Raw genomic sequence first — 72,089 nt, forward strand, 5'->3', positions numbered from 1 at the left:
TCAAAGCGATAAGCATGTTTATATCTAAAATTGACATATATGTAATATGTCACACTAAGCATTAAGCCATGCTGATAGTCAAAGAATATACAGCGCTGATATTGACCTTCTTGTCAAGTAAGACTGGACAGTGCTCCAAGTTTCGTCCACCACTTCTGACGTCGATATGTATTTTTGAAGGTCGAGCAAATATCGAGCGTTTCTAGTCCAGTGTTCACGTAGAACTCAAAACCCGCGCCGACTTCGAAGTATTCAAAGTTCGCAACGTCGCCATGGGATGGCGCTGCAGCCCCTCTGGCTGCGGAAACTGGCTAGAAAACACCTTCTGCGACGCCGACTAATGCTGGCGGACTGCATATTTTGAGAGGCTATGGATAGGACGCAAAGTAATGGAGGCCCTACTGGATTGCATAGTTGTAGGACGCGACGCCCTGACTTAACGTGGAGCAACCGAATATTGCCGGTGATGTCCCACTTCGCCAATTTCGGCGCCACGCAGGGGGGGGGGGGGGGGGGGTTTGGCAAGTGTACCCTTGGGGCTCATGTTAACCCCCCCCCCCCCCTCCCCCCGTGCGAACCGCTTTGCGGTGAGAGTTTGTGGATGGCTCATAAGAACATATCAACCCACCTCTGCCCACCCGTACACGCGACTCGTGGCGCCCCACCCGCGCCCCTAGTACATCCTAGCCCCGCTCTCCTCCACTGATCCTCGGTTGCTAGGTGATAGTCACGCCGTCACTCTCTGTACCCAGCCAATCCTGTGTGCCCGCCGTTGCAACGCGTTCTGTCGCCTAGTCCCTCGAAATAATCGGCCGGGGTGCAGGTCCGCGCTTTGGACGCCCTCAGAAGCTCCTGCCGAAGGTTTTAGAGCCCTATGGACACACACGGGCTGCAGTTTTCTTCTTCAACCTACCACGCCGTTCTTTACGCGCAGTTACCACGTCACCGGGCCGTAAGAGCACGGCGTCGTCGCCCGTGCATGAACAACATGCAACCCCAAGATTGGTGGACATCGGCGCGTCCCTACAACTTGCGCCATCTATCGGCTACCAAAAGCGGGGGCCACCGTAACTCAATGGGCGAAAGCCGTTTATATTCACTTACTCAAAAACTCGGCCAATAATCGCTTTGCACTCATTAAGGTTGTGTTAGGTGCGGTGTCCGAACTTTTTGAGAAAAATTTAGAAATCGTAAGATCACGTTATACACAGCCAAATCACGATCAAAAATATTTACATTGCGTCTATGGCAAGACCCGAAGAAAAAGACCGAGTTTTAATGAAAGATCGTTGTTCTACAGAAAACATCCTCCCATACTGGATTGCACTCATCAGTAACAGGTTGCCAAGGGACTCAGCTATCTTTTAGTAACTTTAATTTTTAGTTTAATTAACTTTAAAGTAGACCGCCATTGCTCCGAATATTTAAAGGGAATGCTGCGCAACCTGTTTACGGCTTGCAAATAGCATATTGAAGATTGTGGTGCGCCGAATTAACACATGAGAAAAAAACTTCTTAACCATCACTTTTACATAAACAAAGCCTATAATACCACAGTCACAGTACTCAAGGTTTGAGCCCGGGTTTAGAAATAATAGTTATTTTATCTGGATCTTAGTTCCATTAAAATGTACCACCGTCTTACACGTGGCTGCTGCGTGGAAAGTGGCAAAACACGCAGATACCGCACGAGGTTTGAACCCCTCGTGGGGTTCAAACCTCGGTAAGACAGCTAAAAAGGCGAGATATGGATCTGAAATCCCAGTTTTTCGATGAACGCGCATTCCTATGCCCAAAGGCTAGAACTCCTAGCTGTGTCAAACCTTGAATATACCGTAGGCTATATATTTTCCGGTTTTAACCGAAAAACACCGATTCGCATTCGCCGGTGTCGAAAGTATGAAATCGGTTAAAGCCCAAAAACACCGGTTTTTACATATTTTCGAGGAAACGCTGGTTTCTTTTTTTTTCTTTTTTTTTTTCACTGATGAATCCTGTAGTTTTAATCGATAAACATCCGCCGGCGCGGAAATAAAAAAATCGTTCAAAACAAAAATACCCCGGTTTCCATATAATTTTTCTCTAGCAATGTTTTTGTCGTTTTTTTTTTTTTTTTCACTTAAAAAGTCCAACACGAACTTTCGTCAAACACATTATCTTGCCCGGAATCATGCATTTTGCCTGTCTTTCTTTTGTGACCTACGTGTTCTTGGACTCTTGGAGAACAGTAGCTTTCTTCTACTGTTTCCTAAGGCTAGCGACCCGCTTGGGTCATCGACCTTGAAGATTACTATTAGTGGACCGAGAGGCCAGCTACAGCCGGTGCTCTTGTTCTCTTGAGATGACAACCTCCTCAATGCCCTTGTCCTATACAAGTCAGAACGGGAGAATTATGTGAAAGAGATTCTGTAAAAGATGTAAATAAAATTTGAACTGTTCTTCGTCTTCAGTGGTTGTTTACGTTCGCAATTTTTCCTCCCGATAATCACCGTTTTAGCACCTGCACGAGAGAATTCAGCGAAAACCACTGGTATTCTAGAAATAAATAAACACTGATAAACATCCGCCGATTTTCGTCATAAATAAACCCCAGAAAGTATACACCCTAGATATACGATAGTTCCATGTTGCACAAGAGTGTCACGACGAGTGCAAACGCAATTTCTGTGTAAATAAATTAGAGTAGGGTCATAAAAAAAAAGTTCCAACAGCCAAGAAACCCGGGAATTATATCGGAAAGACAACTTCTTCGACATACGCGGAATCGTCCTGCCCAAAGGCTAGAACCCCGAGCCGAGTCAAACCTTGGTTTTAGGATAGTTTCATGTGTGTAAAATAGCGTCCCGCCGAGTGCAAACGTGATTTCGGCAGAAATAAATTAGAATCTGGTCATTTAAGAAAGGTTACTCTGCCAAGAAAAGGCGCGAATTATATCAGAAAGACCACTTTTTCGACATACGCGCAATCGTCCTGCCCAAAGACTAGAACCCCGAGCCGAGTCAAACCTTGGTTTTAGGATAGTTTCATGTGTGTAAAATGGCGTCCCGCCGAGTGCAAACGTGATTTCGGCATAAATAAATTAGAATCTGGTCATTTAAGAAAGGTTACTCTGCCAAGAAAAGGCGCGAATTATATCAGAAAGACCACTTTTTCGACATACGCGCAATCGTCCTGCCCAAAGACTAGAACCCCGAGCCGAGTCAAACCTTGGTTTTAGGATAGTTTCATGTGTGTGAAATGGCGTCCCGCCGAGTGCAAACGTGATTTCGGCATAAATAAATAAGAATCTGGTCATTTAAGAAAGGTTACCCTGCCAAGAAAAAGCGCGAATTATATCAGAAAGACCACTTTTTTTACATACGCGCAATCGTCCTGCCCAAAGACTAGAACCCCGAGCCGAGTCAAACCTTGGTTTTAGGATAGTTTCATGTGTGTAAAATGGCGTTTCGACTGTGGGTGAAAACACACTGTAGTGGAAACCGCGACTAAAATATTATGTAGTGTTTGGCAGTAGCGTAGCCAGGCATTGTTTCTTGGGGGGGGGGGGGGGGGGGGGGGTGTAGTCAAACGGAAGGAAAGGGGCTCAGAAATCTCTTCTCCAGGTACGTCACTGGGATGTGGTGACTGTTGACCAACGTGAAAACAAACATAAACTGTATCTCCAGAGACGCCGTAATCGCAGTCAGTTGTGCACTCTGCTGCAATTACAACAGCCTTCAATTTTACGTTACAAAACAGCGCCTACATAGTTCCAATAAGAAAGAGGAAAGGGGAAAGGGCATGGAACCGCGGAAGATCTCACACTTTGTGCCTTTCCTCTATGCCGGAGAGCTCTCACTTTAGGAGCAAAGAAAATTATTATCCCGTTTTAGTAATATTTCTTACCTATTTAATATTTTAGGTTCAATACACATTGACGAGACACACATCTTTAGCAAGCAGGAAGAGCCTTCATTACAAAAATTATAAATAAAAACACAAGCGAAAGAACGTGTGCGTTTTATTGCTTCAGAGCCTTTTCCTCTCGAAGAGGGTAAAATGGATGTAGCAATGTGCTCAAGCAGACGACCAGCATAACGATACGCCACTGTTGTAACGGGCCACCGAGTTGACCACGGCACCCGAAAGGGAGAGCGGAGCAGCTGGGGAGCGCCCCGCCGTTTCCACTCTCCGCCACTTACTCTGCTCATCGCGCCATCTAGGGGCACCCCGGAGAACTAAATCAAATGTCCGAGAATCCTGGCCTTGTATGCACGAGAACGAAACGGCTCAGGCTTTTTACGCGCATGGCGCACATGTCCTTCATGCACACACTAAGTGACCTGGTTTGCTTGCACCAGGGAGAGAAGGTGTTTTGGGAATGATCACCCAGCAGCAAAGTGCTCATAATATTAACGTAAACGTCCCGCAAAGGATATATTATACGACCAAGTCATTTTACAGTATATATAAAGAACGTGTTTGGGCTCTCCATGGACATAAAAAAATATTAATGTAACCCAACTAGATCGCCAGTAATTAATTGTCAAAATTTGTCAACAATTGACCGAGGGGGCGTCTTTGACATTTTTTACTGAAAAAAAGAAAACGCTTAAAATTATTTTATGGTATTAGAGCCGTTTAAAGTTGTTCACAGAGCGCTTGAAAAAAGTTAGTATCATGTGGACTGAAAATCTACGGCGGGAGATTGAGCGAGACATCCGACCCTCGACGGATGGGAAAACCACTGCTTTCCGCCGCGACCTTGTTTAAAATTCGTAAGTCGAGTACAAAAATCAGACGAACTTCTGATTTGTGGCTATTGCGTTTTTAGAAACGACGCCATAACATATATTTTTTCAGCGAACTTAAAAATTTGATCCTTTTCGCCTGCACGATTTGAGTTGAAATCACCCACATACATTTGATAAATGCACTTCGATGACAGTGTGTTCACAAAATTTCCATTTTTGTTTTTAAAATATGCACAATTCGTGCACTTTTACTGCATCGATGAATGTCGCGGTAATCTACTGACGCCATCAAGGCACCAATAAGTATGACCTATGTGTTGTAAATGCGAAAATTAAGATAGGACACTTGGTATGCCGCGCAGAAGCCTGCAAAATTGAAATAAAATACTGAATTGCGAAGCAAACGGGTTTTTATGAATATCAAAACACCGACTGAATACCATAACATTCTAGCATAAAAACACAAATTTATTTGAAAAGAACTCAACTCGGCCAACCATGAAACGACTAAATCCAAAATACTTGAATAGACAAATATTTGAGTGCTGAGCTGAAGGCTACACACTGAAATACATGACACCTTTAGGGGTGTAAATCAGTTTCTCCCGGGGCTGACACGCCAAGGGTGTTTCAACAACACCCGTTAGAATGCTGAGGGACACCCTAAAAATAAGATGGTGTTGATGTTAGCAGCACCCTAGGCATAGAGCAACTCATGTTTAAAAACTGGAGCGCACCTAGCTGACGCCGCCGGCACCGCGCATGCGTGATGGAGTGTGGGCAAGAAGCTCGCCGTCGCCCGTAAACTAACCGTTGAAATGCGATGTTGTTGGCGTCGGTGTGAGTCCCCGTGCTCTTTTTTCGCGTTGGAATTGTTGATTCTACGTCTTCCTGGCAATGTCTGACTGTTGAGCGACCTCAGCGAAATTAGCGATGCTCGTTACACTGCAGAAGTTCACAAGCATATTGTGACATGTGGCGAATCATTCCGCGTGTACGCCACAGAATGGACGCTAAAGCCTGATTCGCACAATGAGACTCCACTCGTAATTTTCAGTCGCGACGTCACTCGGGATGCAAAAGCGTGAACCGTGGCTGGGATGGTCGACGTTAGTACTGAAATTCGCAGGCAGAATCGGACCAAGTGAATCAGGCAGAACAAGTCGGTGATGGCCGCTGTTAGCAATGATCAACACCTCATTGTGTCTACTGTTTACACCGAGCCTGCTTAACCCAACCAACCTTCAAACTTAAAAGTCTTTTTCGGCCTGCACTTACTTCTTATCGCAATTAACGTGCCAACGTTTGGTCTACGGGCCGGTGTCGTCTGAAAGAGTGGACAACAAGCAGACACGTTTGAAAGAGCAGACGGCAGTTCAAGCGATCAGGCGGCCGTTTGAACTTGAAGACGCACAGAACGTAGTCCGCAGGTGGTCCGTACAACTTGACGGTTTTCCCCTGTTCATGCTGGAACAAAACAAATAAATCTGACGACGGCAAGTATCCGTGAATTCAACCCAAAGTGCTTCCCGCCCAAGCAATCGTGGTCCGACGGCGTCTGTTTTTCCCTCTTCACGGCACATATCCAGGTTCTCGGACAAACCGGGCACATGAAAACTGACCTTCAAACCTTTCTCAAGTCTTCTGGTATGGACTCAGTCAGGGAGTTTTGACCAAAAGCAGGTTTTTGTCTGGTTTCTTTCAAGAGAACGCAGGAATGCACGTATCGCATGGGGACTTCCGCCCACAGTCCCAGAGCGGAAGTGCACTCTACGCGCCACCACCGCGCCGTAACGTAAGAGAGTTGAGTTCTTGTATGTTTATACGAGCTTCAAGGTTATGAGCAACAAACAGCACACGCAGTTCTCTCCATCACAGAAGGGCACATTCAGACTAAATGGACCACGGAAGAGACAGGTATTACCTCTCTGGTGGCTGTTCCACACCGTTTTCCACTCGAGGATTCAAAGATATTCATCTGCAGGAAAACCCCTCCGCAATTATGAAAGTTATACGTACCGTAAGAAACCTGGGGGGCACCCACCTCAGTTTCACAGAAAACTGGGTTGTTCTAGACATGGACGATTGTCCGGTCAAATCGGGCCGCCTATGTTATAAGTTGCAAAATTTCCAAGATCGGAAAAGGGTATAGTGAGCGCTTGAACGAAGGGTGCAGTTTTACGGTATATTAAGGTACGGCCCATTCTATATCAGACGTCCCAGAGGTAGCCCTCGAAAATTTCCGGTTATTAAAAGAAAATTCATGGCTTTTAGCATCTAGGTCCTCAACCTTTTTCTGAACTATTTTCGCCAGAATCCTTTTCGCTGGATTAGCTGGGATTGTTAGCTGAGAGCAAACCCAGCAATTCGGAATTACAAACAGTGCGAAAAAACAAGATCCCCCTTTTTTCGCGCTGCTTTTAATTCCGAAGTGTGTACAAACTCGCCTAAGCCTAAACTTCAGAATCCCACCCAATCCACCGTTGTGCACGCATCACATCACGCGCTCCCCGCGGGTCGCTGCGCCTTTTTCGAAGTTCACGGTACACTAACATGATATTGGACTGACTGCAGCGCCGCGTAGCGTCCGCTGCGGTATATCGTAAGGTGGAACGGTTTTCAAAGGAAAGAACCAACTTTCAGAGAGGGCAGAGAAACGTGTGGTATTGTTCCGAATGATCTTACCACTCACTATTGCGGTCGGGAATCTGCCCAAGAAAGAAGTCTGTTTTTCATTAGAGTACGGTGCAATAACAACAAATTAAGCAAGCCATTCGGCACAGGCCGTTCGTGGGGATGCTGATCAGTGTAAGTAGGACATCCTTAGTATTTATTTTTTCAAAACTTGGATTATAGTTGTCTCGTGTTTACTCGTCCTAATGTTTCACCGGTTCTGTTCAGTTGCAACGATGACAGCCTTTCCGCTGAGTGGAAATTAGTTGCTAAATCCCAAGGGAAGAGTGCTTGCAACAATGCAGAGAAACAGTGAAGCGTTTGGTAGCAAGGGCCATTCTTTGGAGACCCTCTCAATATCAAATTATGACGTACTATCAGCAGTTCACTTGGGTTGAAAATATAACATTGGAGGTCTCAGAATTCTTTGGTTTCCAAAATGTGTGGGTTCCCTTATGGAGGTCACTTTACTACTGATACTCGCCGCCCGATGGGTATGCGCTCCGCCCGCCACCCAGGGAGTGACATAGCACAACGAGGAGACAGCGAATGGGTTTACTGTACCTCTCAGTTCCCCGTCGTCGAGAGCCGGCAGTCCAGGCATGCCGACCCTTGTCGCCCACCGATCAGAGCTCACAGTCGGAGTCCATGTCCTTGCTCTAAGCTGGTTCGTCCGACGCGGACGGACTGCCCCATTCCGCTTAGAGGTCACAGCGGGCTTAGAACTGCCCGCCGGAACCGTTCGCCAAGCCGAACAACTGTCAGCCACCCTGAGCACTTGGAAAAACGAATGGGCCCGTCTTCCCTCCTGGTGGGTTTCCTGGGTTACGCCGTCTATGGCCGTGTTTACAAGAAGCTATTCTGAGCAGAACAACGTGTTAAAACAACACAACGAACAAGTACTCTGCCAAAGACTGTGGCAGTGGCCATATAGCCTCCACCGCCAAATTGCTTGCCGACGGGTTCGTGTACCATGCGGCTAACTCCCCGAGTCCGCATTCTCGTGTTCGCTCCCGGGTCGCCAGGAACAGGGGTGTTGCGTATGTATAAAGCAATGTAACAAGTTCCCATTCTCACCACCAGGGTGCGCTGGTTTTTGCCCTGTAAAATGTGTCTTTGCCATATTAAATTTGTTCTTTGTGGGCTGTTCCTCTGAGTGGGCGCTTCTGTTCTTTGGCGCTTCGGCGAGACACAACAATGGCGACAAGGCTCGGATAGAAGATCGAACGAACCGAGTAACAACGTGGCCAACTGCACAACGCCGAAGTTCACAGATTTCAAGCCGGAGGAGTACGACGCCGACGAGTATCTCGAACGCTTCGAGATTTTCCTTCGAGTGAACGCTGTCAAGACGGAAGACAAGGCCGTGGCGCTGCGGAACTACATCGGGAATGCGTCATACCAGGTTCTGAAAACCTTGCTCGTCCCAGACTCGCCGGTGTCGAAATCGTACGACGTACTTTCCGAGGTGCTGAAACGCCACTACGCGCCCAAGCGCTTAGTGATTGCAGAGCGCGCGAAGTTCCATTGGACAAATCAGGAGGTCGGCGAGAGCCTAGCAGACTTCTCCTTGGCTATCAGGAAGCTCGCACAGACATGCGCGTTCAAGGACTACCTCGACCAGGCTATTTGGGACCGGCTCGTGGTGTGGTGTCGCAACCCTGAGGTACAGCGGACACTCATCCAGCTCGACGATGATTACTTCGACGAAGTTCTGAAGGTGGGCCTGGCCGAAGAACCGTCTCTGCGCAAAACGGACGAGATACGACAGCCCGGCGTTCCGGACTCAATGGACGTGCACTGCGTTCAAGGTGATGGTGAAGGACACTCCCGGTGTCCATCTTCCGCCACTGCATCGCCACAGGTCCGGTATCAGCCTACGGTAGGCCCTTGTTTCAGATGCGCTAGTACCGTGCATGCTTCGGAGAAGTGTCTGTTTTTGAAAGCAAAGTGTTTCAAATGCGGGAAGCAGGGGCACACTAAGGCGGTGTGTAGGGCCAAGACTAAGCCTACTTCGAACACCAAGCGCGGACCTTGGAGCGTAACCTGTATGCGAAAGAATGAAGCGTCTGCGGCATTCTAGAAGGTATCGGAAATCGAAGGAAAACCGGTGACGATGGAAATCAACACTGGTTCAGCAGTTACGAGTGACATGCGTCTCCGAACGTACACAGGTATCTAGTGCCAATCAAGGGTGTAGCGAGCGCTAATGTAAAAAACAGGGAGCTACCAAGCGGAAAGTTACCTTTGATTGTGCTAAAATCCGCGAATGCCCAGCTGCCAGCTCTTCTAGGCAAAGACTGGATCGAGCAGTTAGAAATTCACTGGTCGGGCGTGTGTCGTATCGAAAACGAGACGATGACAAACTCACTAAAATGGTGGTTCCCTAGCGTCTTTGAAGGTCCAGTGGGGCCGATAAAGGGTTTTCAGGCAAGGATTGTACTGAAAGAAAACTCTTAATCTGTGTTTTGTAAACACAGAGTGGTGCCATACGCATTCAGAGAGCAAGTAGAGAGTGAGCTTGAAAAAATGGTGGCACAGTGCATTCTGAGGCCTGTAAAAAGTAGTGTATGGGCAACACTCCTTGTTGTGGTTCCCAAGCCAGGGGGTAAAGTTCGCATTTGTGGTGACTACAGTGTGTCCGTGAATGAGTAGTGATTCACAGGCGACGGTGGATCACTACCCATTACCGAGGGTAGATGAGGTGTTCAACAACTTTCGGGGGTGTGGCATCTTTGCTATTTTGGACCAAAAGACTGCATACTTGCAGTTAGCTCTTGACGAAGCGTCGCGGAATCTGCTCACAGTGACCACTCACCTAGAATTGTTTGAGTTTTTACGCATGTCTTACGGAGTTTCGAGCGCACCAGAATTTTCCCGAGTGTAATAGATAAGATTTTGTTGGGCCTAACCAAGTTAGCGTGCTATCTTGATGATGTGCTGGTGGGTGGCGTAGACCAAAATGACTGCAACCAGAGTGTCTTGGAAGTGTTGAAACGTTTTCAGGAACATGGACTTTGTGTGAATCAGGACAAGTGTCAATTTTTTGTACGGGAAGTGCGTTACTTTGGATACTTGTTGAGTGACCAGGGATTGAAGCCATGCCCTGAGAAAGTAGAGGCTATGAAAAAGGCACCCGCACCGAGTAACGTGACGAAGGTTAAGGCATTTTTGGGGCTGCTAGCTTTTTATGCTCGTTTCCCCCCAGATTTAGCTGCCACAATGGGACCTTTGTATGACCTCTTCAAGAAAGACAAGAAGTGGCATTGGTCGGAAGAATGCCAACTGGCTGTAGACAGGAGCAAGGATCAACTGTGTAGTGCTGGGGTGATTGCCCTCTACGACCCTAGTATACCACTTCGAGTGACGGCCGACGCATCCAGCTACGGCCTCGGAGCAGTCTTAACACAAGACATGGGAAACGGGGACTACAGACCAGTGGAGTTTGTGTCTAGGACCCTTACTCTGGCTGAAAAAAACTACGCATAAGTGAAAGAGAGGCCTTGCCACTCATATTTGCGGTCAAGAAATTCCACCGTTATCTCTTTGGGCGTTCGTTCACCCTGGTAACTGACCACTAGCCGCTAGCGTCGATCCTGGGACCTAAGTATTCTACAACAGCCATAGCTGCTGCGAGGATCCAGAGGTGGCGCTTGTTACTTGCAGAGTACAACATCAAGATCCTGTAATGCAAGGGCGGGGAGCTCGGGGATGCTGATGCCCTATCGAGACTTCCTGTGAAGACAACTGTGGGAGGGGAAAGTATGTTGAAATATTTTTCACCCACAGAGCAACCGCTTCCTTCAAGTTCCGATATGGGGAAAGAGACCCTCAGCGACCCCTTGCTGCAACGTGTCCTTGAACACACCAAGAGAGGTTGGCCAACAACCGTGCAAGATCCAGGGTTGCAACCCTTCTGGCAAAAGAGGCAGACGCTGTCAACGGACCAACATTGCCTACTGTGGGGGATTAGAGCCCTGATTCCACAGGCACTGCAGGCTGCGGTCCTCAAGAGCCTGCATGAAGAACATCCAGGAATGGTGCGTATGAAACAACTTGCGAGAGGGCATGTGGGGTGGCCCGGAATCGACGCCATGATAGAGAACAAGGTGCAGTCATGCGAGGTCTGCCAAGCGGTCCAAAACGACGTTCTTCCAGTACCATTCCAGCCATGGAAGATGACCTCGCGGGTATTCGAACGTATTCATTTGGACTTTGCAACCAAGTCGGAAACCAACCTGTTTGTTTTGGTTGACAGTTTCTCTAAATGGATTGAGGTCCTGCCCATGTCTTCCAAAACCGCAGCCCAGACAGTCGAGAAACTTATGGCTGTCTTCGCACAGTTTGGACTAACCGAAGAAGTGGTGACTGCTGGAGGCCCCCAGTTTCGAAGTGAGGAGTTCAAGAACTCCTTGAAGGATCAAGGAGTTGTGCACACCATGACGCCACCCTACCACCCGGCTTCGAATGGCGCCACGGAGTAGGCTGTGCAAACAGTCAAGCGAGCGCTGATCAAGCAAGTACTTGAAGACGACGTCCGAGGGAAGAGACGGAATATCCAGGAGAAGTTGTCGTGTTTCCTATTTGCCTACCGGACGACACCCCACACAAGTACTGGAGAGCTGTTCCTGGGACGGCATCCGCGGACCCGACTGTCTCAGCTCAAGCCAGGTGCAACGTCCCTTCAACGACGAGAGCAGAAAAACAAGAAAAAGGAGCTGGCTGACAAGCGCAGAGGTCCAACGAAACTCTTTCAAGTGGGCGAGAGAGTTTGGGTCAGAAATATGAGGGGGGAGAAAGTAAACTGGACTAAAGGAGTTTTAAAGGAAGTAATCAGTCCGGTTACATACTTGGTGCGGGTGGCTAACCAGATTCGTTATGTGCATTCTGATCACTTGTGCTTTCGAAGTGAGGGCTCGTCCCGATCAGCCTCTTCGGAGAGTGAATCGAGTGACAGCGAGAGTGTTGATGAACCGGGCGAATGTGAGGTGCCTATGCCACTGAATGCTGATAGTGGCGTAGCTGCTCACGAAGTTCGACGGTCGAGTAGACTGGTTTACTAGTGTCCCTTTATGTAAGTGTGGAAGAGTGTTGTGTATGTATAAAGCAATGTAACAGGTTCCCATTCTCATCACCAGGGTGCGCCGGTCTTTGCCCTGTAAAATGTGTCTTCGCCATATTAAATTTGTTCTTTGTGTGCTGTTCCTCTGAGAGGGAGCTTCTGTTCTTTGGCTCTTCGGCGCGACACAACAAGGGGATTTCTTGTGTCTTACCGCAACCTCATGTTACACGTCTTCCCCATCGGGACGACGGTAGTATACTTTCAAGTCAGCGATGTGAACCGGGCAAGCATCCTCGTTTGTATCTCGCCGAGTAAGCCTAGAAGTAAGACACGACGCTCGCATCTTTATACCTCGGGTGCCCTTGTCACCTTAGAGCAAGCGACGGGGCAAAACCACTAGCTGCGTTGCTCAACGCGTGAGTTTCCTTCAGAACACGTAACGATGGTGTAAACCTAGTCCATATTTTGCGCGAGCGAAGGGATCCAGATCCTGTGGCGAGATGGCCATATACCCTACCCGCGTTCCGCAACGACTACGTATACCACGTGCTACTCGATGTAAGCGTCAGCATCCCGTTCCGTCCACGTGCATACGAGCTCCAGGGACTGATCGGTCCTCGGAGGGACCGGCAGCTCAGCGAGCAAGCCCACTTTAACTGTTCACGCCTCAAAGCAAGCTGCAAAGCAACAAGCCACCTAAATGTCTACGGCCCCATTCCCGGCCCCGGCACACCTCCCATGTGAGCTGAAATTTCTTGTAGAGCGCAGCTCTCATGGTACGTTTACACCTGAGAAGAAATACGCTGCCGCGGGAGCGGATCCGCTCTCGGCGGCGGCGGCGACAAGCGGGTTGCGTTTACATCTATTTCCTATTCTCGTAACATCCCGTCAAATGTGACGAGAAGACGCGGGAGTTCCCACCTCGACAGGCTCGACTGTCTCTATCGGACGTTGCTGCTCCCGGAAGAACGCCTGCTCATGACGTAGGCAGCGTCGCGCAGAGCAAGAATGTCACTTCCGGTCAGCGAAACGCCTCGTTCGGCGGCAGAAATTGGTCCCGGACCTATACAGCTCGCCGCCGCGTTTTTCGCCCAGCGTTTCGCCCCAGCGGCAAAAGTTGGGCGGATTCGCTGGCGGATCCGCAAGTGTAAACGTACCATTAGGCGGCCGTTTCCGGCTTGAGCGGCGTCGGCGTAACCAAGGTCACCCCAAGGTCAAGTGACCCCACAAGGTCGCCCCAAGGTCACGTGACCCCCCCAGGTCATGTGACTTCCCGTCATGTGACCCCCCAAGGGAACGTGACCCTTCCCAAGGTCACCCCAAGGTCACATGACCTTGGGGTGACCTTGGGAGGGGTCACGTGCCCTCGGGGGCCCCGTGACCCCCCAGGGTCACGGGGCCCCCGAGGTCACGTGAACCCTCCCTAGGTCACCTCAAGGTCACGTGACCCCCCAAGGTGACCTCCACGTGACCCCCAAGGTCACCCCAAGGTCACGTGACACTCGAGGTCACGTGGCCCCCTACCCGAGGTCAGGTGACCCCTCCCCCCCCGGTCACGTGACACTCCCCCGTGGTCACGCGACGCCCCCCCCCCCCGAGGTCAGGTGACCCCTGGAGCATATTAAAGAATGAGGGGAGGAGGAGGAGGAGGAGGGGTCTACCCTCCTTTCAGTAACCCTTCCCTCCTCCTCCTCAAGATTGCGCTCCAATTCGGCGTTACAGGGAGTTGTAAAAGGCTTTCACTTTTTTCATGTGTGCTGCAGGAGTTTCCCCCTTTCGATTAATATTTTTTATTTAACAGTACCGTTCCAATAACTGAATCTTACGTGGTACACAAAGCTGGTATAATTTTGTTCCAGGACCGAAATAGTTTATGCAAAATTCTCATTTTCAGAACACCGGTGTTTCTAACCTTTACACATTTATAAAGGAGTACCTTGCCCTTCTCTTATAGACGTCTGTACAATATTTTATTTCTCAAATCGGGGGCCTGCTCGCTTGTTATTCTGAATATATTGAAGATTAAGATTAAGCCCGTTCTGAGGTGAATTGTTTTCATTGAAACTATCAAGCCTCTGCGGCAGGGCCCATTTCACGTCCGTTTGGAAAGAATATTATGTTCGCCGCTGCAGAAGATCATCGACCCTTGCCCCACAGATTGCAAGCCAGCGACTTCCAAATTTAGTTCGCAGCTACGAATCTGTTTTCTACTGTAAGCTTGTTTCTTCCAGGCAATATATAGAGACAACTATAAGACAACTTGACTTATATTGACTGTACTAGAATAGCCCACGTGCATACAACCTACCAACGAGCCACGCAATTATGAAAGCTCCTGTCTTGAGAGAGTGCCATTAACGACAAGAGTTAGAGTTGCACAACCCGACACGTACCCAATCCAGAAGCCGTCGCCAGTTGCTCTTCAGACACAGCAGCGTTGTTGATACCAAGAATCGAAAACACGCAGGACTTCCGTGGGACGAAGTGCCACAACCTGTTCATAATCGGAGGAACTTTCGTTATAAGCTTAGAGCTTAAACTCGTAAAATCGGAGACGGTGCACAGCGTCCATCGGTATCGGAGCTTGACTTCTGGCCTGTAATACCTGCACAATGTGATGCCACAAGCACAGAGCGTAAACTTGTTTTTTTTTTTTCGGTCGTGATATATAAATCCTATTTCTAACGTCTGCTGAAAAAAAGAAAAAAAAAAAGCTTTTTAACGATGTTTTTAGTGTTGTGGGAACTCAAGAAGTTAACAGCTGCATGATCGTGATTTCAAATGTGGTTTGATATCTTGCGCTGTGACGCTACATTCTAGCCACCTAAAAGCAATACGTCATTCTTCATTTAAAACGATAATGTAAATACTTTTATTGTAACATTTCACCCTCGAGTACACACTCCGTTTCAGCGTATGATGAACCGTATATGACGCTTCAAGCCATCCAAGTCAATCAAGTACCGTTCGAGTGTCGCGTGACCTTCGGGGGTGGCACTTCGACGCGCGAAGCACGTATCGATGTCGTCACATGATAACATCACAGCACTGAGTTGGATGGGATGCCATAGAGTAATATAGTAAACGTAAAGAAAGGACACAGAAACGGATTCGCGGCCCAGATAGTGCGTTTAATGCCCTCCGCTACGTGGCGCTTTTCTGTAATTTGGTTAAAATTAGTTACAGCTCTATCTGTAAGAAGTATTTATTTTTTAAATTGTTATGCTTTAGAATTATGTAAAATACTTAAAACGACTAAATGGTTTGAATCTAATACGTCACAAAAACCTCGTGATGAATGGCGCCTGCCATGGCCTGCCGTGGGCCTTCCCGCCTGCTTGCCTGCACGCCGTCACCTCAGCATCATTCTGCATGGCCTCTGCTCGTCCGTGCGTCGTTCGTCCGTGCCGTGCGTGCCGTCCGTTTGTGCTTTCTGCTGCAGCGTGTTCGGTCGGCTTTGTATCAAACAAGGTGACGCATGACCGCCCGCGTTCTCGCATGCTCGGTGTGAGTTTGTGGAGCCGAGCGGCTTAAGCTTATCGCTCTGTTGTTACCGTCGGGCTCTCGGGCTGCAATCGTGTGTGCACCTCGATTTTCCACGAGATCGTTTTGTAAAAGAACTTGACTTATGACCCTGCGCACGACATTGTCTATGGATTTACAGATAACGGTGTTGAACGGTGTTGAAGATAGAGCCTTGGTTGTTGTCCTCTTTGGAATTTCCGGGAGGTGGGTTCAGTTTCATGCATACACTGTTGTGCACACTTCAACGCCGTCTTCTGTTATCCGCAGTCTCCTCATTCCTCTCATTGCGGGAGCTTACGACTGTTGGCTTCAGAGTAAAGGCTGTGCTCTGTGATCAGGGGGCTTCAAACTTGGCCAACCAACTTCGCATGGTCATACCAACCCGGGGGGGGGGGGGGGGGGGAAGGGGGGGGCAAGGGAGGCACGTGCCCCCGAGTTCTCAGAGTGAGGTGGGGGGGGGGGGGGGCAAGGCATGTGTTTTCCTCCCCTGAAACAGCCGCCGCTAGGCAGGACAAACACTGGCCGGCGGCGCCCAAGTGATACGAAGGGCACCGGCCCCCGGCCCAGGGGGGGGGGGGGGGGGGGGGTGAATTGCCCCACACTCAATAACAAGTTGGTACGCCAGTGAAACTTCATGTGTCTGTTGATACTCCATTTTCGAAGTTGACACCGAACATGTTTACTTTAAGTGTGATTTTCCGCATCTCATCAAAACAACCAGGAACAATTTCCAAGCGCGCAAATTTTGCATTGAAAATGAGGTCGTTGAGCAGTTCCATATTGTTGAAATTCGTCGTTCTACCCTTGAGATGAGGTTGCAATTGGCTTCGCAACTTACTGAGAGACACATTTTTCAAAACCCTTTAAGTAACAGGAAAGTAAAGCGTGCCGCACAGGCACTGAGTGCCTCAGTCTGTCTCGCAGTCCTACCCTTTGTTCATGCCAAGGAGCTTCCTGAGGCAGCCATGGCTACAGCTCATTTCTGCGATGGGATGGACAGACTTTTTGATTGTCTAAATAGCTCATAATTGAAGAAGACAGGGCAGAGTTTCGTTATGCCATTCTGAAATGAGAATCTGAGGTGCTCGATTTCCTTCACGAGCAGCTCGGAGGCATTTCAGCATGGAAGTTCCAAAGCAGGAGGTAGCCACAAACCCTCATAGGGTGGTATGTTACTATAAAGAGTGTCCTCATGCTCTGGAAGGAGATTTCAAGCAGCAATGACTTTAAGTTCTCACTTACACGATGCCTGCAGCAAGACCCACTTAAGAACGTCTTTGAAGCCATATGACAAATGCTGGGCTGCAATACAAACCTAAATGTGTATCAGTTCACTTCAGGACTAAAACACTCACGGTTAAAGAAACTGTTCAAATTGTCCAACAATGGAAACGTAGAGTATGACAAGGCTGACCTCCTCAAGGAGTTGCCAATATTCTTGTGCCATGAAAGTTCAATTGCAGACAATATGGATTGTCTTCCAATTGATGACGTCCCGCCACTAGAGGATATTTCAGAGCTGACATCAGACATCAGGTCTAACATAATTGATGACGTTGAGGTCTATTTGATCAAGCATTTCACTGAACAGAGAGCTCACAGTTGTGGCTGTTCTCAGCTGCTGAGGGATGAGTCTGACAAATTGACCAGGCCGCACCAGTACTTTCTTGTGTTGAAAGTGGGAAAACTCTCCGGAAACCTAGTACTACTATCACATGTTGCCTTTAATTTCATTCAGCAACTAGAAAATCTCTTTACTGCCGTAATAGAGAGTGTGGCGCATGTTCGAGTAGTGTGTTGTCTGCCTTGTATCACACAATTTCAGGAATGGGTAGTTTAACTTTGTTTAGAGTGCCACAAATGGTTTTAAAAATGTTTTGCAGAATACGCTTGTGTTGGCATGTTCGATTTCTTAACCGGAACTAGGACAAAATGTGGTTGCACTTTCCAGTGGCTGGTAAGCAACTAGAAAAGTTTAAGTGCTAATAGTGTATCAACGGAGGCTGTTGTTAAATCAAAAACAGAAAGTGCTTAGAAACTGAGCGTTGCCCCTCGCACTCCAATTATTTATTTCCCTTATTTCCAATAAATGTGTATCACGGACCCCTTGCAAAAGTATTTATCCAGTTTCTGCAGAATTTCTACAACAAATAATGTATAGAGGCAATAGATTCGAAAAAAAAAATGCATCCACTTTTGTATCTACTGTCTATAGTTTTTAGCAGCTTTTTTTAGGCCATACTTCCTTTCTGATCAAATGTATTTCGTGGAATGTTTAGGGACGTTGAATCTTGTCAGATTTTGAATAGAGTTCTCATTGTTTGGTAATGGCTCTCCCACAGTTTGTTTCAGGCTATGCCAATTCCTGTGTTTTATAATAGCCGGGAATCGGGAATTTGTACTCTCCGCTCTATGTGTTGCTCTCTTATTATACTCCTATAACTTGTGATAATAGCGATGTCTTATTTATTTCTGCACTTACTTGCTGTGCCTGAGTCGTTGTGAAAGCGAAGGGATCACTCAGCATGTTCCCCGTGGAAAGTTTTTGTTAACTTGGTTCCGCTAAAATTCTATTACGAAATGTACGATATGCCGAACTCCTTCATAGTCAGTTATTTTTTTGTGAACATATTTTCTTATAAGACATCCAGTGCGCCTGAAGTAAATCATGTATATACGAATATGGTCCAATAAAATGTTTTCGAATCACTTTCTGTTGTTGACCCCAAAATGCTCTGCCAGTCAGGACTCAATGTGGAGATTGCGTAACCTCAATGTTTAGTAGTAGAAAAAGCAAACAAACAAGATATACACCTCTGTTTTGTTAAGTAAAAATTTTGTTTGACACATTATGCACGTCTTCTATCGTAAAAATTAAATAAAAACTGCGTCAACATTAGAAGAAAAAAAAGAAGCGGCTGCGGTAGCCGAGTAGCTCCCGAGAGCCTAGCAAGGAGGGAGGCGAGGAGGAAAGAGAGAGAAAGAAAAGAAAAGGAGAAGGGTACCGGAGAACCGGAGCAGAAATGCCCAAACCGAAACCGAAACTAACTTGACCGGAATCGGAAGCAGCTTATGCTTAATGCCGCCCGCTAGGAGCGCTAGCTGTCACTGGTCTATCTGGGCCGCTGGGGCTTATGGTAGTGTCCGCTCTTTACCTTGTGTATATTACTCAATGGGGATGCCTTGTACCCTAGGCTGCGATCAATCGTATGACGGTGCATGCGAGGCGTTTTCATCTCAATTCATGCGAGGTGTCTGGAGTCACATTTTGAATTGTGAGGAAAAAAATGTTTCGGGATCATCGTTGAAATGAAAAAGAGCGCAAGCGGCAAGCTTGGTGAATTCCTTTTTTTTTTTGCGTTTTTAAGTGTGTCATTACTGAAGTGGCCGGTACAACAACTGACGTTTCTCCCACCGGTTCGGTAAATGGAATGTTTGACAGCTCGTTATTTTCTCATTTAACCAAACAGACCACGAATACTCTTTGACGCGATAGTGTTTAGGAGGTTGTGTCGCAAAAAAATCCGATGTTGGCGTCGGCGTCTGCGAGAAAAAAAATCCTATAATGCATTGCGCGCAGACACGTTTGACATCAAAGGTTGCTGTGACGCCATGAGCCTATTGACTGGCTAAATATTCCCGACAAATTTAGCGGAAAGCTCTGTCGCCAAATTCGGTGGGAAAATTGCAATTAAAACACGTGACATTCTGTGACGTCACGTAAGACGTGACGCTACCAAGTTGACCACGCACACACGCTTGTACGGCTTGGGAACGAGCGCGGGTTTAGTAAAAGGCTTTCCGAACGGGGCCCGGAAACGCCATCGCCATTCCACTATAACAGGCGAATCTTTAGTGTCCTCCAAGTTTTCGTGGCACTCTGGAAGTTGATTTTATTAGGTTTAATAAATTTAGTGGTCTGTATTTGTAGTTTGTCCCCTTTGTCGTTCTTCATCTTGGATTAAAATCATGCGTAACGTTAACCAAATCGCCTGTTGATTCCCCTGTTCTTTTAAAAAATGAATGTTTTGGAAAAAAGTTTCGTTTGTTACTATACTGTTGAATTTGTCATATTTGTGATTTTGGTGACGCTTGTTATTCCTCACGTGTTATGAGGCCGCTACCCGAAGCAGTATGGATGATAGAACCGTAAAACAAAAATATTATAAAGGCGATACGCGTAAAAATATAATTATTCGTCACTAAAAAAAGTCGTGCAAGCCATAACAACGACTACAAAAACGCGTAAAATCGACAAAAATATAATATAAAAATAAAACCACTAATAAAATGATTATCAAATATGAAAATGTTCAAAGCACGGTTGCGCAACCGTTGATGACAGACTCGACTAACAAGACATTTTTTTTTTTATTTAGGGGCTGGGGGACCATGGTCCGAGTGCTTTACCACCAGCGAGTGCACATTGCTCCTCCAAATCCTCATTTAGGGAGGGCGTCGAGGTATCGAATCTACCGATTGGTGAATGTTGATGCAGACGAACAAGGCGCTTCATCATTCATGTTGAATTTTCAAGATGTCATGACTGTTCGAAATTTCCATTCTTTCAAAATACCCGGATGCAATATAAACATTAATGCTGGACTCTATCCCTAAACTAAAAATACATATTAAGTATTCCTCGCAATGTCTCCTAAAAGTGGGAAACGCTTATACTTTTAGTGTATTATTTTTCACCATGGGAGCACACATCGAGGTGCAATTACGTTGACTTCGGTTCACTCCGCCTTTATATTTCGTATGAGCAATTCATGACTCGGAGCTTAGGTTTAAAATGCCCGGAGTTACTAGAATCGCAATGTCCATCGTCTTTTCTCTTACCTTGTTCACGCCAGTATAATGTTGGAAATCGTTTGCACCCTGCAAAACCTCTTTTCCGTCCATGTTTCTGCCTAACGCTAATTACATTTTGTTTTATGACCAATTTTAGAAGAATCAAGGAGATTAACCTTTAAAGTAGTTTTTTTAACAGTGTATTTCCCACGACACGATATGTAGTTTAAGTATTAGTGTAGTAAAAACAGAAACACGAAAACAAAATCACACACCGTCACATGGGTGTATGCCGCCTCCAGCCACAGAGCCCGCGAATTTTTTGACCGCAAGCATAAAGATTACACGGAGATAAAACTAATTGTTTCAATACTTGATCTCATGCCAGAATCCCACTAGAGCGACAAAAATATACAAACGACAGTGACGAGCCTCAAATACATGCAGCATGCTCCCTCCGTGCCTTTGGAAGGCGTTTAGTCGTTCGGTGCTCATGAAGTAGCACGAGTGATTCGAAGCCTGCGAAAAATACCCGTGCGTGCATGATGCTTCGGTTCGAGCAGAGCCTACTTTATTCTACGAAGCCTGCCAATTCACAAAAGACTCCGGTTTGAGGCTTGTCGCTTTTGTTTATTTTTGTTTGTCGCTCTAGTGGGACTCGGGTATTACCGTAAAAAGGACACGGTAGGATAAAATAAAAAACAAAATATACTTTTCCCATTTTCTATTTTTTTTCCACTTATAATCTTCATTTCTTTCTTAAAAAAAATCAGTTTTTTACTTGTATTGCCCTGGACATCTCAAAGCTTAAAGTTGGTGATTCCCAAAAAAGGGCTGATTACGATGTCTCCCATCATTTCTACTTTTATTTACATCTGCTGTCTTCGTTCATTGCCACACCAAAGCCATATGGTGATTCGATTGACATGATTAGGCAAGAGTGCATTGGACATCTGCTAATTTAATTGGTGCAAAATTCCGCAGATAAAAAAGGAGAGCAAGGGGGAAAAGCTGTAAGACGGAGAAAAGCCTCTCAGGCGGACGGCGACTGACGGATGCGATGATAGACAAGCTTCATATATCCTATGGCTTGGCTATCAGGAGGAATCTTGGAAGCCTGGAGAATATTCGGAAAGCTGTCTGGGCAACCTACTTTCACGTCTCATCCACATACAGCAATCCAAGTAATGGACTTCGTACAAAGCATGCTGCCACCTGGCGCACCTTCAAAAGAAATGAGGTGAATGATGGAGCCTTCGCCTACAAGGAATCTCTCCCAGCGAATGTTTTTGAGGCCGTAAAACAAATTTATCAGCAGATTTCGAAGCCCAAACCGCTCAAAGATGCTTTAATCGGCGAATCCAAAACCCAAACGAATCATTCAGCAATGTTGTCTGGGAGCGTGCACCAGAAAATACGTTTCTGGGATTAAAGACACTTAGGATTCCCACCACAGATGCCGTCCTTACATTTAATGATGAGGCCACCGCCCGAGTGAATGTGCACCAGTCATTTGGCTTCTCTCCAAAGCGCTACAGTGTGCAATGACTAAGTGAAGTCGGCCGCCGTCGAATTTACTTTGCGGACAGAGCCTCACGGCAGAGGACAAGAGAGGCGCGGAAAGCAAAACGGCAATCGGAAACAAAAGTGACGGGTGATGACTACCTGCCATGTGGCTATTGATATTGTGACTCTATGATCCTCGGTTTCGGAATAAATTTGTAGTAGAAGCATTTTCTAACTTTGAGGCGACTATCTAAAAACACAATTGTTTGTTAGATTTGCACAGTTGTCTAAAAAAACTACAATTACTATACACATTATTCCTGCCCCCCCCCCCCCCCCCCCCCCCCCAGTGTTAAGTTTATACAATGAAAAGTATCGTGTGCTTGAAGTGAAAATAATGATACGTGGATTTTCATTATACATTTAATATAATGCATAAAACAGCTAATATATTATAGCTTAATGAAATCGCTAAAATATATAGCTTTAATAATTACACATCCGCTGTTCATTATGTTACCTTCCTGCCAAAGCAAGAAGGCACCATTTATGGTTATCAGGCTATGATAAATGTTTACATAATTACACTTTGAGAAACCTAGGCGTTTTCAAATTGTATGAAAGTTGTACAAAGCTAATTATTACCTCGCTAAAGTCTCTAACGCACTGAAAATCACATTTTTGTCAGAAATTGCTGCGTCTACTAGACATCGTTAGGGTAGATTGTTGGGCTAGTCGGTTTTGGAACTTGGAAAGCATTTTAGCGCTCAAAAACAAGGACAAAAAGACGAGAATCAGACACCACAGAGCACTGTGGTGTCTGATTCAGGTCTTTTTGTCCTTGTTTTTGAGCGCTAAAATGTTTTCCAAGTTCCAATAAACACATATGAATCATACAAGATATAAGAACATATAAGGGCGATATAAAATTATATAACGACTATGTAAGATATATAACAACATATAAAAAACTTGTGAGAAGTTTCTTATAAGTTCCTTATGCGGTTCTTATATGTTCTTATGTATATAATATATAGCTCTTATATAGTTCTTATATGGTTCTTGTATGGTTCTTACATGTTATTATATATTTTTTTATGATTCATATGTGTTTGTTGCATACAGACATTTCTGATACAAATGAGATTTTCAATAGGGTAATGATTAATCCATAGCAAGTGAACCTGCCAAGCGTTTCTTGAAATCAGGGCGCGATGTTTCGAGCTGAATCAGGACAAAATTGTTTCTCACAAAACTCCCAGTGACAATTATCGCGGTCAATTTGATTCCGGAGAAAATAGTCTCGGAAAAAAATGTCAGAATTGAATTTTACGTCGTTTCCTTGTAAACTAAATATTTATTTTGAAAATCAAGTTAACGTGGGAGAATTTTTTAAATAACGGGTTAATAAAAAGTAACCATTTTAAGCTTTATCGGTTCAATGTAATATAATGTTAGCCAGTTGATGAACCAAGCAAAATAGTGAAACATTGGCTGTATGTTTGGTCATTGTGCCAAACGCGTTTAAATGTGGCCTTTATAGGGTGGGTGGTACAGTTAGTCGGGACGATGCCTAAAGCAGGGTGACGCTTACACCTTCAGTGCTTGGGGTGGGTGCTGTTTTTATTTCAGGCGGTGCGGAGGACAGGGTTGTGTATGAAAACAGATCACGTCACACGATTTTATCTTTTCGAAGTTACTTGATTATCTCAGTTGAGGACTATTGGGGGAAAGGGGTATCCGCGCTTAATCCCGCCAGTCCGCCTTCCGTCGTTTCAATAGCAATTTAGATTTTCTTTGCAAAACTGTCTTTTATAGACTACGGTGAAACGTCACGTGGATAATGTGCTTTGAAATATATACATATCCCCTATACTACGCGAAGTTACCATAAGAGCAGTCACTCCAAAACGGTGGGTCATCTGACGACGGGAGGCGAGCCGTAAAAGGAGGGGGGCGGGGGGGGGGGGGGGGGGGAGGAGGAGAGGGGGGGCACTGCTCGTACAAGTAGTGCGTATGGAGGACAGTTCCTGTACTGATCTAATTTAGTAGCATTGTCTCTTTGCGACGCTGCGCCCGCTTCCCTTCAGCGCCATCCGGATACAAAGCATTTGCGCTGAATTTTCTGGGTTACCGAGAACGAGAGAACGCGCTTTCCTGCCCTTTCAACAGCTCCTCGTTCCGGACGCACCAAATGTTTCTGCTTCTCTCTTTCTTGTCCTTTCCTCCCCTCTACGCTCCCCGCGCTTTCTCGTACCACCTGAATTTGCTCCTCCCGTTTCTGCATGCTGGGCCCTTAGCTCAGTCAGCAGCGCACTCGGCTTCCATGTCGGTGACCGGGTTTCGACCCCTGGCGCCGGTTGCCCTTTGTTTTAAGATTGTTAGGCGGTTACGGACTGACCGACCTACACTTTTCAAGCTTACGCGGCTCCTGGTGTTTCTTGACTATCTAAAGCTCCCGCTCTAATTAGTGCACATTTGTGCGCACTTGTAGCGCTATTAGTGTGAAAATATAAAATATTATGTAGCGTGATTTCACTACACATTATCAGAAACTTGTAGTGCGTGTATAATTAAGGTGAAAACCCACTTTTGGATTCTTTGATTCTGAACCATCCAATGGCAATGGATTGCCTTCCAGACCTGTGAACGAACGCAATAAATCGTGTATGTTCACGCTTTGAAACAGTGTGGTATTCTTCTTTCTCCTGAAATCGAGACATCCCTGACCGTTCACTTGTTCCTCGATGCGCGAGCTTTTTGTGGAACGCGGCCTGGCTGCGCTAGTTCACGTGTAAAGGGATCATTTGTCTACGCTATGAGTTCGCGTATCCAGCAGATGTGGTCAAAACAAAACGCGAAAATTGTCCTGAGCTAATAGCGAGGCGCATGCATAAAATAAAACCGACGCGTCGGAAAATTGAGATCGGCGGTGTGCATTTATCATCCCGGGGATCTCGAGCTCTATTGCAGTTATTGCAACGTGGTGAGATAAGTATGACGTTTATGATGTTTTGACGTGCACGTGGTTCGCGCTTTACAGTTTTCCACAAAAGCGTGACGATGTAATATACGTGAGTTTCCAGAATTTTAGCTTGAAGAATTGAATACCTCTATAAGTAAAAAAAAAGGACAATTTTGTTTCGGTTATCTGTATAATTTTAGGCAACTGCAATTTTCAATTTTGACCGCGAGTCTTGAAAACACAAGAAATGAGCTTCAGCTGTTGTAAGTTATCAGTTTGACAAACACAAAGTATGACTCTAACAAAATTCCTATGCTTAGAGCATGACAAGAGCAATGCCTATGTTAGAGCATTACTCACATCATCAAATGATCAAACTTCATTTTAGCACTGAGTGCAGGGACAGCTAAAATGACTGCAACCTATCAATTATTTATATTTTATGAATAACTTTCACAAAGTTTAAGCAATGTAGCAATATTAGTTTTTTGATTTGCGCGGACCAATTACTTGTGTGCAAAATATATGAAAAAATATTCAGGGGGTGGAGTGTGACGTTTGGTCAAATATTGTGTACCTACGCATATCGCGCGTGCTGATGAAGACTGGTAAATAGCTACAATTTACACCAGATGTAGTGTGAGCTGTTTTCCTGGTTGCTTGAAATAGAGCAATTGAAATCATTCAAACTCTGGTTGCTGAAAAAAATCCACGTTCTGACGGTTGGCAATATACTCGCTCAAGGGCTTACGATAAAACGCGCGCAAACAGCGAATGTTCGCCACGTTGCTATAAAGCGTCGCAATCGCTCTTGCAAGACAGCTACGTTCACCCACGCGAGCGGCCACATGTGAACATTCTGTGTTTTTATTGTGGCACACGGGGCCAGTAGCGTAGGATTGTCTCTATTTGAGCTCAATCGCGCTGTAAACTATAAACAAAATCAATATCGATAAACAAGCGTATGAGGACGCTAAGAGTGGTTGGAATTTCGCACGTGCAGATGGCAAGCCAAGTTTCACCGTAATGTAAGACAAGCGGAAACTAAACATGCGAGCATTCTGCCTCCAAACACTCGTTCGTAGCACAAATGCTAGTGTTCGGCAGTTGTCCATATAATGTCGTCAAAACACGTGTCGTGGACAACATTTCATGGACGCACGCTTCATTTAAATATTTCATGCACATATGTTTCGGCCACACTAGGATGTTTCGTGGAGAAATGTTTCGTGAGCACATGCAACAGCAACTTTTTTTGAGCAACGTATTATTTTTCGCTAAGTGTATTTTATTGAAAAACCGGCCTCATTTAGTTTGCCGTAAGGATACGGGAAGAAAAACGAATTCACTCAGGCCGATCATATATGCAAAATCAAATTCGCTAGTACTAATTACTTGTCTTCCAAACACTCAATACTACTAGCGAAAAGCTTTCACACCACTCGCGGAAACCCATTCATCTCAGGTCCGAGTTTGCAGCAGTCTTTATCGAAACCGCCAAGGGTTCGGCAACAAACACCCATCCGGATACCGGTGACGGAGATAATGTGTGCGGACAAACGCTTTCGACGAAACACAGAAAGTTGTGCTCATGAAACACTCGCGGGAACCTTTCAATAAAACGAACATATCAAACTCTCGTTTAATATGAGACCACACTGAATATAAATTTTGTGGCGATTTCTGTGACCCTGCGAAGAATATATCCAAACATACATCACTTATAAAACAAAGCAGTCAAAATTTGCTGAGCGTTTTATCAACGTTGGCCTGCTGTACGGGTTCCCATGTAAGCCGGATCTGCACCTATCTTTAACAAGCGGAGCAGCTGCGCAAAGATTTCAACAACAAAGCGTTGCAAGGGCGTCCTATTCCTCTGCGCACGAACTCTTTTTCAAACAAAATAAAGGTGTTAATGCTGCGTTCTTTGTCAGCAGCTTTGGCGTATACAAACTATACCAAGAACAATATACACGTTTATTGCATAAAATGTATGTTACAATATCTGAAAAAATAAAGGAAACAATGACTCCCTAAAAGAGATGCAAATTTAAGTATAAAAAAATTGAGTGTCTTGTGCGTAAGAATTTCCTATTTTCCCAATTGGTAATCATGTCGAATTACGGTCCATTTCAGTGTCATCACACGAACGACATAAAACGAACAAAAGAACAGCTTGGTATCACGGGTGTGCGTCGCTCGGCTAGAAGGCAAGTACTCTAGTAGGTCATAGCAGAAGCATCGCAGCGAGGGTCGGTTCCACACCATAATACACTGCACGAGGGTCGAGCTCTATGTGCTTCTTTGTTTCTCCCATTCCGACACTCATCTGTAGTTATCACACTAACGTGACCCCAATATGATCCTCCCGCGCCGCCGAGGCCGTCCCGGAAACGATGGCCCCTGCTTTTGAGGGACTCGATCAACATAGGGTCCATGCCTTTTTCAGCAGTAAGTGGGTCGCTGAAACAAAAATATACGCAGGTTTCCTCTAAATGGCGTGACATGAGCAGTCTCTACCTCTAAACAACGTAATCCGCAGGAAAGCGTTCGTACACTAGTTACACCAGCACCTTTAATCGCACGTAGGTCTAACCTGAGTCATACATAGCTGCGGTTAAGGTGCTCGTTTAACTCGCGTATCAGCGGTCGACAGACTGCGCTCAATTTAAACAGAACACAGCAGCTTCGGGCAAATATGGTTTACATTATCCTTTAAAGCGCAGCTCTCAGACACCCTTTCTGGCTTGAGCGGCGTCGGTGTCGGCGTCGGCGTCGGCGTCGGCGTCGGCGTCGGCGTCGCCTTCGGCGTAGGTGCGCACGTTGCATTATGGGACGTTTTCCCGCTAACTTTTGCCGGAATTTTTTCCGCTAAACTTAGCGGGGAAAGTTTTTCACTAAATATAGCGGTAAAATTGTTCTGCTAAACTTAGCGTGGAATTTCTTTCGCTAAATTTAGCAAGAAATTTGTTGTGCTAAATGTTGCAGAATAATTTCCCTGGAATTTCCTTGAAGTTTAGTGAAAATTTCCCGCTAGAATGGAGAGGGAGCAGGAGAATAGGAGGGGAGGGTACGGAGGGGAGTTCCATACCCTCCTTCTCCTCAAGTGCTGCGCTCTAATTCGGCATTACGGAGAATTGTAAACGTCTTTCATTTTTTGTCTTGGAACAAAAATAATGTGCCAAGTGCACAGGTTAAAAACTGTGCATTATACTTCACTTGTTATTCATTGTGATTGAAATTTGGTAACAAATAGGTATTCATTTTCGCGAGTCATAAATGTTTATATTTTTATGAAAGACGCCGGGAGTGGGGATCCGCTGATCTCGCTCGCCAAGCCCGCGTTCTTCGAATCTGGCGCACCCGCCGACCGGACCAGCTGCTGGCCGAACATCAGTGCTACACCCTCATAATCATCAAATTAAACCAACTTGACATCATCTCAATCATGTTACTCCTCACTCCACCCAACTGTAAGATGATGTCAGCTCGGTGTAATGATGTGATTTCAAGGATGAAGCACCGGTGATCAGTCAGCCGCCAGTTCAGTCGGCGGGTGCACAAGATTCGAAGAGCGCTGGCTTGACGAGCGAGATGAGCCGAGCCCCACGTCGTCTTCTTTACAAACAATATAATATATTTTTCACAGCTCTGGCCTTGCAACTCGTTCAGAAATACGAGGTATTTTTTTTCATGTTTCTATAAAGGGGGTCTCTCTCAACTAAAGAGAAGCTTTTAAAAATTCAAACTTGAAATAAACGAATAATTATTCGGGGGTCGCGTGGCCGAGAAGGTCAGACATCAAGGTACGGATAAGAATGATAATAAGCTTTTTTTAAAGATATTCGCTTGGTAAGGCGCGTTTAAAATTAAAAATATCTAAGCTCAAACTCCTGCTCTGTTGTAGCCGCTGTTGAAAGAGAGGACAGTAAATTTGTTTCTCATTTGGCGAAGTTAGTTTGACTATATTCCACTAATCGTTATACTAAAGGAAAAAGGCACCGAACGCTGATCGCCCGAGAAACAACCACAGTGTAGAGCGTCTTGACAATGATCACATAAACTTTAGATAATGCAACGCTGTCAGATCGCCTTTCAACAACTCTATGACCACGCCCACTGCGCAGCCGTGCGTCATTTCCGGGCGAGACTCCCGTCGCCCTTTCTTGTATTACTACAGCTACTAGTACTAATATTATCTTTGCTAGGTAAATTTTTGCTATACATTGTATGGGCCCGTCAAAGCCACAGGAATTTCCGAGTTGAAGCCCAGCAGTTGGTGTCTTGCTATTATGTTGTTTTTCTCTTTTTTATTTATTACTTATACCTCATCATGCGGCAAAACGCAAAATAACATTGCGAACCACAGACCAAAAATGCACATGTTAAAGCCACTTAGGAATCCTTAATGATAATAATCTCTGGAGAAGAAGAACAAGGGTGACAGAAGACAAACATACATTTCCAAACACAGCCAGGTCACTGTTTCGCGACCAAAAAGATCCGCCTAGTCCTGGTATCGAACCAGGGACCCCTTCATTTCCAGCGGAGCGCTCTACGAACTCAGTTAACCGGGAGTTAGACGCGAGTAGAGCAAACGTGTTTTAACAGCGACCACCAGACTACGTAACACCAACAAGAGTGAACGGCCTGCATTTTAAGGTTATGATGATATTGCAATCAATGCAAAGCTGCAAGCGAACTGGTTCGATGCCAGGAGCAGTCGGATTCTTTTCAGACGCTTACCAATCACCTAGCTGAGTTTGGAGATGCATGTGACTTCGCCAACACATGCATCCTGGCCGTTGAGACCAATCCCAGACAGACTTTTTATTGAATCCTGGCACTTACAAACGACGCTAGAAAACATAAATAGATCCCCTCTGCACTCTGCCGACCGTCTACGTGAACGGACATCGCCACCTCACCGATGCAAAACGATATACAAATCTGTAGAAGAAGAAATCGGAATACTGCTACTCAACGGCCATAGCAGCAGTCAACCCCTGAAGAAGAGACCGAGCAGGTCTCGAAACGCAGGGTTCCGCCTTTAAACGAGGATTTGATTGGTGTTTATTTTATTCATTATTAAGACAAAATACACATCGCGCTTTCCAATTTCGCGTGCCTTTTCTTTATCTGTATCCTTTTCACTTTTTACCTTGCCCCAACTTCGTTCCCCTCACAACTTAGGAGAGGGGAGTGCTAAGAGGATTATCTTCCGTGCACAAAACGTAGGTGGTACGCCGGCCTTTAAGTTGACCGTACTTAATTAATTTTCTGTTGTCGCTCTATATACGTACTCTTACGTCCGCTGACATGGAGTAGGTTATACCGAAGGATTCGTTTGTGTATTTTCAAATTTATATTTATAAAAAGGAATCACTCATTTGTGAAGCACCTAGTTTCAGGACAGAAATAAGGTGACACTATATATCGCCACCCGAGAGGGCCAATAATTATATATATAGGTGTATCACGCGCTATACTACGCCAACATGAGGGTATATCGCCAAACCACGACCATAGACGGGCCGTTGTAGAGTCTTACATGAAGAGATCAGGCCATGTTATTAAATAATGCCGTATTTGGCCCTTCTAAGGACGACCTCATTTTTCAACTTTCGGCGCTGCCGCGACGGTTATTCGTATGTTCGCGTCCCGTGAGATTTGGTTTACCAGCCAATAGCTCGTGGGCAGCTTCTTTTCGTTCTTGTTAACTTTCCGCCAAGGACATTGCCAAAAGCTGGTGACAATTATAGTTACATTGATTCCACGCAATAGTATGGTTGAAGTTGTTATTCTGAAGCTTGCTGGTTTAGAGTGTAAATCGCTATGTTCGAAAGAACTTTTATTTTTCTGTACTTTTTGAGGGCGCGTGCTTACTTACATTCTTCCGATTTTTTTCGAATTAAAAAAAAATCACTCAACAAAAAAAGTATTTACTAACGTGCGCCATCCACTTCACTTCAAACGTTCAATGAGTATAACACAGGCAACTTACTTTTATTTTATTATAATTTTTTTTCCAACCGCCCTTTACATAGTCGAATTAATGTGTAATATCTTACTCTTAAGGAATGTAGAAAGCAATGCAGCGATATATTTTGAGAATAAACTTTTTGTTTGAAAAAATAGATTTCTTCGAAAATCTAGTTCTTACATCTTGCCAAAAAAGTATTTTCACAGAGCGAACAGTAAAAACAATAATTATCTGCATGCTTAAGGGGGGAGGCTGGTCTTTAACTTCGCGTTTTTTATCTTTCAGTTATTGTGCTGCATATTACTATACTGATGTATTTCTCAGTGGTGATTTCAAATATGCAATTAGTTTTCATATAGCTTTACTACATCCTGAGTTATCAATAAATTAGTCATTTTAATTAGGTCCTCTTTACGGGTCGTTAGCACAAAATTCTTCAGAATATATCGGAAATTTTTATATAATTGCATTCCCCCAGACATCTTTTGTGCGGTGATGCTATTTTTGTTGCTTTTTATCTCATACAATAATTTTAATTAATTAGTCTCAAAAAGATATAACCTCCCGTTTTGTGCTACTTGGTTGCAGATGTGTTTTACCAATGTAATATAATTAGATTAGACTTAAAATAGCGTCACCGCACAAAACATGTCTTGGTGAATGCAATCCTATAAAAATTTGTGATATATTGTGAACAATTTTATGCTAAAGGCCCGTAAGGATGACCTAATTAAAATTACAAATTTGTTAATAACTCGGAATCCAGTAAAGCTATCTGAAAACTAGTTGCATATTTGAAATCACCACTGAGAAATACATCAGTATTCTAAATTTCAGCAGGATCAATGAAAAATAAAAAAACAAAAAGTTAAAGACCAGCCTCCCCCCTTAAGTGAATACCGAGGCAGGAAACGTGTAGAATAAGAGACGTCTAAGAACAACTGGACACGGATCATTTTCTCTTCATTCTGGATTAGCGATTCGTCCATACATAAAATATAATCGCCATATATCTAGATGAACTAAATTTAAATGAATAATAAAAACATAAAATCAAATATATACCAATTATAACCTTGCGATACCCGTGGAACTAATTACTCACATTTTTTTTTCTAACTGCCATACACAGGGAGGATCTACGTAATTCGATAATTAAGAGAACATCTGATAATTTAACATTTCACTTTTATTTTTAGACTTCATACATCTAGAAAACATTAAAAACAGAAGAAAATAAAAAGTAGAGAGCGGTAAAAATTGATATATATTTAAGTCATGCACTTACTCAGGGTGCGTGGCAAGTTTCAAAGATCCAATTTTTATTCGTAGCTTGGAAACAGCTTCTTGAGGGTCAAGGCCAAGGTCGACAATGCTCAAGATTGCCTTCGAAGAAAACGAAAAATGACAAATATTAAGACTTGTGCTCACCTGCAAATTGAGAAGTTCCATGCACGTGTTTTACTGATTTAATTTATATGTCATATCAAAATATTTAATTTAGTGTGCATATCGTTAAACAATTTTTAAACTGAATAAAATATATTAATACTAGCATGCAACCTTTCACATTACCTGCAGCAGAGCTTGCGGTGACATGCTTCCCCCTTGTGATCCCATAACGGCCAGCAGTCTTCCCGAACTGGAGTCCGTGACGACAACAGGCATCAGAGTGTGGTACGGCTTCTTGCGTGGACCTACGCAGTTGGGGTGCCCCGGCAAGGTGTTGAATGCCGCACCTCGTGCCTGGAATAAACTTCTATGTAACTTGTAGACAAACACAAAGACAAACTGAGCGAAATATTAACAGGTAACAAATCTGCTTCTTTGGGTCAGAAGGTTACATCCTATTATTGGTTCGAAGGAGACTGGAACCCTTCCGTTGTCTAATTCGAGACATCAGCCTATATCCAGCGCGCTTCGCTGGAACCAAATGCCAAACTTAAACGCCCTCATCGCATGGAAAGTAGGCTTCTCCTCCTGACATGGTCATAATGTCCGCTGACGACCGCCGTCGTGTATACACTCCGTGCGACGCGACCGGCGCGCCGCCGCGCGGCCGTTACCGAAGGTAGGCAGTGAGAGCCCGAGCGAAACGAATTCCCACGCCGCGTACGTTGGTACGCATTGAAGTCGGAGCGGTGCGGTTGCGCTGGGTTGACAGCATGAACTGCTGCGTCGTGAAGTGCTCCAATACTAAAGCGTCGTATCTCGTGGGGACGCAGTTTCACAGTTTTTCACCTCGACGATGTTTTGTGGGACAGCGACCGCGATGGACCCATGCCGTACGACGCGAGAAATTTGGTCTCCCGATCATGTCTGCCACTGTGTCGGCACGTCTGACATATTCTACACTGCCGCTTTGCGCTCTGCGTTTGTTTTCATACCAGTTACGCCTACATATCTCAGCTCGCACTGAAATGCCATTCCACACTCGCGGGTATGCAGTGCGAATTTCGTTGAAGGAATGCCCTCGAAAGAAGTTTCGTCCCCATCGTACGTGTCGATGATATTTCCGGACCGGCATGGCACGCAGTCTGTACTTCATGAAGAAAGATTCGGACGGTTCAAAAAGTGAAAAATATGAATCTAAGGAAAACTACAATGAAACTTATGATCACTGGACAATCGACGATTGAGTATGGAAGTTTATGTGGTGTGCTTTCTTTTTTGCTCAGCCTCCTTTTGGATGTGAAAACGCTGACACCCCGAGTTGTGTAGATAACAATTTTTTTTCTCGGCTTTAGAGCCACCTATCGCAAAGTTGTTCGAACTGGAAGTACCGTTCGTTGATCCGTCCTACCTGTAAAGTGTGCACCTTCCGGCCATGATGAGTGGTATTCTCTTGACAGCATTTGACGGTCAAAAACGGTTCCCATTTAGTTACGCCGGCCAAAAATATTTCCACCTGGTTAAACTATGCCACCTTTTTTAGGTATAATAAGTGTTTTGTCAAGTTACGGTTGTCCAAGTACCTGTGGGCCGAAAATCAGCACCTCGCACAGCCAGATTACTACACAACAGCTCACCGCAAAAGCCTTTGACGGCCAAACCGTGTGTTGCCCGGCAACTTGGTTTTCTCGGTTTTGAAGCCACCTTCCGTAAAGTTGTTTCAATTGGAAGTACAGTGCACTAGTCCCTTCCGACCTGTAAAGTCTCCATATTCCACGACGAGTGGTATTCTCTTGACAGCCCTTTTACGGCCAAAACCGTTTTCCGTTCAGTTACGCCGCCCAAACCAAATTTCCATCTGGTTCCCCTATGCCACCTATTTTTGCTATTATAAGTGTTGTGTCAAGTTACGGTCATGTCCAAGAACCTCCGTGTCTAAATCGGCACTTCGCACAGCCCGGCTATAACACAACATTTTGGGTCCATTATAAGATATTCCTGACAGCTTTATTACTTTATTCGTTCGAACCATAACTTTCACACCTGCTGTCTTAATAAAACTTGGCCCACTTAGTGCTCGAATTTAGTGAACATCTCACTCGCCTCCTAATATCATCCTCCCACCAACTTTAAAACGACTAGCGAAACAAATTTCCCACTCAGAGCAATTATGGTGGCGGCCATCTTGCTTTTCGGAAAATTGCCCAAACCCTTTTTTTGACCGCAACTAGAGAAATTATCCCTATTGACGACTCAAACTCAATATATAAGAAGTGGAGAATAGCTAAATGCCCTTCTTAGGACTGCCCCTGCACTCATGCAACCTCACCCTCAACGTATCGGCTCAAAATGCCAAAGTTCCGTCCTTGCGCGCTTCCGCTGCCACAGCTTCGCACGCGAAAAGGCGCCGCAGGCTGCTGAGCCTGCCTCACTGTCGAACGCCAGCTCCTCCGCTAGCGGCGCTACGCGCGTTTTTCAAAGCGCCCCCTATAGTTCCCGCACGGAGTGTATAAGAGCTATTTTCTTTTAGGTATTGATTAGCTTGCAGCTACGCATGGTTAATTTCAGTGCAGTTGCTGACCATGTCATCGTAGAGACAACCAAACCGAATTATTCAACCCCCAGGTCGAGTCGTGAGCCAGTATATGTAGGGATCTGTTACGTGGTTAAACTTTCTCACTTTCTTAGATCAGTTTCTTTCATCTCAGTTGTTAATATTACAGAGTTGTTTCGTAATAAAATGCGTGCTGTTTCTCTTAAGCTGAATGTAAGCCTTTTCTTATTTTTAATGTAGCTTGACAGTAAGAAAGGACGCGTTCTTATCAGCATTATAAATCGTGGCGGATGTGAGGGCACGAGAGTGAGTGACAATTCGCAGATGTATTACGTAACATTTATAAAACACCTACGCACTATTTTATTACAACACGCCGTAGTAGATCCTGTGGATGAGAGATATGTTGCATTCTAGATCTTTAAACGCTTTATTGTGAACAAATTCTGGTTGTTCAGTGGATCATGTAAATTCTCAAATCATTTAATTTCGTTACTTATTTGTTCAACGACACACATTACCTTATTGGAACACAGAATACAGAAAGGGTCCCCTGAGCAGGAATACAAAATTCGAAATCTGTATGGTGTGTTAGTGAAAAAAAAAACTTTTTAAAACCTCTCCCCGGTTCAAAAAAAAGCATACGCGCCCAAAACTCGGATCACTAAAGTAAGGGTGGTTTAATGTAAAACACTTCCATTGGGGCTCTTTATTGTTCAGTTCAGTTTATGATTCCTTAAGAGCACTTCTAATGATTTAAAATTTACAACGAAGGATACAGTAAACATGATTAAGCTGTAAGAGTTGCCAAATAGCAGTTTTGTTAATTATGAACAAGTATACATCACGCACAAATAAGGAAACCCATGTAAACCTTGAATAAACTGTAAACGGATGCCCTTGAACATTGTGACTAGGAAAAGTAATCATTGATGTGGGCTTTCTAAACTATTCTTGTTCCGCGGGTTTCTTTTTACGCATTTGTCATATAATCTGCTACCTCAATGTCACTTGTCCATTTGAACCATACGTAACCCTCACTTGGTACATGCGAGAAGCGTTTGATTGTTTAATAATATAGCACGTTATTATTACACAAGTGCGATACAGAAGAATCATTGATATTCAAATGTCTCGTGCTGAATGTGTTGCCACCGACTTACGTGTACTGAAAACCCGTACTCGCTGACAACAGTGCAACCAAACGGTACGCTCGTGCTCCCCATGAGGCAGCAGGCGTTTCCTTGCGTGTCCACCGCTGTCGCTGCAACGGTGCCTGTCTGATACAAGGAAGGAAGTCCCTCCGGAGCAGATGACGTCATTGCCCTGCCAAAAGAACAACTAGAGGTAAGTTCAGTATCCTATGTCGGATAATTTGAAAGATTCGGAATGCAACTAACACGCTACAATGGTGGTCTACAAGGAGTAGAGCAATCGAGACTACAATGCTTTCCTATTTAGAGGCAGCCCCAGACTTGTTTTTTTTAGATCTCTTATGTTTATTTAAAATGTACGGTTTGGTACGGTTAAAACTAACAATTGAATATGGCTACCTGATAACCTTTCTGCAAAAATTAGATGTCCGACATTCAGTATTGCGCACAGTCGGCAATGTCCATGGGCAAGAAATAACGCGTGCAACAATAGTCTACATCACGAAGAGGGCAAATGGGAAACTTTGTAAAAAATCGAAATAAAATATAAATGAGATGTGTGTCTGCATTTCTAGTTTGTTAAACAAAAAATTGAATAAATAAGACCTAATAAGCCTTTTACAATTCCCTGTAATTCCGGATTAGAACGCAGCTCTTGAGGAGGAGGATGGAAGGGTACCGAATGATAGGTGATTCCTTGAGTTCACGTGACCTCAGGAAGGGGGGGGGGGGGGGGGGGTCACGTGACCTCAGGGTGGGGTCACGTGACGTCAGGGTGGGCTCACGTCACCTCAGGGGGTCACGTGACCTCGGGGGGGGGGGGGGGGGGGTCACGGGACCTCAGGGTTACGTCGACGGTGACGGCGACGCCGACACCGACGCCGCTCAAGCCGGAAACGGGCGCCTAAGAGCTGCGCTCTAAAAACTTCAAATTCTATTGCAGCAGCGTTTTTCCAGGATAATGTCATGATATTTCTGACAAGCGTATTAACAGGCCCCTTTTTGCTTCGTTTGATTTTAATCCGTAAACGTTTTATCATACCTTCAACATAACTTCTTTTTCAAAGCGATCGTTTGACAACTCAATAATTTTCAACGTTCATGGAAGGTTGATGGGAGAAAAAAACGTGCTTGTAACACTGGTATCGCCGTTCATTCAGCCTTTCCCCAAATGCAGCGCTAGCTATCCTGACCAGGTGTCAACGTTTCAGGACTAAAGGCTTGGTTATACTCCGACGTTTAGAGCCGCGAACGTAGCGTCGCCCAGAACCTGGGTCTCTGATGGGCTGGCGAGCAGTAACTCAACGTCTGCGACCAATCAATATCGGTGTCCGCTGCTCTACGCCGTATTTACTAGGTTCGACGTCGGGGTAGAGTCCTTTGCAAAAGTCGCCTTCTGCACGCTGACATATTTGTTTGCTGGGCTGTGGAACGCCTTCTGAGCGTGTGCTGTTTCTCCGGTGTGCGGTATATCAGACCCTGTGCATGCACCCGCAGCTCAGTGACTCAGCATTTTTCACCCTGGTGATGAGCGATGCAAATGCCTATAAGAGATTCTAAACTCTTATTTGATTAAAATGAGCATATACCTGGTTGTTTTACGAAAGGTGGACGAATTCGATACTGCAAAAACTACGGGTTGCAACCAAAAAGGATTGTGTCGTTTTGGTCCTAGGCCAATTTAGGAAAATTATTGAAGTTTGGGATAATTAAGTTGTTAATTATTTTTGCGCAATTAACTTTTTTACTATTGCGTTTAAAGGCCGGCCCGCAAGCAGAGAGAAGGAACCCGACCCTCACTTTCCTTCTCGCCACCTGTGAAAGGAGGAAATCGCCACTCGCTTCCTCCTGGCCATTTTCCGATTTTTTTTTTTTTTGCTAACTGCCTGTTTTTTTTTTTTGTTTTTTTTTGACAAGTTTGGGGTGGAGGAAATGAAAGCTTCGAGGATTTGAAAAGATTATCCAGAAGCCAGCCGGCACACCTGCGACAAGGAGCTGAACCAACCGAGTAGCTGTTTTGAGCGAGTTTGGCACTTGCTTTTCCCAACGAGTTGCATTGGCTTTTTTAGCATTGGTTTGGAGGGTGATTCTTGCTGGTTGTGAGGGCAAAAATACCTTGTTCTGCTCAAAGAAGTAGTCACTGAAGTATCAATTTAAATATAAATATCTGATTTGGCATCTTTCGCTGTCGGATTCATAGCGACAACGGGAAGTACGAGCGGCGTTTTCCGTATATCAGGGATGGCGCTCCATAGACCAGTGGTTCTGAATCATTATGGTTCGTAAACCGGCAGAGGTAACGGAGGATCCCATTCGTGGTGGGTCTAGCACTTTTCGGCGTAGAGCGTTTTGCTGTAAGGCATTTCGGTGCGGACTTTTTAGTGCACAGACATTTCAGTGTACGGACTTTCTGCTGCAAAGACTTTTTGGTGTGGGACTTTTCGGTGCGCGGAGATTTCGGTGCACGGACATTTTGATGCATGGGCATTCGACGCTATGGTTTGCTCGGCGGTATCTCTTTTCCAACGTACGCAGACACGCTTCACATCGTGTTTGCGCGTTGAGTTGATAGAGAGAGTCTCCTATGTAAGGTTTTGGCTTTATTATTGGTCCTACGTGTAGGAAAGCACCCAAACAGCAAGACGTTTGAGGTTGTTTGTGTATTCAGAACAATTTTGAATATCTTCAAATGCGCCTCCTCCGCGTAATCGCACAGCTCCGATTGTTAATAATAAATTGTGACGACCTCGCACGACAAAAAAAAAAACAATGTAATTATCACTTGTAACTTATTAGGGATTAAAGGAGGCGTGTGTGGGTACAAAATAAGTGTAATAAAATCAAATATGGATTTGAATCAAGTAAAACAAGCCGAATTTGGTGAAGGCTAAATCTATTTGATTTGGTATCAAATGTTTGCTCATTCTCGTACGAAAAAGAAAACAAAAAAAAAAACAGTAACCACAGATCATACACAGCGTATAATCTGTGGTCAACGTCTCCTTCCATGCCGTAATGATGTCGCCGGACGTAAAGAACTGCCTTACAATCGTGCTTATAAAGGGCGATTTTTTTTTAACGACTAGACATTTTTCTGAAAAAGACGTCCGAGTTACGCAATTTCGGTTTGTGCCTTATCTGTAGTCATCAAAAACACCAAATCATTCATTTTTAAAGAGATCTAGTGCTCATGAAGTGGTTCACGGCGTCTTAAAAAGCCTAATTTGGACGCGAATCGTGTTACCGCAATCTTTTCGGCCGCCGCACTCCTCGCCCCTTCTACAGTGGCGTTGTCACAGCGATGCGCATGATTTGTCGCTTTGGCTTCATGGCGTTAGGCTGTGCTACGCGGAGACGGAGCCCACATAAAATCAGAACTATATTTTCGCGCCGAAATTAGGAGGACGCCGTATCAGGACGCCGTATAATAGTGTACGCGCGTTACATCTTTTTAAGAATGCACGGTTTGGTGGCTTGCGATTATGGCCAACAACTTTCTAAATACACGATGTCGTTTTTCTTATCCAACTAAAAGGTTAATTAGCGAATTTTAGGCAATCGGTCGGTTTCAGTTGCGTTCTTTCTTGAACCTAATCCTCGCCTGGCCGTATAACTCACCTACACAAACCGCAATGGCGCTAATTTTCACTGGACAATTTGGTGGCTTTCAAATATGCCCAACAACTTTATGAATCAACTATCCCGTTTTCTTTTATAATCAAAAAGTTCATTAACAAATGTTCGGTAATCAGTCAGCTTTTGTTGTGTTCTTTCTTGAATCTTCACCTGGCCGTATATCTCACATCCACAAAACGTTAATTTGCACGTTTTTTCTAATATCTAGTAGATGAAAAAAAAAAAAAAAAAAACAACAACAAAACAAACAACGCTGTATATAAAACAGGGGGCAGTTCTTTTCTGATATAAATAAAGCGTGAGGCACCGTGTCTTGCATGCATCTCTTTTTTTTTTTTTCGGCCTATAAAAACAAATCCCGGGACATTCAAAATTGAGCTTATGGTGGCGCGGGCGCTTTATCCCGGTGTATTTTGTCATGTTTCATAAGCTTTGTTACAGGTCAGAAGGAAGCCACGCGAGCCGTATCACGTTGCAAACAGCTAATTCTGTTGTTTCTCAAGGAGCTCTAGAACTTTCCAATTGACATTTCGGTTCTTAATACATTTAAAAAAGTTTGGTACTTAGTCCTAAACATTTAATTTAGAGGCATAATTAAAAATACTGCAACTTTCGCAAGACGTCTGCCCAAAACATAAAGTTGGTTTCATTGGCGTAAAGTGGCCGCACTCTAATTTAACGTTACAGAGATTTGTAAGCGTCTTTCATTTTTATGCTTGGTCTTTAAAGATTCGTGAAAATCATTCGCGACCTTATCTGTCAAGCCGCGTACGCGGACAGCGCGGCCTCCTCGGCAAGTTTTTCCCTCATCGAAGACGACAATGAATAAAAGGTACGATCAAAATCTTAAATCCTGAAGAAAGCGCAAGTTTAAAATAATTCTAAGAGTGTCAGTTGATTTTATTTCTACTATATTAAAATTTCAACACTCGTCGCAGGCAGCATGAAAGGAAGCACTGCACTCTTGGCGCAAACCAGTGCCCAGTCATAGGTCCTATACTCAAACACGCATCACCACCCGACCTTTTTTTAAAAATAAATAATTTCCAGTACTTTTGGTATAAAAGGCGAATTTTCTACTGAGCGTGATATTTTGTGGACCCAAAAGTCCTGTAGCCGAGATCGGTAGTTCATAGCTTCAGGGAGACGAAGAACGACGGATGCATTATTTCCCACGGAAGTACTGTTTTGACGTTGAATTCCACATAAAATTGTATTTGCACAAATTGTGGCACGATACCGAACTTGCTTGATTACTTTTCTTTTAGAGACAACATAACAAGGCATAATCTACAGATATTGCAGAATTTATTTCAATTCGCGTACAGCGCGAAAGACAAGTATGGACATAAAGACCACAATAGAGCTCTGCAATTCTACTGCATTTATTTTTGTACTGGTGGACAGTTAGTCCGCATGACTATATTCAAAAATTGCAAAATCGTTTAAGCCTACCCCTTTTTATAGTTTTTTTTTCATAGATGAATTGTGGCGAATCCCGGCTGGGTTCGGGTAAAGATCTCGCACGTGTTCAAGGACACATTTCGGCATGATTTCCCGCTTGGTGACCACGTGAGCTGGCCGCTGTTCCGCTTCTTTTCTAACTAGGCCGGGCAACGCCAGACGCCTAAATTAGACAAGCAGCCCCCAAACTTGTGGTAGTACACCTTCCAAACTCCTGTTTTTTTTTTTTTTTTTTTTCGGAGATGGTCGCTGGACTTCGCCCACCCTGACAGAGCCCCGAACAATTATGATGCGAGGGCTGCAGAGGCTATCTGGGCATTCCATTTCTTAATCAGCGAACAAATGGGAACAGAAGAGAATGAAAACTTCGTAATACCTCCTGTCTTTTAATAAATGGCATAATATGCTACTATTGCTAGCTGCACTATTTTACGCGAAGAAAATTGTGATATTGCGGTTCAATCTCCGTGTTTCCCGTTCTCTTTGCTGATACGCAAGATATTTGTCGGCTGTCAAGTTTTCAGTTACATTTGTTGACAGAAACTAAATGCACGTTTGGCCACGAAGAAATTTTTTTCAAAGGCTGAAGATGGATGAAATATACCATAAACCGTTTCACTTTTTATGGAAGTTTTTTTTTACTCTTCGTGGTAGCTTCAACGAGGCGGCCGTCACTCTAGAAAACACCTGTAGTACGAACCTACATATTATGCCCCAGAAATTGTCAGACTATGTCCCTCAGACTGCAATATCTTTGACTTGCAATTACTCATGATTATTACTTTGTACAAAAAAAAAAAAAACAGAAAAACAACAACACAATAGTGATACAATCACTCTTCAGTGTGCCGTTGTTAGAACGACAAATTTTCAACTCTCTGGGTAGAGCTCAAAGTTCAGATAAAAATACCCATCGTTTTTTTCTTCTGCTGTGATATTCAAGTTCCGTTCACTCGAGATAAATATACCGTATTCGGTGTTGTAGCGTATGTGGCCGCACGCGGAAGTATCTGAATGTAAAAAAACTTATTGTTGGGCTAGTTGGTGTTGACTATCTGAGTGTGTCTTAGAGCTGCATAAAAAAATTTAAAAAAAAGAAGAAAAAAAAAGAAGAAACGCGAGCCAGCCCGAACCGTTCCGAGCTCATGTCCAGGCTGCCTAACTAATCCCTGATGTTTGGGATTGAAGCAGAGAACCTTGAAGGGCTACAGAGATTTTGTCGGGGGGCCGGTAAGCCCATTAGCACTCGTGCGAGAAGGCCGTAAAAAAGCGAGGAGGAAAATAGAGGAGGAAAGGGGAGGAGGAAAAAAAGAAAAGAGGGGGAATTTCTGCCACGCTGAAGAAAATTTTGAGCGCCCGCCTTTAAGGGCATTGTTTCAATTAAAAATTGCTGATCATCCTCCAAAAAAAAAACCAAATCAATAAATTGCAAAGCAATAGAAGGCACGCACGGCATTTGACGACTTTCTGAAAAACCGCACAACTTCCAAGGTTTTTAAGTTTCGGTTTGCAATCGGAGCGCTTCCCGGCACCGACGGCATTGCGCACCGTGGAGAAATCGTGCTACCAACCTCAATGGGGCGCGGTGCGTCGGGGCCGAGCAGCGTTCCGATTGGAAACCGAAACTCAAAAAACCCGTCGAAGTTCTGTGGGCGCGCGTGCCTTCTATCTTTCTGCAATTTAATGATTTAGTATTTTTCGTTGATTCTCAGCAAGTTTCTAATAGACCTATTGCAATATTACCCAAGCATCAAGGAGAATGCAGGGATTGGTGTTCCACGTGTCGCACGTGCTGGCGTCAGCGGCAGGAACTTTTCTAAAGCAAATACCTAAAATAAATAGCATCTTGCACGCGCGTACGTCAACGCTTTATTTCGTTATTTGCTTCGAATCTGTTATACAAGGAAGGCGTGCGCGTGTGGCGCGTGGAACACCAATCCCTGCATTCTCCTTGATGCTTGGATAATATTGCAATAGGCCTATTGAAACCAAGCCATTAAACTCACTGATAAAAAGTTAATTACGCGAAAATAATTAACAATCTAATTATCCCGGACTTTAATAATTTTCCTAACTAGGTGCCTAGCCAAAGATCAAAACAATACAATGTTTTTTTTTGTTTTTTTTTCTTTTTTGTTGCGACGCGTAGTTTTCGGAATATCGAATTTTCCCACCTTTCGTGAAACACCCTATATATATATATATATATATATATATATATATTGCAAATGCCTACCATTCGATGAAGACAATCCAGCAGCGCCCAAAGTGCATAGTCAAGGCCCAAGTTGCTTTTGTGGGTTCGCTCTCCCCTTCCTAAACCAATCATGAACAGAAACAAAAGTGCGGGATCGTGGTGCATGCACTGCACGTAATCGGTATAATCAGTGATATCAAACGCACAAAGGCGACGAGGGCTGTGAGCGCTCTTTGATTGGCTCCATCAGATACTAGCCTTGGCTGCGCTCGAACTTATGAGGGTGCCTTTCTGGCAGCCTTCGGTGTTCATCTGCATGTACGCACGAGCTTCATTGGCCACATTTTCTTTACAGACAGTTTCCGAAGCTTACTTGTAACTTGTGGCCTAGATAGCGGTAGACCCTGAAACATTCGCATCCTGTTTCAACTGCTCTCGCTGCGTTTGGGTGAAGAGTAAAGGTACGGCGTTGCGTAGTTTCTTTTCTGCGATGAGATAAATGCGGCATTCGTTCCTCCCAAACAGGCTGCAGTGTAAATGTGCGGGAAGCATCTGGCATATCGCGCATCCACTAGTTATATATATATATATATATATTCGTTTTTCCTTTTTGTAAGGTTCGATGCACCGAGACCATATTGACAAGTATCTGAAAGTTCAGTCCATATTAAATATCTAAAAGTATTCGACGAAAATATTTGGTAGTCATTTGTTTTCGTTTTGAATCGATTGAAATAACAACACAACATAATCAGTGGTTAAAAAAACAATACCCTGTCATCTAGCACACAAATTATCTAGAAAAAAAATTAAGATGTCGATGAGATGACGATGAGATGTGAACCTTGGTGGGTATATTTTATGATCCTTAGTGCTGGAAAGCATCTCCAAATAAAGTGATCAATAAGTGAAAGTGTGCAGGTTGGTTTGTGCTCTCCAAATTATACTTAAGCTGATGTCCTGGACCATTAGCGTAGTATGAAGTACGAAGTGTCGTTTCAGTGTAAGAGCTGTATTCAAGCGAGAAACAGTAATGAATATTATAAACCGCAAAACGAAACATGGCGAAAATTGCGTTTATTTGGAGAAATTTTAGTCTATAAACCCTAGACTTTTTGTCTTCATTTTTAATCAAACTCACACTAACCCTCTACATACTCTGCACTGGAGGTGCATGTGTTTGATAAACTTCCCTTTGTAACCAATTCACGGAATAAATAAAACAAAGTTTTCGATTTATCTTCTGCGTGTAGATTAGAAAAAATAGTTCACCTTTGGAGGTCGATGAAAGCTGCTCTTTGTCGGGCGTGCTTCTTACTGATCATAATGTCTGTTGACCCATATTCCGGGTCCGCAACGTATGACAGTCCGTCGACAAAGGCCAATCTTAGTGCTTCAATCATCAGATGATAAATCTCGACTAGCTTCGACTTGTAACCTGCGTCAAGACACCTCAGCACATTTTTCAACGGGAACCAGACAAGCACGTCGATTATAACTTTGATTCTACCGAATATGATGCGTCTGCATTCACTCAAATCATTTGTAAGAGCCACCCGATTCAATATACAGAGGGAGCATGGCGAAGCAAGAGGCTGAAATTATGTTTATACCTAAAACACAACTTACGCTGCAGCACCAAGCATGACGTAAGAACCTGATGCGTTACTGCCAAACTCAATACTATCGCAGAATCTCTTTGTTTCTTCGGTCTAAATATGTTTTCAGCCTTGCTATTTGTTAGGCTATCAGTAGATTCTAGTGACTCGGCGCTGGCGGGAAAACACGCAATGGAATGTTTAGAGTGCAGTTTGGAGTGGAATAAAACATTCATGTTCCAGGTGTTTTTTTTTGTTTTGTTTTTTCTTGCCAATAAGCCCACCGATTCCTTCAAATCGTTCCATACCCGTTAATCGCACCCCGAAAATACATAGAATTTCTCTTGGGTATCCTTACATTTTATTTTAAATTATAAGGTAAAATAAATTCGACGCTCAGCACTCCGTATAGCGTTTGTGTTGGGTGCGGGACAAAGCTTTTTTTTTTTTTTTATTGTCTTTGGAAATCATTTTCGCATTTGGAAATAGCGGCACCTGTGTCCACAACTGCATGCGTCGGTGTACTGTCAATATTAACTGGCACTCGGTTGCGGGTGGTGCCAAAAGTGATGTGAAGAGAATCTTAGGGCAATCCGTGGGACCCAGCCTCAACCCCTGAGGCTGCATGGTTTAGTTTACCGAGCGCCTTGGAGTGAAAGACGTCGTTGAAGGGCGACGGGGAACGGGCGAAAGTGATATGTGGCGGTGTTGGAGATGGCGAGCGATGATTATGCGACTGGTCATGGAATGTGTCGTATTGAAGATTGCGGCGATTTGAAAAAGAAGGTTACTGACAATTGTATGAGCGACGGTCGGTAGCTGTAAATGGAAGTGGTTGTGCGCTCCAGTTATTGCGGCAGTAGCGAGCGACATAGCCTGCTCTGCTGCAGTTGAAGCAGATAGGACTGCTGTCAAGGGTGCGGAACTCACTAGGGTCTCGTCAGCGACGTGGCATAAACACCGGTGCACCAGCTGGTGAACCAAAGCTGTAGCAGGCGGCCGCATGGGAATGTGCCTCAGACGGGTGTGACACCATGGGCTCTGGACAGAGGCACAAAGCCTGTCCAACTCTTTCCTGACGACGCTTTGCACGGCAGAGATACACACAGCGGTCGTCGCCAAGTCGGAAGAACTGACAACGGTGTTCGACAGTATCATAACTTCAAGTTCCCGGCGAAGCATTTATTTCTATATCTTAGTTGACCTCCTGTCAGTATCCGTGCATGATGATTTCGAGGGGGTGTTAGGCAATCTCTCCAACATGTGCGATTCCACAACAATTTGCCACCTCCAACCGGCGGCATTCCTTGAGCACATTCTGAACAGTCCTAAATTCCTTGATGATCAGAAGCTGAAAAGCACCATCCGCTATTTCCTTGAGGATATTTTCAGTCCGGTCAAGCTGGTGCATTTCAAGATTATCTTAGGGCAGAGGGTGAGGACGTCCTGTATGTAGGTGACATAGTATTCCGTGGATGTGTGCACTCTTGATGCCAGTTTTTGCTTTTCAGTGAGCTCGCATCCGGTTAGATGAGCAAAGAGGTCTTCGATTAAAGACATTCCACAATTTAAGCACTTTTTCGAGGGCCTGGAACCACGTGAGAGCCGTATATTTCAAGTAGAATTGTATGTTTGCTAGCATGATTGTTTTGCCGTAACGCTAGCGAGCGCTCTTTCTCGTAGAGATCTTTACATTCTTCTACTTTTCTACTTCTTGCTCACCGGTGCAGGTGAAAGGCCCAGGGTCGCGAGACTTGGCGAAGACCAAAGGTTCCGTCTGTTCGGTGTGTGAGATTGACCCAGAAGATACGCCTTCATGTGGGGTGCCGGACATATTGGTCATGAAGGGCGCAGACCAGAGACGTTGCATTCGCAGATCCAGGTCGGCAATCACTGTACGCCGCACCTCCACCAACGAACGTTATGCTGAAAGTGGGGCTTATTCGCAGGTGATTGAGATGGTAGAAAGTCGAGATGACGTTTTCCGTTGCAAGCAAAGAACCAACTAATCCTCTTCTTCTTCTCTCAACCATTGGGTTCTCTCTGCCAGACCACCTCTTTTTTATCCCCATACTAATATATTCATTCGAGGTTTCCATATCCTGATTACTAAAATAAACTATTTTAGCAGCTTGAACACCTATACATTCATATGGGAAAGGCTGATATGGCCTCGTGAGCAGAGTACGCATTTCATTTTTTTTCTCGTATATCTTCAAATCGGCCTCATAAATGCCACAATGTACCAAACATCTCTACATCAGGTAATTCTAACACTGTTGTTGACTGATGACACAGATTGCCATAATGATGAATCATTACAAGAATTTAATTAGGGCGCAAACCTATTTTTCTAATGATTTCATGGATTGATTGACTTGTCTTTTACAAACTATTTAGTTCAGTGCGATAATGACAAGAGCAAAACTCAAAGACAGGCATGGTGAAAAAAACAAAACCTATAAAATGCCTAAAGCAGATTCTACAAAAGATCAGGTTTTTTTGCATTTATTTTAGTGTCTTAGGACAGTAGAAGACAGGCACCTCGCCTACAGACGCTTTCTGCCTTGAACCAACTTCCGAAAACAGACGTCAATTTCAGTCAATGTCCAGCACTAAATGAATACGTACTTGAGATGTCGTAACCTTCCAGAATATTAAGCGCTTCGAGTAGTATGGCACCTTGGCTCGGTAGGGGCGTCGTGTGAACTGTAGTTTTACGGTACGCAGTTGACACGGGAGGTAACATTCCCGGCTCCACAGAATTCATGTGAGATTGAAGGTCATATAGTGACATTATGCCACCGGCACTCGTCACGGCGTTTACAATGCCAGAAGCCACGGGGCCCTCATAAAATGCATCGATTCCTTCTGCTGCAATTTTCTGAAATGAAGAAGCATCTGTTACATAGGTGAATATTCTTCTAATGCCATGTACATGAACAGTTCACATAACAAAATATTTTGTTCTAGTTATTAACAAAATATATTCCCGAAAATTTAACTTTCGAACTGCGCTTATGTATATGCCATGCTAAAAGAAGAGTTGTAATTGTGACGAATCGAAAATAATATACATATATATATATAATCGCACAATATTTGTCCTTATGGAGTTGCTACAATACAAAACAAAAAAGGTATACCATACAGTCAAATGCTACGCTTAAGACGCTTATGTTCAGAAGATAAGGATTTTGATATAAAAGCTAGAGCACTAGGAGAGGATTTCATTAACCGTGGATACCCCTTACTGCTAATAAATAATTCTATATCAAAACGTCGAGCGATCTCTCGGATCGCGTGTTTAGTAGAGCGGCCGAAAAGAAATAACCATGAACTACGACTAATCTTACCTTACCAGTCAAAACTTCGAAACATAAACAATATTCTTCGACGGCACATGAATATTTTACACATGGACACTGCTTTAAAGGCGGTTATCCCTCGACCACCAGGTATAGCGTTTAAGAGACCACGTAATTTATTAGATTTTTTTAAAACAGTCCCGATACTCCGTCGGACGTAGCCAGGTCCCTCTTGGTTGCATAACATGCAATCATAACCAATGCAGTTCATGTGTGGACATAATTACAGCTAACTCTATTCGTAGCACAGCAATTAACTTTAGCTGGAAAATAAATGGTACATTTGACTTATAATTCGGAAAATGTTATTTATTTGATTCAATGTAAAAAATGCCAAATGCAATACATAGGAGAAACTAAAACAAGCATAAGCCAACGCATGAATCTACATAAAAGTCACATACGTGAACACATTGCCGGACCAGTTTCTCGTCACTTAAATTCCGCAGGACATAACGGACTTTCTGAATTTAATTTTATTATACTCCAGGGGGGCTTTCGAACCACCAGAGATCGAAAAAATAAAGAATCAGAATTTATTTATAAATTTAATACTTCAGAATCGAAGGGCTTTAACAGTTCGAAAGGGTCATTGCCGTCTTTTTCATGGACATTTAGTTGAGCTATTCTAATCGGTGCCGCACTGTTGCCTTTTTTTTTCTCCTCGCTTCATCGTTTAATGCGACACGAGCAAACGCTTATCATTGGGCCTCTCATTGGCTTCACATGACACCAGGTATAGTTGGCTTATGTCCAACCACATGTCCCGAAAACTATTTTTTTTATAAGAATGGCGTTATTAATATTATATATTATTACTTCCATACTATTTGCTGATTTTTTATCGGGATATATTAAACTTTTAAGCGAGAATTTATTTGAGTAGATACCCGCCAATCGGTAAGCATTTTTCGAATTAACTTTTTCTTTTTTCCGGACGTTTTTTCTATGATTGAAAGAAAAAGAGAACGAAGTTTTCTTGTTTAGACTGACGAAGAGCCCACCAGGCTCGAAACGTTTCTTTAGCTCACCTTTTTTGGCGACCTCTCCGACTAACTAAATAAGGGCAAATATTGTGTAATCATATTTATCTCGAGTGCCTTCTTTTTATCTCAGGTGCTATATATATATGTATATATATAACGGGCATGGTGGCGGGAGGCCCAAGGCGTGGGTATAAAACTGAGAAGAAAAAAACCTTCAGTGAAAACAGCAACAACGGACGATTTAATCTTCGACGTTTCGGCCGGAGTCCGGCCGAAACGTCGAAGATTAAATCGTCCGTTGTTGCTGTTTTCACTAAAGGTTTTTTTCTTCTCAGTTTTATATATATATATATATATATATATATTGCTTTCATTTCGCTGCAGTTTTAGACTTACACAAACACATGAAATCAGTCAAACATACTGAAGTTGCTGACCTTAACATCAAGGTTCATATAGCACACTTTTCATTTCATAAAAGCCCGCCAACTTTTGAAAGCCAAGGTACAGTAGAGACAAAAATATCAAAACAATGAAGAACCAAATAAACACATACATTCGTAAAAGAACAAGTAACTTATTCATTGACATAGAAAAGGTCACCAATTGCACTGGCAAATTGAGCGGCAGGAGCTGCGATTGTAACATTCTAACATCGCGAACAAACTAAACGGTACGGCGCCATCGGTTCTTCCGGAAGATTTCAGCTTGAGTCCCCTAATTCCTAAGCGCTACACTCAGAATTTTGTTATCCATAGATAATAAGCAATTTAAGAAAAAAACACTAAATTTAACCACGTGAAGGGAAGGGCGTGTACCCGAATAAGGTTCCCCGAAAACAAATTGTTAGTTAGGAGTGACCTATCCATGAAATGTGTATATTATTTCAATATACGCAAATTAATCACGTTTCCACAAAGCGTTTTTAGTTACCAGGCAGTCCTTGACTTGGTAAATTGTAGTACACGACTTGATCAGTGCTCACCCTAAGTAAACCCGCCAGTGGAACATTTCTCCACACAGCTCCGTGAGCAGGAACTAATCCATCTCTATCGAGAAATGTACTTCCTCCGTGCATGCTCTGCAGCTTGGATTGACGAAGCGCCCATTCATTAGCGCACCATTTACCAACCGGAAAACCCTTCTCGCCGTAGAGAATTGCAGCTTCAAACAAGTTGGTCATATCAAGCTGAAAAAGAAAACAGATATTAAAAAAACACCATCAAACTTTGGGTGAATATCATGGCATCGACTTCACGAGAACGATAAGCATTAAAAAAAGTATTGTTTCTAATTTTTACCATCAATAAAAACTTTGTATGTAAAACTTTGCATAGGGTTATAACTAAATATTTCACACTTTCGTAAAATAGAACTCGCGTATATTGGTTCGAATTAGGTAGAATGATAATAAAAACGACACTTCATCGCCCTTCTTTTAAGCCTAGAAACGTTCGATAGAAAAGGCAGTCAAATATAACTCATCTATACAGAAACACTGATACTACATGTGTATGGTATACACGCTTTCAGTTTGAAATATATATTTTTAGGTAATTTTTAGACACGCGCGTTGTTGTAGCGCCCCGAACACATCCGCTCACCGCTTTTATGGAACGATACAATCGTAGACGATATCGACAGACTAGAAAACAAACTGTGCCTATTCTTGGTAAATAGGGAACTACAATTGCTCTACGTCTGTTTAGAACATTACATTCAGTTGTCCTTAATTTCTTTGTTGCGTTTCAAAATATTCCGAAGATTAGCACGAAGATTGTGGCAAACGTTAACATTACAATATTACCGGCATTACGGTATAGTATTTGTTTTTGCTGAGCCTAATTAGTGCAGAGACTAAACACCTCTCTTGAAAAAAAAACATATAATAGGTACCACCTTTGCTTACGGGATCAGCGTCTTGAAAAAGAAGAGTTCAAGTTAAGTTTTTTTTTTAATCTGTTTTGTGGGGTTTAGCCCCATATCTTAAGCTGGTGGTGTCAGGAGTCCCAAAATACTCTAAACTCGGACATATCTCAATATCTGTGAGCGTGATATTTTTTCTTGGCTAATTTAAATGGGCACAAAAAATGTCTGTCACCTGACGGAATTTCCAACTTATATTTGAAACGTTATGAAGAGTGGTTTTCAATTATTTTTGCTATTCATATCCCAAGTTTAGAAAGGCTTTAGGTGCCTTTTAACTGGCTTTCCGCGATAGTAGCAGCATTCTATATATATATATATATATATATATATATTATATATATACATATGTTTGTTATCATTGATTTAGATATTATAGGCCAATATCGCTTACTGCTCCATCAAATAAGTTGCTGCAATATATATTGTATCAAAAAAGTTGTACAGCTGTCTTAATGATTCAAGAGCGTTTTGCCAACTAAGAGGATTAGAGAATCACTATCGACTGTATCATTTTCTATTGTTTCATGAGTAGAGGGGAAATTATTGCGATCTGTTTAGATCTCTCAGCGTGCTCAGCCTGCCCAAATATTACCACCATTGAGGGTATTTCAGTGGAATAATACAAATCGATTTCAAGAAGTGCAAGCGTATGTTTGACAGTTCGCCAGAATTCTGTCTTGGGGTTCCTTTTATTATTATGTTATAAGAACTATATATAAGAAATAAGGTCAAGTATTCTTCTTCGCTTGTCCACACATGACTGATTGCGGTACTCAAATATATCTTGCCATGAAGACCAGGTGCCGTCATTCTCTTCCTTCTAGTTAGTGCAGCAGCGGTGAATATAATTATTAAAATAAAATTAGCGTCGACATGAAAGTGCTGTTTGTAAACACCCACGGAAAGAAACAAGTTACCCTATTAGTGTACGCCTCTGGTAAAAGGCTCTGTACTGCCTCGCCTTTACTTAATCCGTGCGGCGTTCCGCTGTTTTACCCCTAATTATTTACGAACCTTCTAGCCGCAACAAAACTTGCAGCTATTGAATTTAAAGTATTGAACAAGTTCGTTAATATAAATACCTCGGCGTAACAATATCCTCTTGGTTAAACTGGAGCACACATATCAACAACCTTTGCTCCATTGCCAAGTCAAAGTTGTTTTTTAACATAACCGCAAATGCGCTACCCCCTCCCCCTCCCCCGTTAAAACGTTAAAACGAAAAAACCTGAAAGTATGCCGCCGTCATATGGAATCGTTTGAGTGTGGGCTGGATAAAGAAACTTCTCAAACTATCGCCGAATTAAACCAGTACGGATTATGTTTACACCGCGCAGTATCCTGCTTTTTCTTGATCGCCGAAAAATGCCGTGTTTAAGAATCCTCCTTAAGCTAAAAAAAAATGTATGTTTAATATTAACCCATATAGCTATACACGGCTCGCTTACCAAGACTTCTTAGAAATCCTGTTAAAGCCAGAATCTAATAGATAAGTAAAAAATGATAATTATAGATAATTATTCTTCCTCAGACCTATTCCAGATTTAACGCTCTGACAACGTAAATAATAGACAACGACGACATTAATGTTTTGAAAAGCGTTCTTAGCAGGTGTGCAGTAAACGTTAGCTAACCCTCTGATTATGATTAATTTTGCTTACTTGCATTTCCGTTCGTCTTGTGAAACACTAAATTTTACACCTACGTTTCCAGGCAAGCAAGGGATTTGTATATTCAGTGTGTTACCCTGACGACGTGTGCTGACCTTGGTCTTCCGTTACCACAGTTGCTGGTTATTTGTTGCTTGTGAGGTGCGCTTGAATGTTACAGATTTTTGTTTTCTATCTATGCGCACATTAATTCAGTCCTGTTACTCCCGCAAAAAAACCAACAGCATAAACAAATTAATAAAAAGATAGGTTTCGTGCCCTCTGAACTCTCACTTTACCATCAGACGAACGCTCACATCTTTGATGGAAACAACCTTACCGAAAATACCAGAATAAACTGGAATATGGAACAGAATAAATAACTGAATTTCTTGCTGAAAACCTGAACTTCATTATGTAGACAAATTAGGGAAGCAGTAGAATGACCACTATTCGGCGATGGCAGATGTGATTAAGGCTGTAAGGTCAGGTAAATAGGCAAATATACAAAAAAGTGCTACAACCAATAATCACTTGGAGTGTGAACCTGTTAAACGAGTGACCCTACAACGTCTTAACAAGACATCAGCCTGAAGCTGAAAGGATCATGAGATTTCCAGCCTCAGGTACATTATTCTTCAATCTTTCCTTCAAGGTAAAATAACAAAGAACAATAAACTGACTATATCTTCATACATTAAAACGGAAATCTGGATCGGAGAGCCAATTTAATAACTGTGTTAGTCAACAATCAGCAGAAAGACAATCTTTTGATTAAATTATAAAGAATTTGACTGATTTTAAGATACAATTTCCCTGAGACCCAAGCTTTCGCTTTTCTATTCAATGTTTGTTTTGTCTACAGGTCTAAAGCGGATCCTTAATTTCGCATTCAAGTCAACCTGCCATAATGCTCCATTAGTATTCTACTGTTCTCCCTCACACGGAAAAGAGTTCAGTGAATCGTGCAGCCCCAAAAAATTGAGTGCAGGGGCCAATAAAACTTACAGGACGACACTTAAGGCCGCTTACGTGTAGGAATACGAAATCATTCGTATACGTAGCGTATTCCTACAAGCTGCGCGTCCCGCTATCATCCGCAAAGGCCGGCCGGGCGGCCCCTGTGGAGGCCCCCCGGCCGGGCTCTGAGAGCGGAGGGGTGCCGCGGCGCGTGGGCCGAGCGCTACGAGGGGCCTCCTCTTTGGGGTGGCGTTCCTCGGAACTGTCCGGTGCGCCGTAGCCAATCCGGCCCGTTGCAGCTATTTTAAGAGCCGTTCCGCGGAGGGCATTTCCGCGCCATTTTCTCGCGGTTACAAACAACACCGGCTCCTCTCCATACGGCGGTAAAAGCTATCGCATTAAAATGACGGAGACAAACCAATCTGATCACGCGAGTGTGATGCAGCGCCAGGTATTGAAAGTAATAGTAACAGGCCGTGTTTGTGCCAACAAAACAATGCTTTCGAAATGGTATTCTTTACATTATGAGGGCCAGAACCACTCTGCCAAAACATATGCGCAAGCCTTTTAACTCTGCCCACCTTGCCGCTTCCAAAATGTTTGATGATTTCGAACCAGGCCTTTACAGCTCCTGGAACAGTTGCTTGAAGGCCTTTGCACTCTGGCTTCAGTTTTCCATCTTTCATCCCCGAAAGAAAACGATCCCGGGTCAACAGAGCCGGACTCCTTCCACTTAACAAACGAATAGAAAAAATACAATACATGTTTAACAAATGTAAGCATTTTCTAGGGCTGGGCGTCGATTAAATATTTTAACCCGATTAATCGCCAGCTTATAATCCAAAAATTTGTATCGTTCATTTTTATGCATAATAGTTTAAAAAAGAAGTGAAAATAAAATGTTTTGTCTTTGCTGAGTATCTGCTAAACGGCGAAGTGTAACAATATCAGATTTGCAAATCAAACTTCAAGTGTAGTTGAGGGCTGTCAAAAGACACCCACACACATAAATGTTACTTCAGCCGTAGAAGCACAGGAACGTCGATGTTCTCTGGCAAAGGCGAGTTCCCTTGATTGTTCACAACAGTCCTCCTGCTCTAAACGGACACTCGCGCGCCTTTGAAGTGACTGGCACACGTATAACCTTATCTACTTGTCTGGAGTTACAAACCTCACCTTTCCTATATTCTTTGGGCAAAATTTCTCCTAAAAGCTTGCCTTCATACAGGTGCATTCGTTCAGGTCTGCCGGGTGAAAGCATTGAATTTTAAATTTTTTCTGTTAGTCAAAGTTTAACTTATTAACCGGTCAAACGATGACTCGCGGTTAAATCGTTAATTATTTACTCGAATCGTTAATCAAGTGCATGCCCAAACCTAACCTTTATAAAGCTAAATACCCAGAAATATTGTGCGCCAACAATAAATCGTGGAAGATTTGTAATTGCTATTTTTTTTAACCGATACATTCAAACTATGGCGTTTTCGCGTTCAGTACACCAGCCATTAAGCTGTAGTTCTTAATCTTCAATATTGACCAATCTCGACAAAGCTTGGTTAATGATCAGAAACAAAGCCTTGTAACACGTTTTAAAGAAAGCATGTGGTGAAACACTTGATTGTCATTGGTCCTTTGCACAAACTACAAGACGTAGCGCAATAAGTCTAATGAAAACAAGCGCGTAATCCCAAATATTAAGAGCGGTTTCTTGTGGCTTATCACATATATGAACTACGTGGCTAAAGATATTATGTAACAGGCTTGAGCTGCGCTAGTTGTTTCATAGTTCACTTACGGCCAGCTGAACTAGAAAAAAACATACTCATAAAGAAGAGACCATTCACACCGCTGGACTAACAACTGGTTTTCTTTTTCTTCCTCTTCTACTACGAGCCACACTTGAGGGAACAATTCTTTTTTCCTCTCTTTTGCTTTGTAATTCACCTTAATTTCTTTTTCCTTCTAATTCTCCTTAAAATGTTTACCCCCGAAGAAATTTTTTTTCTTTCCCGTGCAGCACGAGAGAAGGTGCACTCATGCAGTCATCGCCTTTTTCCTCAATGGCCCCTATCCAAGTAAGTTTTAAAACTCATGTCTCGAGACTACAGGAAGCTGGGTACCCAAAATCGCTCCTGGTAGCGATTTGCGAGCAGGTGTGCAGGACCATCAAGCGCGGATTAGGGTACACGAATAAAAGCACAAAGGAAAAGAAAAAGAATCGACATGCGGTGGTGGTAGCACCCTACGTTCACGGGATGACCCACAAGTTGAAAAAGGTTGCTGGAAGGCAAGGCGTTCAGGCGGTGTGTTCGACTCCAAACAAAGCCTATTCCATGTGTCCCCGGGTTAACGAGGTGCGAAGTAACAACGAGAAGAGGTGTGGCACAGTTCACAAGTCTCCATACGCCCTGTGTGAAAAGGAGGTGGTGTACCACATTCCGCTGACATGAGGCTGAAGTTACATTGGACAAACCGGCCGATGCATTAACGATCGGACGAGGGAGCACGCTGCATCAGTGAAAACCCTGTCAGCAGGAGGACACTTGCCAACCCATTGTCGTGCGTGTCAATGTTCGGCACTGGTCAACGACGTAAACATTGTGGCAAGGAACAAGACAAAACTGGGACGTGAAATCCTAGAGGCACTTGCAATTGAGGAAATAGGCGATGACTGCATTAGTGCACCTTCTCTCGTGCTGCACGAGAAAAAAAACATTTCTTTGGGGGTAAACATTTTAAGGGGTATTAAAAGGAAAACAAATTTAAGGTGAATTAGAAAGCAAAAAAGAGGAAAAGAGAATTGTTCCCTCAAGTGTGGCTCGTAGTAGAAGAGGAGGAAAAAGAAAATCAGTTGTTAGTCCAGTGGTGTGAATGATCTTTTCTTTATGTGTATGTTTTTTTCTAGTTCAGCTGGCCTTAAGTGAACTATGAACCAACTAGCTCAGCTCAAGCCTGTTACAGATTACCTTTCTAGTTCTCTGAGCACTCCATTCGTAAGTTTTAACCTCCTCGAACCACAGACGCTTATGCTCTTAATCGCCACCATCACCTGCCGAGCGAGGCTGTTATCAAGGTGCATCAAAAAGAAGATCCTCGTGGATGAGGTACAGCAATGCTTTGGGATATTTGAACCTTCTCAGGGACATGCCCAGGAAGTCTCGAAACTCCTCAGGTCAGAGTCATGGCGCCAAGTACGCTTACTCACAAATTTCCTGCGAGTGAAATGTCTCAGCTACAACATATTCCTCAACCAAATGACGGAGACAAGATGCTTGACAGAGCGTTTATGGAAAGAGTGCTTTATTCCTACATGGAAAGTACACATGGCAAGAAAGAGCAAAGCTTGTCCAAAAATGTCCTCTATCCAAGTAATTGCAGATGTTGGTCTTTCGGCGCAGGCGGAACGTGTGCTTGAAAAAGGACCAAAGTTCGCAACTCCACCAAGGATGGAATTGCGAGGTGGCGCTAGTGCGGTCCATTGTGTCAAAAGCTCACGAAGAGAAAGTTTCGCAGTTCATTAATGAAGGAATTGACTGCCTAGAAAGCCTAAGGGGCCAAGCGCATCAAAAGTTTAGTTTTGGATCAACGGTACATGAATTGCGGATCAACGGCCTCAAGCTGTGTGTATCGGATAAAGAAGGAGGGTTTGTGGTGCTGGATTCTGAAAAGCATGAACAAAAGGCCACTGAAGCCGTGGCTAAGAATTTCATTCCAGTGGAAGAAAAAAGAACTAAATCACCAAACAAGGCCATCCTGGAAATATTCGAAGACAACCGTCAAGGAACCCTCGTAACGGAAATCAAAGGAACAAAGGAGACCCACCTGTCGGTGTTTTTTTTTTCAGCAAAAACACACAAGGACGGCGTTCCTTTTCGGGCTATAGTCTCGGAAAGAAACACATGGCAAGGACAGGTATCGATCTATCTGTCAAAGCAATTGTTCCAGTGTACGACGCAGGATCCTTTCAGGATTCCCAACTCCGAAAGTGTGATCGCCTTTATTCGGGAGAAGGGGTCTGACATTGTTTCCAGTTTTTCTCTCGATATTCAGGACTTATATTACTCCATACCACAAGCAAGCCTGCTATCGATTCTTCGAAAGACCATCGAAAAGCAGGGTGTCATAGCTTTCCAGAACGCAGCCATCATGAACCTGGACAGTTGCTTGGAGCTCCTACGTGTGTACCTCACGGCAACAGTTGTGTCGCACGAGAATTCGTCATATGTACAAAGAAGTGGAGTATGCGTTGGCTCACGCGTGGCTCCGTACCTCAGCGATGTTTTCCTCGCGGCTTGTGGAAGTGCCATTCAAGAAAGATTGAAAGATCCAAGGATTGAAGGCATCTTCAGGTACGTCGACGATTTTTTAATTCTCTGCAACACAAAGGTAGATGAAGAAAGGGACGGGTGCCGAGACACGGTGATGCGATGCTTTGAACAGAGCTGCTTGGGACTCAAATTCACCCATGAACTCCATGAGGTTCATGGGCGAATTCCATCAGGTTCCTGGACCTGGCATTGGAATTCAAAGGTAACCACGTGTGCTGGAGATACCAAGCCAGGTCATGCAAAGGCCATTTCCCTTTTAACTCGGGGCACTCCAAAAATGCCAAACGAGGGGTGGCTACCACAGCCCTGATATCCGCCCTAAAGAAGACCTGTCACCATCAAGTTGAGCGAAGTTTTAAACCTCAGGTCTCGAGACTACAAGAAGCTGGGTACCCAAAATCACTCCTGGTAGCGATTTGCGAGCAGGTGTGCAGGACCATCAAGCGCAGATTAGGGTGCACGAATAAAAGCACAAAGGAAAAGAAAAAGACTCGGCATGCGGTGGTGGTAGCACCCTATGTTCACGGGATGACCCACAAGTTAAAAAAGGTTGCTGGACGGCAAGACGTTCAGGTGGTGTGTTCGGCTCCAAACAAAGCCTATTCCATGTGTCGCCGGGTTAACCAGGAGCGAAGTAACAGCGAGAAGAGGTGTGGCACAGTTCACGAGTCTCCATACGCCCTGTGTGAAAAGGAGGTGGTGTACCACATTCCGCTGACATGCGGCCGAAGTTACATCGGACAAACCGGCCGATGCATTAACGAACGGACGAGGGAGCACGCTGCATCAGTGAAAACCCTGTCAGCAGGAGGTCACTTGCCAAACCATTGTCGTGCGTGTCAATGTTCGGCACTGTTCCACGACGTAAACATCGTGGCAAGGAACAAGACAAAACTGGGACGTGAAATCCTAGAGGCACCTGCCATTGAGGGAAAAGGCGATGACTGCATTAGTGCACCTTCTCTCGTGCTGCACGAAAAAGAAAAAAACATTTCTTTGGGGGTAAACATTTTAAGGGGAATTAGAAGGGAAAAAAAATGGAAGGTGAATTAGAAAGCAAAAAAGAGGAAAAGAGAATTGTTCCCTCAAGTGTGGCTCGTAGTAGAAGAGCAGAAGAAAATCACTTGTTAGTCCAGTTGTGTGAATGGTCTTTTCTTTATGTGTATGTTTTTTCTAGTTCAGCTGGCCTTAAGTGAAGTAAAGATATTAATTCCTCCATATTCCTCACCTTGGACGCTACCCGTAAATGTGCATTTAGGAATCGCTTAGCGCATTAGCATTAAGAACTTTGCAACTCCGTTCCATTAAATCTGAGTAACTTCGTTGGCTCGCACCACGTGACAGGAAGAGTAAAACATCGCTCTTCAGATGGGTGTGTAGCCTGATGTTGCATTACAACTAATTCAAAAATGCAAGCATTTTTTAAGCACTTTTTTTTTGGAATGGTGAGGATTATTTTTTTCTGCTTGTGAAAGCCGTTCAATTCTCATATTCCTTAGAAAACACGGCCACGGTTGAGCTTCCAGGGTGCGACTCAGTGTGCTGAAAATTATGTTTCAGATTTTAGAGCAATCAAATGGCACTCCGAAAGGTTCTGCTTTGATTTGTTTGTTTATTTTTTTAAGCTAAAGCGCAGCGAAGAATGCGTTTGGATAATATGCACTTAACATGTCATCACTCTTGAGAAACCGTAATGTCTTAGAAGCCACCTACCAGTAGCTAAAACTAATTGAATATAAAATTTGACTGCAGCTCGTTATCTACACGGTGATAACCGTGTAGACAACGAAACGTAGTGTTTGCACTACCTGAGAAGGTTGGCGTCTGTAGAAAATGCGTGTTGCTCTAAATTGTTAGTCTGGTTCGGTTCAACGTTTTCTAGGATTTGTTTGAGGTAAAGAGTATTCGGGCTTTGAACATATCATTCGCAATGTTTCTGTTCTTTTTTTTTTTTGTGGTGGGACGAATATTATCGTTTTCATTGCAGTTAAATTATTTAAATCATTTCATTTGTACATCCGTTTGCTTTTATATACAAGTTTTTTTTTTCATTTGCTTTTTTTCCCTGCAAGCCAAGCTTTTTTTTTGGTTCTGATCGATGCTTGAGTATCAAGTGATGCCCTAAATTGGGCATTTGAAGTACCGTAAATAAATGAAGGAATAAATGAACTTTATGAGCCGGTTATTCCGTTTTTTGTTGTTTGTGCTGGTGGGGTTGTTTTATGTTGGGTTTTTTCGGCTGTATTGATACGAGCTAAGTATGTTTTTGTTTTTGATCCTTTGGATGTTGCAGGCCGTTCGCCGTCTGCCGGATTGGAAGGCTCCAGAGGCCTCGTCCAGTAAGACGTTTTTCCCCTACAGCCTGCTTCAGTGTCCGATCTAAACGAAATGATTCATTTATTGTATAATTTATTAGGTGATGGCTTTCAAATTTAAATGACCATTCTTGCCAGTGCCGGGCACAGATGGCACTTGTAGTAAAACACAACAAAACACATTTATGTCTCCTCAGGCGAGCTTATTTTTATCAACTTCACAACAAACGTAAAAATAACAAAAATATGTTAAAAGGCGAGATTAAAGTGACGACTTCAGTGTGATGTCGTCAGTGTCACGTGACTTCATCACGTGGACCGCGTAACGTGAAGCAGCGTTCGTCTAAAAGTATAGCATTCCCACGTGTGATTCTTCTTGAAAGTTAGACAACCATTTCTGTCTGCGAGTTTACTCGGAAAATAGCAAATAATTTTAGCAAATACATTACAAACATGTGCTATGAAGACCATTGAAAAGCATCACTTCCCCAACCTCCTTGCGATCTTTTCATGTGTTTCCACAAGTCACATATTGCCCGCACCTGTGAGCTACCGTTTATTGTAAAATCTTGAAGACAGTTACATCTTTAGAACGCTTAAATACGCCAGACCTTTACAACTTATAGTCTATAGATCGGGTATACAACAGACCAAATAGCACGGATTAGCACCTTGATTCGAAGCGTTCCCAAGGCCATACGAGGTGATGCATTCAAAAAGGAATAAAAAAACATTATGCTCCCTGAATTCAGCTCGCATAATTTACGATAATTACAATATCGTGACCTCGCAGTTTATGTATTTTTCCTCTTCCTGCGGTTCAGAGCCTCACTGCACTGTAGCCTTTTCTCATATGAGCAATCTAACAGGACAAGTATAGTACACCATTTGGGATGAGTTAATCCTGGACCCTCCGTTTAATTGCAAAATTGCAGGACATTACTCATGGCAACAATTATGAGCATCCTGCATGTTTGGAAAATCATTGATGTTATAATAGCTGACCGGCTAAGAATCGCAGAGCGTGACGTTTTACCAGTATTTTATTGTTGCGGACAGTGAGATGGCCGATGGATGCCAAAAAAAAAACAAATTTCGGAGCAAGACGCGTGAGCATAAAAACAACGGCCTGGGTTTGTTAATCTGTCCGTAACTACCAATATTGGGAAGAAAAATTGTTGCATTCAGAATGATACCGGCTGCTCTATTGAAACAAGCTTGAGGGAACTGGCCGGGTGTGGAAGTGCCCCTCCGCTCGAAGCACGTGGGCGAAGCTGGCGCCGCAGAGCCCATGAATATTGGGCTCAATCTCCACCCCTGCCAGTTTCGGTCTGGGTGAGCGTCAAACCGGCATAGGGCCATGCATCAGTATTCCGTGGTGCAAGCCAAAGTAAAGATTCTAGGCTAGCAGTTGTACTGTACTCCATAAAGTTCTCATCTGCGTAAACCAGTGTCGCCATACATCAAAGACAGGCTGATCTTAGTCTCTCGATGTAAAAACGTCTGCACTATAAGAAAGCTCGTGCGTCTACCTTCCCACACAACAATCGGAGAGCCAATAACTGCGACTTACAGAGGAAGCTCAGCAAATCACGATGCCGAAACGTATGTTTAGATCAAAGAACGCAAACTGAGTTTTGACCTTAAGCAATCCAAGCAGGACGTTTTGCACTTCTTAACGTGAAAGATCACAGTGTGTTTTTACAGTGAAACTGTTATGTGCTTGGGTCTGGAAAAAATATTCATCCATGCATGGATGTTAACAAAAAAACTTCCGTCTAAACGACGCTGCTTCGTTTCGATTGGTCGTGGCAAGTATAAATAAAAAGAGGAGGCAACCTGCAGGAGCCCGCCTTCCCTGGCATTATTAGATAGTGAGGTCCTGTCCCTTGTTATTATCTACGGCCACCGACTTATCTCAGCTAAACGTGTGCTGCGATGGGACTCAGGGCAGAACGCTCCGGTCTAACTTTTTTTCTTTCGCTTCCGCGATGTTGTTAAAGAGACTTGGGCTCAACAAAATGTCCTAGAGGTCTTCCTTAAAAGATCGAGTTGAGAACTTGCCCATAAGTGACCATAAGGCAATGATCACTTTAATCACTAGTAAATAAATAACGCCAAACAACGCAGTCATGTGCGTGCCTTTATTTATTTATTTGCAGGAACAACCTGCAGCGCCGAAGCATTATAGCAGGGAAACACAAAATAAAACACATACTCACGAACATAAATACAATGCCAAAAATACAATAAATGCTGTTAAATGAAGGAGCACACACAAACTCTGGAATAACAAAAATTTTAGGATATTAAAAAAAATATCTTATATCATCTGTAGTAAATTTTGATGCAGGCAATGGAATTCCAATCCGTTATTGTACGAGGGAAGAATGAGTATTTTTTTATAATCAGTTCGGTAAAATATTTCCCTAATCTTGTTACAATTATCTATTCTGGTTGAAATATAGTTTGGTAATTCAAGATATTTATACTTATCAATTCTGGTTAAGTTTCTAAATATAGAAAATAAAAACTTTAGTCAAAATTTCTTTCTCTTTCAATGCCATAGTTCCCAACGGATCTCACGTTTAATTTCCATCACACTGGACGTTCATTACAATCATATGTAAATCGTATAGATGTCGTATATTGTCGTAAAACCAGAACCAGTTACTGTACACAATCGTTAACCTGTCGAATTCCGAACCTCCTGAACCTTTACCTTGTCTTATGTCTAAACGATTGACAACAGCTTCTCGTTCTTCAGAAAAGCAGCAAAAATCTATTTCCTTCATCCGCTGTAGTTTTTTGTTCTTCTGCCCTTTTCATACATATAGATGTATATTGTAATTATGTTGATGTTATATAATTTTTTTTGGTAATTCTATGACCTCATAGGTAGTATATATGTCTTTTTTTTACTTTTCTTTCTTTTTGTCGTTTTTAGTGTACGTTTGCCTGCTGCCTGTGTTGTGAGTGTTGCCTGGTACTAGGACCTAGTCAGGCGGCTCTATTGTCGCCTTTTTGAACCAGCCACATGGCAGTCTTTGTGTAGTCAAAAAGTCAATATAAATAAAGGAAATAAAAGTTGTCGTTAAGTTTTTGTAAATATAACAGCTTCCCTTGTGCTCCATCTTCACGTGAAGTGGATGGGCTGTACAATTTTTTTAGTAAAGGTATTTTTCGGGGATTATTATATAAGGCAGGCGAGCTGGTTAAATTTAACCATGTCTAAGCCCATATGTTTTATATGTTTCGGCATCGTCATTCGCTGAGCTGCCTCCGTACGTTGCGGCGATTGGCTCTCCGAGTGTTGTGCTGAAAAGTAGACACGCTGGCTTTGTTTCAGTGTAATTTGCTTTTTGGCGAACAAGTACACGGCCTGTTCATTCTCTAAGTCCGTACCACGGTATATTTTAACGCAGTTCATACCATGGGGTTCCGCATACCACGGTTCATACTACAAGGATCGGCTTTAAAGGGGTACTCCCCCGATTTTTTGAGCTAGCTCAACTAACTATTTTCTGACTCCCCGGCCTTTACTCTCTCCGGTATGCTATTTAGAATCGCGAAATTCATAATAGATATTGTGAAATCGGCTAATGAAAATGATGCAAAAACCAACATTCAAATATACCCGCACTTTTCAATGCCGTGACGTCAGTGGCAGTCAGGCTTGCCAGTCGAGCAAGCAGCCAAAAGATCGAATATACCAATCATTTGTTCCATGCTGGAGCGCGGGTACTTCAGCGAGCTTCCCAAGCATTCATTTGACACCATGAAACTGCTTAGAATAAGTTTAAAACAAAATCTACAGTCCAAAGAGTGAACCTCTGGCTTCCACTAGCGTCACTTTTTCATTGTTGCCAGTAGAGACTTCGAGCTTAAAAAACACGGTGAGGACCAAAACTGTAAATTCAATAACTTCGCGAAAAAAACAATATTTTGACCTAATATTTAGGATACTATTTTCGTGATGTTTGTTGGTTAGTTTAGCAAAATTTCAAGCAAATCGGAGACAATGAAAAAACCTGTGGAGTACCCCTTTAAAGAGCGAGAAGGTTCTTCCTGTAAATACGGCAAAGACCGATGAAGCCGCAATAAATCCGCTCTAGTGCTTGAGCTCTTCAAAGTTACCTGCCGTCCATGCAGCGTACCTCCCGCTTAGTCGCGTCATAAAAAGTGGCGAAGCAGTCTCCCCCGGCTCCACATGACATCGGCTGAACCATCTGGAGGGTCACTGCCATGGTGACCGCAGCATCTGCGGCGTTACCCCCTCGTCTCAGCGTGTCTGAATAACAAAGGGCTATCTATCAGGAATGAGCTCAGCTCTCAATAGTTAGCTGTAGTTTGACACTAAGGTCATCTTATGATTCATCTTCTAGGCATCAGCAAGGTGAGCAATAGAATGATTCTCTTGAAATCAGTATCTTGTGTCTGGAACGAATACAGACATACCTTGTAGCAAAGACGAACAAACAAAAACCTTCCGGGAACATCACTGTTGCCACCAACATTTTCTTAAGAAATTTACCTTCTTATCAGGCAAGACTTTGAAGAGGGCCCGCAGAGCTAAGTCACTGAAGGACGTTTACAGACTTGCGCTCACTTATATAGGACCGAGTTCTTGCAATATCTTTCCACTAAATAACACAGCGGCGCGCTGGCATCACCTATGCTGTTACGACGGAAAGGCATTTCCCTAAAACTAAGATCTTGCGACATTTACAAGGTGAAATGCATGTACTATTTATGGAAAAAGATCCGTTGTAACATTTAAAAAAGTATTTTTAGCAAAATAAAGAAAATGACAGCAAAATAAAAAAGAAAAATACGAAAACTGCAAGTGTTCCATGACTTCCCGATACCCAGGGTCTGTCGAAAAAGTATCGGAACTACATTAGTAAAAACAAAGTACTGCGGATATCGTAACATGAGCTAAAATTCCTCAAAATACCATCCTTCTGCGTCAAGACGACACTGACAGGGCTTCTTCCGCGCATAGTAGGCCCCCTGGAAGTGTGAAAACGGAATCTGCTTCAGGCAGTGCGTCGAAGCCGCTTGTACTCTTTCCACCATCCCATAAAGTTGTCCTTTCGGGCGTTGTTTTATCCGAGGGATGAGAAAGAAGTCCGGAGGGGTGCATATCGTTAGAGCGCAGGCGATAGACCCTAGCAACGGCGCTCCCGCCGGATTGGCTGGCTCGTGGAGATGCACGCTGCCGCCGTCAACATAGGCGACGGTTACAACGAGTTTCCGAAGCGATCGCCAAGCTTAGTGGTGACATGTCTGCCTCATACGTAGATGACTCCAGTTCAATCCACAGTGGTGGCTAACTTTTTTTTTCTATCAAACATTTTTGTTTGTCGCGGCATTTGGCGACATTTGCGACATCTCTTTTTTACGATTAACACTGAAAAAAAATGCTGTCGACGAAACTTCGTTGAATTAAAAGGTATGGGACTCCCTTTCCGGATGTGCAATGGATGAGAGCAAGGCCTGGGTTCCCCGTGTGCGGGGGGCGAAGTGGGTTTATAGTTCTGTATTGAGCAGCCACAGACTGCCGCCGCGAAGTGACGTGGAGACAGGAGAGGGGCTGACTTAACACACTCCCCAGTGACACACGTGCCGTCCGAATCCGAAATTCAATTTCCCGCGCGCTGCTATGTGTGACGACGACAGCGTTTATCTCCACGAGCAGCCAATCCGGCGTCAGCGCCGTTGCTAAGAATTCTAACGCCTGCGCCGTAAAAACATGCGGGCGCGGCCAGGTCTGGACCGTAGGGAGGCTTAGGCAGTGTTGCCACTTTGTGCTTTGCCAGAAACTCTCTTACGCATTGCGACGCGATTGTCGGTTCATTTGGCCGATTCGGCCCACACATTCCTCGGCTGTAAATCATCTGAAAGTAATTGAATGGACGTTGGCTTTGTGTATATTTTTTTCTCGCAGTGATTCGTACATTCGAAGGTCAATCAAAATTCAAACGTTTTATTTTAATTTTGGAACATTTTTTTTTTTTATTTCGGCTTGACGATTGACGTTCTGCGTTTTCCCCTCAACTTCCTACCTTCTTTCTTTAAACGTCTTTTGCCACTCGAAAACTCGTCTTTTTGACATGGAATCCTTTTTGTAGGTATCACGGAATGTGGCACGAGTCTCAGCAACGCAATTACTCCTTTTCACGCAAAATCTTGATCGCACACCGCCGTTCTATCATACGTACACCGCGTCGTTATTTCCCGACACACAACAAAACAGCTGCTCACTCAGCACGCGATACACACTCTGCAAGGGCTGAGATGTAACTGAGCCGGATCACGTCGTATGCCCTAGAATCCACCACCAATGACCACGCATAGAGAGTCCACCATGCAGCCAGTCCCAGTTGCTAGCGAAAATCAGTCCCGATACTTTTTAGGAAAACCTTGAATAACACCACATCAGTGCACTCTCACGTTCGCTGTAAGAGGGAAGGAACACGGTCTGAAGCGGTGGCAAGAGTGTGGAACCGCCCCCCCCCCCCTTTAGTCTCCTTCTATCCTCCTATACGATAACTGACACGAACTTCCAGGTGGTTCATATTTAATGTGAGCATGGACCCTCCCATGGGGTTGATAATTTACACACTGACGATCCTGTCGCGGCAGGTCAGCCTGCGCAAGGCAAAGCACTAAGGGTCTCTACACAGGCACTTGTGAGATCTAATGAGTGTTAGGGCGTGGATCCAAAGGCACTGCTACACTGAAGAAGATCATGAAATTTACAAAAGAGCTAAACGTTTAAAAAAGAAATAAGAGACGAACACAGACGGGAATCATAATTTAAATTACATTTGTCGGCAGCAATGTGAGCTTTATAGAACAGCTCTGTCTTGCGAACACCTTGTTTCTGTCCGCTACTCTTCTCTCAGTCCCAGGTCTTCTTCGAGTAGGGAGCGATATGGCCAATCATTTAGATAGTGACCAAACGGTCGCACCTCTCGACACTACATTTTGACCCTATATATTCACGAAGACCGAGAACTGAGCAGCAACCTATTACTTTTGTTGCACAGAACATTCATATATTTTAAATGAAACTTGCATACCCTCCTCCAAACAAGTTTGTTTCCTGCATTATGAGTAAGCAACCCACGGTACTTGAGCCGGACATAGAGGCATTATTTCAACCTGCACACCTCCTTTTTGAGCTGAGAATTCTTTATGTACGTGTCCTTCATGAGCTTAATTTTTTTCAAATTATACGCACCGTTTCTATAACTGACCGTTGCCCGCTACACACAGCTGTTAGTTTTGTCGTAAGAACAAAATAATTTACAAATTTTGTTTATTATCAGAAGGCCGGCTTTCTACATTTTACGCATTTATAAAAGGTTCCCTATCCTTCTCAAATTAAACATGACGTCTGTAAAATATTTTATTTTTCAACATGCCTGTAAATAAGATTGTTCTAAGTATAATAAAGTTAACGATTAAGCCCCATCTTAGGTGGCATATTGTTTTCCTTGAAACTAAGAAGCCTCTGTGGCAGGGCACGTCTGCTTGGAAAGATTATTTTGTTCGCCGCTGCAAAAGGTTCACGACATTTTCCCCACACATTTGCATGCCAGCGCCTTACAAATAATGTTCGTAGCTACGAAGGCTTTTTTTTCTGAGAGAGTGTTTCTTTCGGGCATTATTTAAAAATAAATATTAAGGTAACCTAATCTTCATTGACTGTATTGGGATAGCCCACGTGCATACAACCTACTAACGAGCCACGCAATTATGAAAGCCCCTGTTTTGAGAGCGTGCCATTGACGAATGTAGTTAAGAGTTGCACAACCCGACACGTACCCAGTCCAGAAGCCGTCGCCAGTTGTTCTTCAGACACAGCAGCGCCGTTGATACCAAGAATGGGAAACACGCAGGAGTTCCGTCGGACGAAGTTAGCGTCCCATAGCTTTTTCACGATCGGAGAGCGTTGTGTTTTAAGCTTAGCGCCTAAACTAGTAAAATTGGGGACGGTACTCAGCGTTAATCGATATCGGAGCATGACTTCTCTCCTGTAAAACTTGCACGATGTGGCGCCAGTTACCCATGCGCTGAACCCACGTAGCAGCTGTGCAAGGCCCTCTCAAACACAGAGCGTGTACAGGTGTTCTGCTTTTTCCGTCGCAATATATAAAGATTTACAATCCAAGTACTAACGACCATAAAAAATCAAAAACAAAACTTTTGAACGGAGTTGTTATTTTTGTGCTAACTCAGCGGGTTAACAGCTGCAGCATCATAACTCGAAACGTGCATGGTAAGATATCTCGGCCTGTCCCTCTACACTCTGGCCAGATAAAATCAATAGATCGTTCTTCATGTAATACAAAATATGTAAATAACAGTTTTATTGAAATATTTCATCCTCTAATACTAGGCTCCGTTTCAGCTTCTGATGGACCGTATATGACGCTTAAAGACGTCCAAGTCAATCTAAGACCGTTCGAGTGTGCGCGACCCTCGGCGTGGCGCTTCGACGCGCCAAAGGTCGCGTCGAAGCGCCACGCCGAAGTACGTGTCGAGGAAGTCAGGTGCTAAGATAACAGCACCGTGTTGAATGGGATGCCTTGTACCGTTCGCTACGGTCAATGTATGACGGCGCATGCGATAACGGCGTTTTCACCTGAATTCATGCGCGGATTTCGTGTCACAATTGAATTTTGAAGAAAAATGTTTTGAGAGAGCATCGGTTGAAATGAAAAAGAGCGCACACGGCAAGCTTGTCGGATATGTTTTTCTTTTTTCGAGCGTTTGACTGTTGAAGTGGCCGGGTCAAAATTTGACGTTTCTCCCACCCGTCCCCGTATCGAAAGTTTGACAACTAGGCTATTTTCTCACCTTACAAAATAAAGCACCGATACTTTTTAACGCAATGGCATTGAGGAGCTCGTCTCGCAAAAAATCCGGTGTTGGAATTGGGAGAACCAAAAATCCCGTAATGCAACGCGCGCAGCCGCACGTGACGTCTCAGGCGGATGTGACGTGATGACCCTATCGGCCCTCTAAATGTTTCCGCTATATTTAGCGAAAACTTGCCCGAAAATTTGGCCGAAAAATTCCGATAAAAACACGGGATTTCACGAGACATCGCATGACACGTGACGATACCGACTTGACCACGCACACACGCTTGTACGGGTCGTGAACGAACGTGGGTTTAATGAACAGCTTTAGTATAGCGTTTTTGGTTCTTAGGTGCGGAATACTGAGTAGTATAGCGTATGCTAAAACGACCCGCTTGGACCGATTTAATTATTCGTTACGTCGCCGAGCCAACATCTCGCATGATATTTTTTATCGAATTTACCAGAGCTGTAGAATTCCACGTGCCTATAGCGCCACAATGCTCCTGAAAAGAAACACTGAAAATGATAACTTTCCTAATAATCTGATTTCAAATTTTACCAAGCCGCAGCTGCCTGGTCAAGGGCTCATTTCTGAGGGGTACCGAGTTTACAAGTTCGAGTTCGTATCCAAATTCGATCACGGAGCTTCCGTTAATCGTCCCGTGGAAACGGCACCATTTATCGATGCTCTCCCGGGAAGAAATTCGTGACCTACTGATGTCCAGTGCATAGCGACAACTTCGGCCATTTTTTGAAGAGTCGTTCGTCCATCGGCGATAAACTGCGCAAAGAGACTTAACTTTAACCACATCGCAGCTTTCACGCAGATCGCGGGCGGCGAACATTTTCACTATGCACTCCTTCAGCTGCACGGTGATCTGATCCGAGCGTGGTAGGTGGCGGAAAGAAATGCCCAGCTGAACAACACGCAATTTCAAGTACAACTCAACTTTACGAGCACCACGTAACCCTTGCTACGCCAGTTGAGGTAACCGCCATCTTGAAACTGGTGCTCTCGCTGGGCCCGAGATCTCTCAAGAGCTTCCCGCAAAAAACGCTAGCCCGCAACGCAAAACCTCCCGCGTTGAGTGCGTACGTAATAAGCTAGCGCTTCTATTGCATTTTTCGCTTGCGCACTCTCGGTGCGCTATTTCTTTGTGTACGCAAAGCTTTAGCGGACGGTCCACTGAAACAGACTAAGCAGAAAGCATTGTTGACGGGGCCCGACAACGGCAATTCGCTCCATTCTTTAGCGTCCCCCAAGTTTTTGTGTCACTCTCCAAGTAGATTTCTGAAGCCTAAGGAATTTAGACGTGTGCCTTTGCCGCTTGTCCCCTTTGTCGTCCGTCGTTTACGGTTAGAATCATGCGTAAGGTTAACCAACTCGCCTTTTTAGACCGCAGCTCTTAGGCACCCGTTTCCGGCTTGAGCGGCGTCGGCATAACCGCAAGGACCTCGGAACGACCTCGGGCTGCTTCGGGAGGACCTCGGGTACTTTTGGTGACCTCAAGGAGGGGGGGTCACGTAAACCCTCCCCGAGGTCACGGGACCGCCCGAGGTCACGTGGCCCCCCTCGACGAAATCATGTGTTTCCCCCAGGTCACGTGACCCTCCTCCTCGAGGTTACGTAACCCCCCTCCCTGAGTTCACGCGACCCCCCCCCCCCTCCCCGAGGTCACGTGACCCCCCACCTCCTCATTACCCTTCCCTCCTCCTCCTCAAAAGCTGCGCTCTAATTTGGCGGTACAGGGAGTTGTAAACGGCTTTCTCTCTTTCTTGTTCTCTAAGAAAGGAATGTTTGGGAAAAAAATGTTTTTCTATTGTTGAATGTGTTATACTTGTGATAATGGCAAAGCTTGATATTTCTCACGTGTTATGAGGTCGTGACCTGGACAGCACGGATGAGGGAACATTAAACAATACATATACTATATAAAAGAAAACTGCAAGAGCGCGACGCGTAAAAACACAAAATATTGATCACTAAAAAGAAGGCAAGCAAGAACATAGAAACCCGTAAAATTGGACAGAAAAAAAAAACATAAAAACAGCAAATTGAATAATAATCAAAGTTAAAATATTCAAAGCACGGTTGCTCTGCCGTTGTCGACAGCAGATTTGTACAGGTTGTTAAAAAAGAAGTAAGGAATTATATTTACAATTACTGAAGGCTGAATTTGTGACTAATTACAGTTACAATTACGCTTTCATAAAAGTATTTGACAGTTACCTTCAAACGTAATCCGCTACTTTCCCGGCGTTACTTTTTACTTTACTGTCTTAGGGTAGGACACAAAACACCAGAGTGTTATGGAAGTGTTTATTGTCGGCACCAGTCACACTTTTGTGACTTTGAACAACAGGGCTCTTGAAAGTCTCGTCGGACGTCTTGCTTCGTTCCTAAGTGAAGATGCCTGCCGCCGCGCTGAACACCCTTCC

The 72,089-nt window shown here is 43.8% G+C and overlaps 1 protein-coding gene across 1 annotated transcript; it reads right to left on the reverse strand.

Annotated features, from left to right (window-relative positions):
- Nucleotides 1-27,477: 27,477 nt before the first annotated feature.
- On the reverse strand, nucleotides 27,478-54,814 carry LOC120847589 (glutathione hydrolase-like YwrD proenzyme). The gene is made up of 8 exons (XM_040219414.1): nucleotides 54,710-54,814; nucleotides 50,576-50,779; nucleotides 47,868-48,120; nucleotides 44,911-45,076; nucleotides 36,351-36,513; nucleotides 32,817-32,987; nucleotides 32,530-32,627; nucleotides 27,478-27,721 (listed from the first exon to the last, which is right to left on the reverse strand). The coding sequence occupies exons 1-8, from the start codon at nucleotides 54,812-54,814 to the stop codon at nucleotides 27,478-27,480; spliced, it is 1,404 nt and encodes a 467-aa protein (XP_040075348.1).
- Between the last annotated feature and the right edge of the window lie 17,275 nt (nucleotides 54,815-72,089).

This window comes from Ixodes scapularis, unplaced genomic scaffold (genome assembly GCF_016920785.2).
Source record: "Ixodes scapularis isolate PalLabHiFi unplaced genomic scaffold, ASM1692078v2 PGA_scaffold1__304_contigs__length_218370807, whole genome shotgun sequence".
Lineage (NCBI taxonomy): Eukaryota > Metazoa > Arthropoda > Arachnida > Ixodida > Ixodidae > Ixodes > Ixodes scapularis.

What these genes read in the sequence shown, in the direction of transcription:
- LOC120847589 (XM_040219414.1), bottom strand. Translation starts at nt 54,814, where the DNA reads ATGAAAGATGGAAAACTGAAGCCAGAGTGCAAAGGCCTTCAAGCAACT. An exon ending in CACTGGCGGGTTTACTTAGG is followed by an intron (nt 48,121 to 50,575) that starts GTGAGCACTGAT and finishes TCTTCATTTCAG; the next exon opens with AAAATTGCAGCAGAAGGAAT. An exon ending in GCTTTCATCGACCTCCAAAG is followed by an intron (nt 36,514 to 44,910) that starts GTGAACTATTTT and finishes TTCTTTTGGCAG; the next exon opens with GGCAATGACGTCATCTGCTC.